At 33.8% G+C, this 72,089-nt stretch overlaps 6 protein-coding genes across 6 annotated transcripts in view; 3 read left to right on the forward strand and 3 right to left on the reverse strand.

Moving 5' to 3' along the window:
• Positions 1-8,833: 8,833 nt before the first annotated feature.
• Positions 8,834-16,715, reverse strand: LOC126696807 (ATP synthase delta chain, chloroplastic-like). The gene is made up of 2 exons (XM_050393532.1): positions 16,573-16,715; positions 8,834-9,612 (listed from the first exon to the last, which is right to left on the reverse strand). Exons 1-2 carry the CDS (start codon positions 16,681-16,683, stop codon positions 9,019-9,021), a joined length of 705 nt encoding a protein of 234 aa, XP_050249489.1. The 5' UTR covers positions 16,684-16,715; the 3' UTR covers positions 8,834-9,018.
• Positions 8,834-23,873, reverse strand: LOC126696808 (ATP synthase delta chain, chloroplastic-like). Its single transcript, XM_050393533.1, has 2 exons — positions 22,959-23,873; positions 8,834-8,946 (listed from the first exon to the last, which is right to left on the reverse strand). Exon 1 carries the CDS (start codon positions 23,733-23,735, stop codon positions 23,031-23,033), a length of 705 nt encoding a protein of 234 aa, XP_050249490.1. The 5' UTR covers positions 23,736-23,873; the 3' UTR covers positions 8,834-8,946; positions 22,959-23,030.
• A 3,332-nt stretch (positions 23,874-27,205) lies between these two features.
• On the forward strand, positions 27,206-30,856 carry LOC126696809 (ras-related protein RABA3). Its single transcript, XM_050393535.1, has 2 exons — positions 27,206-27,767; positions 29,999-30,856. The coding sequence occupies exons 1-2, from the start codon at positions 27,514-27,516 to the stop codon at positions 30,450-30,452; spliced, it is 708 nt and encodes a 235-aa protein (XP_050249492.1). The 5' UTR covers positions 27,206-27,513; the 3' UTR covers positions 30,453-30,856.
• A 7,674-nt stretch (positions 30,857-38,530) lies between these two features.
• Positions 38,531-40,868, reverse strand: LOC126696810 (AAA-ATPase At2g46620). Its single transcript, XM_050393536.1, has one exon. It carries the CDS (start codon positions 40,371-40,373, stop codon positions 38,931-38,933), a length of 1,443 nt encoding a protein of 480 aa, XP_050249493.1. The 5' UTR covers positions 40,374-40,868; the 3' UTR covers positions 38,531-38,930.
• Positions 40,869-45,995: 5,127 nt separating this feature from the next.
• Positions 45,996-46,448, forward strand: LOC126696407 (uncharacterized protein At4g02000-like). Its single transcript, XM_050393156.1, has one exon. The coding sequence runs from the start codon at positions 45,996-45,998 to the stop codon at positions 46,446-46,448; it is 453 nt and encodes a 150-aa protein (XP_050249113.1).
• A 25,016-nt stretch (positions 46,449-71,464) lies between these two features.
• Positions 71,465-72,089, forward strand: part of LOC126696811 (uncharacterized) — a 1,915-nt gene continuing 1,290 nt past the window's right edge. The window contains exons 1-2 of the mRNA XM_050393537.1: positions 71,465-71,778; positions 71,869-72,089. The exon at positions 71,869-72,089 is cut by the window's right edge and continues 40 nt beyond it. Coding sequence (XP_050249494.1) covers positions 71,563-71,778; positions 71,869-72,089 — 437 coding nt within the window. The 5' untranslated portion in view covers positions 71,465-71,562. The remainder of the gene's footprint in view (positions 71,779-71,868) is intronic.

Here is a 72,089-nt window from a genome sequence, read left to right on the forward strand (position 1 = left end):
AGAGCAGAGGACAATTAATGAAGCAATCTCCACCAATCATATCGTTAACATTGGCATCAACCATATTTTCCTTGTCCACTAAATTTTCATCATCCACCATTTGCAATTTTTTTTCACTTGATGATGCTTCACGACACTAACGAAATTGGTAACAATCTTTATGAAGGAATACACTAAGTACCTGACGACAAAGTTTACTTGAAAATTCAAAATTCTTGCAACTACAATATGTTATCTTACCCTCCCATAATACTTTGTACCTTTGACTAGTTTCATCTTTATAATATTGTAGCACAAATTTAATATCATTTTCTTGAAGCACCGAATATTTTGTTACTCTCCCAAACTCCTCTTGAAAAATCTTGAAAGCATAGGGCGTCAAACTACTATGTGTTTGGTCTTCTAATGGTGACATTGATCTTAAAGAAGAACCTCTATATGTTTCCAACATCGTATCATATGACTGTGTTTGCTCAATATCTTCAATGGTAAGATCAACCTAAAATTACAAATAGTAAAATGAATTAAAAACTTTTGTATGACACATGAAGACTTCAAATATTAACAAATAAAAAAAAAAATTATACAACAAAAGAAATCAGTGGTAAATAATGACTTACTTGTTTGATTAGTTGGATCAAGTTTGTGTGAGAACTAACAAACCGTTTAATAAATACATTTATACTTTCTGATCTTCTGGTTGTTGTCATTCCACCAAAAAAATGCCTATGAATGTAACATGATACCCAAAAGTGCTTGATTTGATATAAACCAATTACATGTTTGTTAGAGACTATGGCTGCGTTTGAATCGACTTCAAAGTGATTCCGGAAATGATTTTCCGGAAAATAGGTGTGTTTGGTTGGTCCGGAAAATTCTATTTTCCGGAAATTGAAATCCGTTGACTGAAAAAAAAAGGCTTTGACCACGGAAATGAATTTCCGTTCCTATATTCACTTCAAATGAATTCCGGAAAAAGGGAGAGAGCGAGCGCGCGTGAGGAAGGCGAGCTCCAGTCCAGTCTGATGATTGCCGGCGAACCCAGTCGAGCTCCAGTCCGCGCCGCCGATTGCTAAGCGTCGATCGCGATCTCGCCGCGTCGATCGCGATCGTGCCGTGCTTCGCGAGATCGCGATCGGCGCAGTGCTTCGCGAGATCGCGATCTCGCCGCGTCGATCGCGATCTCGCTACGTCGATCGCGATCACGGAGATCGCGATCGCGCCGTGGATCGCGATCTCGCGAAGAAGGCGAGATCGCGATCGACGACGTGATCGACGGCGCGGTCGTCGGACTGAATTTGTCGTCGTGGATGATTTTTTCCTGGGTTGTGGCTTGTGTTTTTCTGAATTTGTGTTTTCCTTCTTCTTTTCCAAACACCAGAAAATATTTTCCGGAAAATTTTTTGAAGTGCAACCAAACACCATGGAAACATTTTCCTTTTCTGGAAATTAGCATTTTCGGAAAATATGTATTTTCCGGAAAACGTTTTACAGCAACCAAACACAGCCTATGTCATATTTTATCATAACTTGAAGCCATTGATTGTCAAATTCTTCACATAACTCTAACTTGTATAACTTATAGAAGTCTAGACACCAATTTGAATATTGATTACAAATAATTGATATAAATCAACCGCTAAATTTAGCGGTAATATGTCATATGCAAAAGGCATGCTTTGTAGTCGGCAATTCTTTTAATATTGCCTCTGTAATCCATGAATCTTAATCTGTCAAAATTGCCTTGGGTTGATTCTTCATTAAGCATGCAAAAGTCTGCTAATCAAATATAAATTTACTAAATCATGAAAATGTTTCAAAGGATATATGCTATTATTCTACTAATTAATCAAATAAAATTTAAAAAATAATTGTACAAATTTATAAGACAAAATGTACCTTCATTGACCATCGAAAGGCACTTGTTGTTTCATTTCAAAGAAGTACTGAACCAAAGAGAACTGTTTTTCCATGATTATTGATACCAACAAAAATACCAAAAGGCATAGTATCAAAAACAACCACATCTCCATATTTTTGGTACCAATCAAAACAATGAGTAGATGACCAAAAAATATGCTCCAATCTATTTTCTTCATCAGTTGTAAATGCATATTGGAATCTAGAGTTCTCTTCTTTAGCAACTTTGCAAAATTGTAGGAGTCTTATGGCATCATTCTTTGTATTCTTCCTCCTCATTTTTGCATAAAGATTACAAATATCCCTTTAAAAAAATGGAAGTTGTCCATGTTTCAAATGTCTCTCAAGTTCCATAACACACATTACCTCTCTAATTGAAAGTCGGGCTTCTTTCAATAAGAAAATGTGTTTTTCATCATCTATAATGATAACTTGATTGGTTGGAAGAAATCGCACTTCTGAAGGGGAGAACAAATCATGATTGTGGTCTACAACAAGCTTAGTGACATGTCATTCTTAAGGAAAAATATCAAATGACTTTTGCAAAATGATACTTAAATGAGCTTTACATTAATATTTTAAAGACTTCCGATTTCGTTGCTCCTTAGATGGATTCACTATTTTTAGTGGTTGTTTACCTTATCAATGATAAAAGAAATCACATCTTACTATTTCTCCTTTTTTTTTTCTCAGTACAACCTTTTCGAATTGTAAAACCATATTGATTTGCATAATTTTTATAGAAAATGAAAGCTTCTTCTTCACTAGGAAAACATTGACCAACAAAAGGCTCAAACTTCTTTTCTATTGAATTTATATTTTCATGTTCTTCAATAATTCCCATTTCATCTATTGGACATTCATTCCAATCAATTATTTCATCTCCATAAGTATTATTATTTTTTCCATCATTTGGAAGCTCATTTAATTCAACACAATTCTTTGAAACACTTCCATGAACCTCACTTGTAATCAAATCATCATTAGCTTGTGCTATATTAAAAAAAAAAAAAACAATCAACATCATATTATATGATATGATATATGAATTATATATTACAAATAAAATGAAAATAATAATACCTTCTTGAGACAATTCATTTAAGTCAAAACAATTCATTGAAACAAATTGATGAGTCTCACTTGCATCTACATTGTCATCCATTGATACTATATTAAAACAAGAGTTTAAAACATAAACATCATATTCTATGATAAATGATATGTAAATTTACAAATAAAATAAAATTATAATACCTTCTTGAAGGGGTTCATTTAAGTCAAAACAATTTTTTGGAGTAAAGTAGTGAGTCTCACTTGCAATTACATTCCTATCCATTGGTGCTATAAAACATGTATTAGAAAGAAAGAAAATTAACATCATATTAATTTTGGTGCTATATTAAAACAACAGTTTAAAAATATTCTATGATAAATGAAATGTAAATCACAAATAAAATAAAATGATAATACCTTCTTGAAGTGGTTCATTAAAGTCAAAGCAATCTTTTGGAGCAAAGTATTGAGTCTCCCTTGCAACTACATTCTCATCCATTAGTGCTACAAAATACATGTATCAAAAATAAAAATTAACATCATATTAATTTTAACCTATTTTTAAAAAATAACTACGAATCAAATAAAATACAATAATGGTACCTTGTTTAATTATTCCTCAATCCTTCATTGACATTTCTTCATCCATTCTTCTCTTTGATATTGGTAAAGGTGAAAAAATTGAGTTTGATGTTGATAAAGTGAAAGAAAGTGGATAGTAAAATATTGGTAAAATAAGATTTGATGGGAAATAAAAGTAAAATGGAGGGAAATGTGTTAAATGGGTAATTTTGTCCAAAGAAGAAAAAATACCCCTACTAGCCACGTCTTCTTTAAGAGGGCAAATTTGTCCAAATTTTTCTTGCCAACCGTGTGGTACTTTTTCTCCTATTTACTCAATCTTTTTATTGATGTGGGACCCACATTAGCAAACCTTAACAAGCACCATACGATGTTAACATTTACCATTTTTAAATGATAAATACGAACAATTTTATAAATCGTCAAGTAGTAGGCTGGAGAAGATTCCTCCAAACTTCGTTTAAAGGAAAACCTTGCCCAAATTAGAAACTATTCTCAACTATTTTTTGTGGTCAATCGTACTTTTCCATTGTTTTGAGTTTTTTCCCTTCGAGGGGGGAAAAAGAATAAATTTAGGTTATACACATACAATTCAACACCCAATCTGACATCATTTGGAGAAGTCAATCGGGAGTGGTGGACACTTTCTACCTATCTATTTTTTCATGGACCCAACACTCTTCTCTATAACTTACAATTGATTACTTCAGTAAGTTTTGAAATTGGGTGTGTTTAGTATGTTTGAAATAAAAATAATACTAGAGGAAAGACCTTAGAGAATGACTCACTTCGATAGGGGATTTAGAGTTTCTTCTAAAAATTGCTACAGGAAAATGTATCCTTCTAACACTCAGTCACACGGAGGTGAACCAAATGCAAATGCAAAATAGGTGAGGGGCTAGTTGAAGGAGCTATTCTATTGTTCACCATTAATAAGGGGAAAACCAACTGTGAAAATACTTTTTTTTTTTTTTTTGAGGGTGTGAAAATACTTTATTGGTATAAAATAGTTGCTTCTTATGCATAAAAGTCATTTAACACCATTTGAAAATTCCCCTATTTCTCTTGCTTCATTCTCCATCTCAAATTCCTATTTATCTACCATTGGCTAGCTAGACACTCTCTTGCATATAATTACCATAATGTAATTACTATGAGACATGCACAATCAAGATAAGCTATTAGAAGGAAGTAGATGACTTAGAATGGCAGGGAACTTTCAAATGGTGTTAAGTTTAGTTTGTGCTTAGGGATCAAATTGGATATTTTTTTTAGAGTAGTACTTGGTATTATCCAAACCTCAAGCATGGTTTTTATATTTTTACCCATGCCAAAAAAAACCCCAAACCCAAATGTCCATTCTACCAGTGCCGGCTCAACATACTAAGCAAGTGAGGCGATTGCCTAAGGCCCCAAGCAAAAAAAGGCCCCAAATTTTAACCAATCAAAAATTTTTAAGTCCCAAAATATTAGATGATAAAATAATGTTAATGGTGACTCAAATAAAAACCAATAAAAACCAAAATTTGCTAACTCAATTGTTGTGAAAAATGTAATATATATCGTAACATTACTTCTACCTAATAGGATCTAATTCTTGAAAGTATTAATTAAGCCCAAAATTCTAACCAATAAATAAAAAATAATTTTTTTTCTCAAAGAAAAAACTAGAACAAATAAAATTTTCGTTACCTTTCACCTTCTCCATGGGTGTTTTTCAATGTAGAATTCATTAACTCCCACATAGAGAAGCTAAAAAAACACACACTCTCTCTCTCAACCAAACAACTAATCTCTCTCAACCAAACAACTAAAATTTTAAGACAAAAATTATATACATATTCAATCTCAGACCTCAATTTTTCTTGTACAAATTGTTGGAAATTTTGCCCCACTCTCTATTTAAAGCATAAAAAAGAAATTGTTTTGAAGTTGTAGCTGCTGTGCTTCAGACCTTCTTCTCCTCATTTGAGTTTGATCCTTAGGTTTGTTACTTCTCTAGAACCTTTGCTTTTTTCCCGAACTTTCTCATAATTCAAGCTATCTTGTTTTACTTTCTCTCTATTTTATTCTTGGTAATTACTTTAAATTCTAACACAGCACATAGGTAAACTCATTTTCATTCATTCATTCATTTAACATATTGGTTGGGACGTGGAGTAGCATAGGACCATAAATTTATTTTATTTTATTATTTTAGTAATCATGGAACTACGTCTATACTTATCTCTTAGGGTTTTAATTTTTTAAATAAATTTCACCTTCCATTTTTTGTTGAGAATTTCGTTGATTCGTTATAAAAAAAATTTACTTGTATACTCTTGTATGGGTCCACATTAACACTACTAGTTGTTATTCTGTTAACAAATAAAACTATTTTTGCGAGAAAAAAAAAAATCAACCGATAAAAAATTTTAATATTTAAATTAAAAAAAAGGCCCCACTCAGAATTGTTGTTTTAGGCCCCAAAATACCTTAAGCCGGCCCTGCATTCTACCATTTGAAACTTCTAGTATTATAATCAAATTGGTGGAAGAAAGGTTAAAAGAGACAGCTAAAGATAAGGTGATATCTTTTTGTAAAGAGAAATTCACTTCTCGTAGACTTTTGAAGTTTGTCAATTTCTCATTTTGTCACTATTGTCTTTGACCACCTTATTCTCTTACATGTTATTATTTGTTCTTTGATTGGTTTATGGTCTCCAATTTCTTTATTGGCTTTTGAAGTCACTTTCGAATTTTGATGGAAGTGAATGCTCATTTACTTTGCGTCTTGCTTTTCGTCTTTTATATCATTGTTGGTTATTTGAATCACTTTGGACGTTTTTTTACTTTCTGATGATGGATGCATTCCTTACATGTTGGACTCTACTAGATTTCTTTTACTTTTTTTCTTAAGAATAAAAATAAATTCAATTTTGATACTCTCTTTTTTTTCATGCTAAATACACAACTTATTTTGCATTTTTGGATTTTGTTGGATACATTTTGGATACTTTGAAGTTTGTTAGATACACTTTACATACTTTAGATTTTGTTGGATGCATATTCCTTGGTTACAAATACGAAACAATTGAAAGTTTGTACTAGATGTTTAATATAACTATATATTATTATTATTATTATTATTATTTTTAGTTTTTTGGAAATATTTTGTGGGAACTACTCTTTCAAAATTAGGTATTGCAGGATGTGGCTTAAGAATGAGAGAGTGCAGGTCTTATAAAAACATTCATTTTCCAAATATGTTAAGTTAATATCCAAAAAATAAAAACGCATTGATATATAAGAATAAACTTAAAGAATCATTATCAAAATTATTTGATATCAACGATGAGAGGAAAGTGGAAACATAAAGCAAGTTGTATCTATCTTTAGAGTTTTCCACAAATTTCCTAGCTAGAAAATAAAAATAATTTTTTTTGAATTAATTGTCCACTTGAAAGCAAAAGAGTAAAGCACAACATTAATAAATCTAAAGTATCCAAAGTGCATTAAGCAAAATCTAAAAATGCAAAATAAGGTGTGCATTCGAGGCTAGAAAAGTAAAAGAGCATCCAAAGTGAATTTATTTTAGCAAATGTTAACAAGCACCGCATGGGTGCTTGTTAAGGTTGTACAAAAGTGGGTCCTATTTAATAAAAAAGTTATATAAAAAAAATGATATAAAACTAATCTTTTTGGTTATTTTAATATTTTTTTCTCTCTACAAAGTTGGCCTCATACTGAAAAATATAACATAAAACTGTAGAAAAAGACAAAAAATTGTACTAAAAAAAAGTCAAAAGTTGTTAACGGGAACCTTACGGTGCCCCCGCTAACACAACCCTTTATTTTTATTCCAAAGACAAAAGCAAAAGTAAGATAGCAAAGTCTAAATGCACGATGTGTACCGTAGGGTTAAAGGCCTAGAATCATGCATTAGGCCTTGGGCTTTATCCGAGGACGCTGGATGATCCGAGGAGGAACAAATAGTTATTAGAAATATCAATTTAAAGTCTCATGAGTAAGGAACGAATGGAAGGTGGTCTGAGGAGGAACTCCTCCTCAGATATGATAAATGTAGCTCAAGTATGTACTCTAGCAATTAGAGTGATCCTCCAAGAAACTCCAATGATAGGGACATGCCTCATGAACATACGAGAAGGAAGGAAACCCAAAAATATCTAAGTGAAAGCTGCTACCATCGTATTAAATGCACTGCAACTACTTTTCTGGCCGCATTTATGTGGAGAAGACCTCTGAACAGTACTGCCTCAGCTACCACAACTCACAGAAAATCAAAGAGGGTGTCTAATGGGATAGGTACTCAAGTAAGGGCTCAAATGATCAACAAGTGTAGGATGAAGATAGTCCAAAGGGAGATATATAATGTGAAAGACCCTCCATGAGAAAGAGATCGGAAAATAGAGAAAGAAAACATTGTAGCAATCTAAATTGTTCTTGTATTCAATTGTAACCAATTTATATAAGTTGGACCTCCTCGGACGGTGAAGTGGCTCAGCTTTACCTTCTTTATTCTTGCTTGATCATCTTCCAAACCCATACTAGCTGTTGTCAAATTAATTAGGACCTAGTTCTTCGACCCATTCTTTACAAATTTATTATATTGGGTTCATTGGGCCAAGACCCCACACATTTTGTGCATGGGCTGTAAACTATGTCCCTACATGTACTATTTACCAACATTCTATGGTCCACATCTATTTTTTGTTTTGTATGTACCGTATATAGGTAATCTCAACCAAGATAGAATATTGCTTAATGAATATATTAAGGAATAATATTATGCAGGAATAGTAAAAAAATATTGGGGAAGAAAAAAAAAAAATATATATATATATATATATTTTTTACAGAGGAAATTATAGTAAACTTTATTGATTGAAAATCACTTTATACAATGGAAAAGAGAAACAAGGGGCATTGTTCTAAGCAAATAAAGACTTTTTCATTCTCTTTTGTAATACTAACAAGAGCTAAAGTAACACAATTACCATTTAAATAAACACTAACAAAAGAAAAAGACAAAAAATACAAAAACCTAACAAATAATGGAAATATTAGTATTGTACAAACAAAGCAATGGATTATAAATCGCTGGGTGTCATGCTATTTTGATCAACTTCCAATGTCTAATTGATCTATCACAAAAACATGAAACTTTATTGTGAATTTCAGTTAACTCGACTCATAAGATTTTTTGTCGTCAAATTATAAGTCTGAAACTCAAATCTCACTTACATTTAAATACTGTTATTCATCCACACAAGGAATTTCAGCATATGATTGTACTCATCCTGTTATTCATCCATATTATTCATCCCACTTACATTTAAATTCTGTTATTCATCCACACTTGGAATTTCAGCATATGATTGTATTCAAGGTGGGGTGAATAATACTTGCAGCTCTTTCGTTTCGTTCAAGGTCTGCAATCTTACATTGTTTATGATTGTATTCATACGGCAAAGGAAGGTAAGCTATCATGAACCAAATTCCTTACCTTCACCTTTGTAGCCCCACTAAGCTTTTGAACCCTCCTAGCAATCTCAAACAACTGATCCTCTTCCATCTTTGTTGCTGATGAGACCAATACCACTTGTGTCCCGCTCAACTCATCATGAATCCTCTCAAATTCCTCCAACACCTCTTTCACAATTCCAACCTTGTTTTTCTGAATCAACATCTTTATCAAGCTCGCCAAATGCCTATTGAATCTCCCCTTCTTGACCACTTCTCCAATAACTTGTCCCTTATCCTTCTCACTCATAAACTGGTCATCCAAGAATGCTTGAACTTGCTCATTTCTGAGAATCTTCAAGAACCTTTGGACGTCTTTTCCAAGTGTGTTAAGGGAATTGTTGCATTGAGCTATGTCTACCAGTGCGGCAGCATAACCACTGGCTGGTTCTCGGTAAAGGGTTGGAGAATTTGGGGTAAAAGATGAGGGTTGAGAGTGGGAGAGGAGTGAGGGAGTGAAGGTCTTGTGGGTGAGAGTTATGGTTTTGTTGGTGGTTTTGGTGGTAGAGGAAAGGTGGGTTTGTGGGGAAAGGTGGGTATATTGGGGTGTCTGAGGAGTTGACTTGAAGAAACATAGTTCACGAGAAGTTGGATATGGGGTTGGAACTTTAAGGGTTGAAACTGAGCTTGAGAAAGTATCCATGGAAAAGGAGCAAAGAAATAGATTTGTTCTGGTAGAGAAGTTTTACATTTTGGTTTTTCTGTTGCTGGATGAGATGAAGAATCGCAGAGAATCGTCCTCAGCCACAAAAAGTCTCATACCAAAAAAATTTTAATTTTATTTTTCATTTAGCTTGGTTTAGAGATATACTCACCTTCTTTGGGTCTCAAACGGAAGACGTAGGAAGGTGCCATTAGATTAGACCAATGCAGTCATTGACTCATTGGCAAGTCCAATAGCCTTTGGTAACTTGAAACAGTCATTTGTAATGTTTATAAGATTGAAAAAGATGTGGTAGACTGGTAGTTGAGTGTCCAATTCATTATTTGGGCTAATCAATGGAAGTTTGCAAATCTAAGTTGTAACATGGCAGCTCACTTTTCGGCCCATTGAGCATGCTTTTGTAACAGATTTGGGCCTTTGCCAATTTCTACTCCACTAAGATCTGTTGTTATAGACATAGATCGAGATGAGTGAGGGCCCAATCACCTTATTTTGCTTTGTTCTTGTGTTTAGTACAAGTATTCAATTTTCAATATGAGGGGAAATTGACTTTTTATTTTATTTTATGGTATATGGTAGTGTTCAAGTATTTGGTCAAATCATTTCACTTCTTACCCATGAAATATCCTAAAAATGAAATATCCTAAAAATCTCATATATGGATAGTGTGGTGAATTGAATTTATGATCTCTAAATTTACGTCACGCTTCAGACCAATGAGTTTACCACCCGAGTAACCCGTGGAGAAAATGACACTTCGTTAGAGGAAAGCCGCATTAGATAATTTAGTATTGTTGTATTGTCACACAAGTTGGATAGCTAAGAGTTTTAAAAATGATAAATTTTATTATTTTAATTTATTAATAATTTGATAGTTAATAATGAGGAAGAAGGTGGATTCAAAATATTCAAGCATGCCTCGCACTTAACCAACCCAATCTTGCCTTGCACACAAGCAACCCACACAATTAACTTACCTATCTATGATCGAGCCCACATAATATTGCCATGGCTCACTGCCGCACATGCTGCTCACCAATCACACTCATAAGAGTCATTATAACCCGCAATTTGCCAAGCCATGACCATGGATTCGATATAATCACAAAGACACCAACGTGTTGCCAAAATAGAACTCATGTAAGCATATACCACAAAAGGTAGCACAACTTGTTACTGCCCAAAACATATTGCTCAATCGATAGCATGCCTCGTGTATATGAATTTGTGTGGTTGACAAAATCAAGATGTCAAAGTTTTTCTACTATCACAAACAAATTCACCACTTTTGTCAAAACTCTCCTACGTGGACCATGATAAGTTATATGTTACTTTCACATAGAACCATCACTTTTTTTTTTATCAATCACAGTTAATCGTGTGATTGTGACAAAATGTGTGTATTTTTTTGTAAAATAATACTTCCTCGGTCCCAGTTTGTTTGTCCTCTATTCCATTTTGAGATGTCCCAAAATATTGTCATCTTTCTAAAAATAAAAGTTATTAATTTACTAATGTCCCTAGTATACTCCTAATTTATTTTCAAAACTATTTGAAAAGAAAACTAACAAATATTAAAAAAAATCAATCTAATTGAGGCACCTTTTTAGTTACCTCATTAAGAATAACTCTTTAAAAAAAAAAAAAACTGATAAATTTATTTAAATGTAATTTTGTGAACTTGTATATTTTTACAATGCAAACAAGATAATAAATAGTGTTTCCTTAAAAAATTCGACTTTTCAAACATGACAAATAAATTGGGACAGAAGGAGTATATATTTTTAGTAAGATGTTAGGCCTGCCAACTTTTTTTTATTTTTATAATTATTTATTATTAAAAGCCAACTATATCTCAAAGATAAATAGGTCTAAAATTAGCCCAACAATCCATATATATATATATATATATATATATAATTTATAGTAGCCATAATTAGCATTGGTTCGTGTTCCTGGCTCCGGTTGTCCTCGATTTCATATTCCTTCTTAACCATGCGGGCCTTAAATTGCCATCATTCTTATTTCTTACGAATGTCATTGTAACAAATTCTGTCGGTGCAACATTATAAGCTCCACCCGTACAGGTGAGAGAGTAGACATCTCTAAGAACTTTCCTTTTCTGTTTCTTTTTTCTTTTTCATTTTTATATTAAAATTCCTATTCTGTTTCTTATTATGGGTCTTTGGTTGGAATTACAAATTCAATTCACTTCCGGCCTCGTTAATCCAATCAATAAAAGGAGATATGGTTCAAAAAAAGAAAAAAGAAGGAGATACGTATAAAGTTTTTAAAGTAATATACCATAAAATGAGAGTTTTAGACCCACTCTCCATTAGATGCCTCTGGATTTTTGATTGATCCAATATATTAATTATGGAAAATATTAAAAATACATTTCTCTATAATATGATTTTTTGAAAATTAGACGTTATGAAGTAATGAAATATTGTGAGTTCCAGTTAGCTCAATTAGTAAAGTCTCTGATGGTTATATAAGAGATTTGGGGTCTTGGTTTCTTATTATCAAGAGCGGACGCTATAGGTTAAAACTCTCTCTAAAAAAAAAAAGTAATGAAATTGGATTCAAGATAATTAGTTTAAGCATTTTTTCCTTTTACAATTGCTAACCAAACAAAACCTCCTTTTAATTCCCTTCTTGCAATTTCTTGGTAACCGAACACTAATCTAGTCCAAAAATCATAGACCTAGATTTACTACAACCAAATCGTCCAGCACCACAAATCCACTACAGAGCTCAAATGCCACTATGCCAGCTTGCAAGTGCATGTTAAAAATACCTATTTTACAACTTTGATCACTCAACACAAACAAACCCAAAGTTAAGCCATTGTAGTGTAATGGAGACCCGAAGAGATAGACACAAAGAGAAAACTTTGAAAAGCAAACCCACATAGCCATGGAAGTGGAGGGGTCATCAAAGAAGAAGATAGCAACGCAAACTCTGAGCTCAAAAAACATACCAATCCCTTTAGCTTTGTTAAATATCTTGTAGATATTTGAGTCTTGTACATATTTGTCACAGCATAGAATATCTTGTAAATATTAGTTTAGTAGTTCTGTATTGTAGTTTGTATATAGCAATGCTAAGCTATAGTAGCATAGAGTGGTAGTGCATTAAATGGGTGTAGCTTACAGAGCATACTTAGTTAGTTAGGTATCTACCACTTGTCATGTTTGTATTGGTTGACTTGATTGTTGGTCAGGTGGTTACTCTGTTTTTGGTATATAAAGAAGGAAAGTCAGATATTTATAATATATGAAATCATTCACAACAATTTCCCACTTTTTTCTTTCTCTCTCTATGTGTGATTCCACCATTGTAGGAGCTTCAAGCTTGTGTCTAATTTCAACATGGTATCAGAGCCGAACTGATTCAAGAGAATCTTCAAATTCTGGTATTCTCTGAATTTTAGGCTGTGTTTGGTTCAATGTAAAATATTTTCCGGAAATGCTATTTTCGGGAAAGAAAAATATTTTCAAGTGTTTGGTTGCATTATGAAAATTGTTTTAGAAAATATTTTCATGTGTTTGGTAACATTCTGAAAATGTTATTTTCCACCACCACTCACACAAAACCCACCACCACACAACAGGAAAACCACCAAAACACCACCACCCACACCACCACAACAACAACAAAAAAATCAGAGATCAAAGAGAGAAAGTAAAAAATCAAAATCACACAGAAACGTAGATCGGTTCATGGGTCGATCAAAATCAAACAAAAAATCAAAATCACACAGAGAGAGAGATCGGTTCGTGGGTTTGTGGCACGAAGGCTCTGGGTCACCGGCAAAGTCGAAGGCTCGTGGGTCGAAGGCTCTAGGTCGAAGATCGGTTCATGGGTTCGTAGATCGGTGGGTCGAAGGCTCTGGGTCGAAGATCGGTTCGTGGGTTCGTAGATCGGCAAAGTCGAAGGCGTGATCTAGGCTCTGGGTTCGCCGGCAAAGTTGAAGGCGTGATCTGGGCTCTCTCTCTCTCTCTCTCTCTCTCTTTGCGTGTGAGTCCAGAAATGGTTTGAAGTGAAAATTTTGACTGAAACCAATTTCCGGGTCAAAGCCATTAAAACACACAGTCAACTGAAAATATTTTCCGGAAAATTTATTTTCCATGCGCAACCAAACACCCACATTTACGGAAAATCATTTCCGGAAGTGATTTGAAGCCAAAACAAACACAGCCTTAGTTCAATCTCTTTCGTTTCCTTAGTGCTTTTCTCTTAACCAAGTAGATCGTATGGTTCTTGATTATTGTTAAATCAAGTTGATCTTATTGATCTTGATTTTTGTTAAGTCAAGTTGATCATATGGTTCTTGATTCTTGCGCTGAGTTTTCTTCTCCAAACCAGGGTATTCTTTCTGTGCTTGATAGCAACTTGAAAATCTTGATTTCTTCTACATTGGCAAATTGAAATTCTTATTATTAGGGTTTTTTCATTTTTTGTTTCCTTCTGTACATTGGCAAATTGAAACTTTCTTGATTAGGGTTTTCAATTACCAATTTGTGATTGCTGTTGTCCTTTCATCAAGATCTTGAATTGAGTACTTTGAAGTTTGTTAGATACACTTTACATACTTTAGATTTTGTTGGATGCATATTCCTTGGTTACAAATAAGAAACAATTGAAAGTTTGTACTAGATGTTTAATATAACTATATATTGTTTTTATTATTTTTAGTTTTTTGGAAATATTTTGTGGGAACTACTCTTTCAAAATTAGGTCTTGCAGGATGAGGCTTAAGAATGAGAGAGTGTAGGTCTTATAAAAACATTCATTTTCCAAATATGTTAAGTTAATATCCAAAAAATAAAAATGCATTGATATATAAGAATAAACTTAAAGAATCATTATCAATATTATTTGATATTAACGATAAGAGGAAAGTGGAAACATAAAGAAAGTTGCATCTATCTTTAGAGTTTTCCACAAATTTCCTAGCTAGAAAATTAAAATTTAACTTTTTTTGAATTAATTGTCCACTTAAAAGCAAAAGAGTAAAGCACAACATTAACAAATCTAAAGTATCCAAAGTGCATTAAGCAAAATCTAAAAATGAAAAATAAGGTATGCATTCGAGGCTAGAAAAGTAAAAGAGCATCCAAAGTGAATTTATTTTTGGCAAATATTAACAAGCACCGCATAGGTGCTTGTTAATGTTGTACAAAAGTGGGTCCAGTTTAATAAAAAATTTAAATAAAAAAATGATATAAAACTAGTCTTTTTGGTTATTTTAATTTTTTTTTTCTCTCAACAAAGTTGGCCCCATATTGAAAAATATGACATAAAACTGTAGAAAAAGACAAAAAATTGTACCAAAAAAGAGTCAAAAGTTGTTAACGAGAACCTTGCGGTGCCCCAGTTAACACAACCCTTTATTTTTATTCCAAAGGCAAAAGCAAAAGTAAGATAGCAAAGTCTAAATGCACAATGTGTTCTATTTACCAACATTCTATGGTACACATCTATTTTTTGTTTTGTATGTACCGTATATAGGTAATCTCAACCAAGATAGAATATTGCTTAATGAATATATTAAGGAATAATATTATGTAGGAATAGTAAAAAAAAAATTAGGGAAGAAAAAAATAAAACTTCTTTTTTTACTGAGAAAATTATAGTAGACTTTATTGATTGAAAATCACTCTATACAATGGAGAAGAGAAACAAGGGGGCATTGTTCTAAGCAAATAAAGACTTTTTCATTCTCTTTTGCAATACTAACAAGAGCTAAAGTAACACAATTACCATTTAAATAAACACTAACAAAAGAAAATGACAAAAAGTACAAAAACTTAACAAATAATGGAAATATTAGTATTGTACAAACAAAGCAATGGATTATAAATCACTGGGTGTAATGCTATTTTGATCAACTTCCAATGTCTAATTGATCTATCACAAAAACATGAAGCTTTATTGAGAATTTCAGTTAACTCAACTGGTAAGAATTTTTGCCGTCAAATTATAAGTCTGAAATTCGAATCCCACCTACATTTAAATACTGTTATTCATCCACACATGGAATTTCAGCATATGATTGTACTCATCCTGTTATTCATCCATATTATTCATCCCACTTACATTTAAATTCTGTTATTCATCCACACTTGGAATTTCAACATATGATTATTATTCAAGGTGGGGTGAATAATACTTGCAGCTCTTTCTTTTCGTTCAAGGTCTGCAATCTTACATTGTTTATGATTGTATTCATACGGCAAAGGAAGGTAAGCTATCATGAACCAAATTCCTTACCTTCACCTTTGTAGCCCCACTAAGCTTTTGAACCCTCCTAGCAATCTCAAACAACTGATCCTCTTCCATCTTTGTTGCTGATGAGACCAATACCACTTGTGTCCCGCTCAACTCATCATGAATCCTCTCAAATTCCTCCAACACCTCTTTCACAATTCCAACCTTGTTTTTCTGAATCAACATCTTTATCAAGCTCGCCAAATGCCTATTGAATCTCCCCTTCTTGACCACTTCTCCAATAACTTGTCCCTTATCCTTCTCACTCATAAACTGGTCATCCAAGAATGCTTGAACTTGCTCATTTCTGAGAATCTTCAAGAACCTTTGGACGGCTTTTCCAAGTGTGTTAAGGGAATTGTTGCATTGAGCTATGTCTACCAGTGCGGCAGCATAACCACTGGCTGGTTCTCGGTAAAGGGTTGGAGAATTTGGAGTAAAAGATGAGGGTTGAGAGTGGGAGAGGAATGAGGGAGTGAAGGTCTTGTGGGTGAGAGTTATGGTTTTGTTGGTGGTTTTGGTGGTAGAGGAAAGGTGGATTTGTGGGGAAAGGTGGGAATATTGGGGTGTCTGAGGAGTTGACTTGAAGAAACATAGTTCACGAGAAGTTGGATATGGGGTTGGAACTTTAAGGGTTGAAACTGAGCTTGAGAAAGTATCCATGGAAAAGGAGCAAAGAAATAGATTTGTTCTGGTAGAGAAATTTTACATTTTGGTTTTTCTGTTGCTGGATGAGATGAAGAATCGCAGAGAATCGTTCTCAGCCACAAAAAGTCTCATACCAAAAAAAATTTTATTTTATTTTTCATTTAGCTTGGTTTAGAGATATACTCACCTTCTTTGGGTCTCAAACCGAAGACGTAGGAAGGTGCCATTAGATTAGACCAATGCAGTCATTGACTCATTGGCAAGTCCAATAGCCTTTGGTAACTTGAAACAGTCATTTGTAATGTTTATAAGATTGAAAAAGATGTGGTAGACTGGTAGTTGAGTGTCCAATTCATTATTTGGGCTAATCAATGGAAGTTTGCAAATCTAAGTTGTAACATGGCATCTCACTTTTTGGCCCATTGAGCATGCTTTTGTAACAGATTTGGGCCTTTGCCAATTTCTACTCCACTAAGATCTGTTGTATAGACATAGATGGAGATGAGTGAGGGCCCAATCACCTTATTTTGTTTTGTTCTTGTGTTTAGTACAAGTATTCAATTTTCAATATGAGGGGAAAATGACTTTTTATTTTATTTTATGGTAGTGTTCAAGTATTTGGTCAAATCATTTCACTTCTTACCCATGAAATATCCTAAAAATCTCATATATGGATAGTGTGGTGAATTGAATCTATGATCTCTAAATTTACGTCACGTTTCAGACCAATGAGTTTACCACCCGAGTAACCCGTGGAGAAAATGACACTTCGTTAGAGAAAAGCCGCATTAGATAATTTAGTATTGTTGTATTGTCACACAAGTTGGATAGCTGAGAGTTTTAAAAATGATAAATTTTATTATTTTAATTTATTAATAATCTGATAGTTAATAATGAGGAAGAAGGTGGATTCAAAATATTCAAGCATGCCTCGCACTTAACCAACCCAATCTTGCCTTGCACACAAGCAACCCACACAATTAACTTACCTATCTATGATCGAGCCCACATAATATTGCCATGGCTCACTGCCGCACATGCTGCTCACCAATCACACTCATAAGAGTCATTATAACCCGCAATTTGCCAAGCCATGACCATGGATTCGATATAATCACAAAGACACCAACGTGTTGCCAAAATAGAACTCATGTAAGCATATACCACAAAAGGTAGCACAACTTGTTACTGCCCAAAACATATTGCTCAATCGATAGCATGCCTCGTGTATATGAATTTGTGTGGTTGACAAAATCAAGATGTCAAAGTTTTTCTACTATCACAAACAAATTCACCACTTTTGTCAAAACTCTCCTACGTGGACCATGATAAGTTATATGTTACTTTCACATAGAACCATCACTTTTTTTTTTATCAATCACAGTTAATCGTGTGATTGTGACAAAATGTGTGTATTTTTTTGTAAAATAATACTTCCTCTGTCCCAGTTTGTTTGTCCTCTATTCCATTTTGAGATGTCCCAAAATATTGTCATCTTTCTAAAAATAAAAGTTATTAATTTACTAATGTTCCTAATATACTCCTAATTTATTTTCAAAACTATTTGAAAAGAAAACTAACAAATATTAAAAAAAAAAATCAATCTAATTGAGACACCTTTTTAGTTACCTCATTAAGAATAACTCTTTAAAAAAAAAAAAACTGATAAATTTATTTAAATGTAATTTTGTGAACTTATATATTTTTACAATGCAAACAAGACAATAAATAATGTTTCCTTAAAAAATTTGACTTTTCAGACATGACAAATAAATTGGGACAGAAGGAGTATATATTTTAGTAAGATGTTAGGCCTGCCAACTTTTATTTATTTATTTTTATTTATAATCATTTATTATTAAAAGCCAACTATATTCTCAAAGATAAATAGGTCTAAAATTAGCCCAACAATCCATATATATATATATATATATATATAATTTATAGTAGCCATAATTAGCATTGGTTCGTGTTCCTGGCTCCGGTTGTCCTCGATTTCATATTCCTTTTTAACCATGCGGGCCTTAAATTGCCATCATTCTTACGAATGTCATTGTAACAAATTCTGTCGGTGCAACATTATAAGCTCCACCCGTACAGGTGAGAGAGTAGACATCTCTAAGAACTTTCCTTTTCTGTTTCTTTTTTCTTTTTCATTTTTATATTAAAATTCCTGTTCTGTTTCTTTTTATGGGTCTTTGGTTGGAATTACAAATTCAATTCACTTCCGGCCTCGTTAATCCAATCAATAAAAGGAGATATGGTTCAAAAAAAGAAAAAAGAAGGAGATATGTATAAAGTTTTTAAAGTAATATACCATAAAATGAGAGTTTTAGACCCACTCTCCATTAGATGCCTCTGGATTTTTGATTGATCCAATATATTAATTATGGAAAATATTAAAAATACATTTCTCTATAATATGATTTTTTGAAAATTAGACGTTATGAAGTAATGAAATATTGTGGATTCCAATTAGCTCAATTAGTAAAGTCTCTGATGGTTATATAAGAGATTTGGAGTCTTGGTTTTTTTATTATCAAGATTGGACGCTATAGGTTGAAATTCTCTCTAAAAAAAAAAGTAATGAAACATTGGATTCAAGATAATTAGTTTAAGCATTTTTTCCTTTTACAATTGCTAGCCAAACAAAACTTCCTTTTAATTCCCTTCTTGCAATTTCTTGGTAACCGAACACTAATCTAGTCCAAAAATCATAGACCTAGATTTACTACAACCAAATCGTCCAGCACCACAAATCCACTACAAAGCTCAAATGCCACTATGCCAGCTTGCAAGTGCATGTTAAAAATACCTATTTTACAACTTTGATCACTCAACACAAACAAATCCAAAGTCAAGCCATTGTAGTGTAATGGAGACCCGAAGACATTGACACAAAGAGAAAACTTTGAAAAGCAAACCCACATAGCCATGGAAGTGGAGGGGTCATCGAAGAAGAAGATAGCAACGCAAACTCTGAGCTCAAAAAACATACCCAATCCCTTTAGCTTTGTTAAATATCTTGTAGATATTTGAGTCTTGTAGATATTTGTCATAGCATAGAATATCTTGTAAATATTAGTTTAGTAGTTCTGTATTGTAGTTTGTATATAGCAGTGCTAAGCTATAGTAGCATAGAGTGGTAGTGCATTAAACGGGTGTAGTTTATAGAGCATACTTAGTTAGTTAGGTATCTACCACTTGTCATGTTTGTATTGGTTGACTTGATTGTTGGTCAGGTGGTTACTCTGTTTTTGGTATATAAAGAAGCAAAGTCAGATATTTATAATATACGAAATCATTCACAACAATTTCCCTCTTTTTTCTTTCTCTCTCTATGTGTGATTCCACCATTGTAGGAGCTTCAAGCTTGTGTCTGATTTCAACATGGTATCAGAGCCGAACTGATTCAAGAGAATCTTCAAATTCTGGTATTCTCTGAATTTTAGGCTGTGTTTGGTTTAATGTAAAATATTTTCCGGAAATGCTATTTTCGGGAAAGGAAAATATTTTCAAGTATTTGGTTGCATTATGAAAATTGTTCTAGAAAATATTTTCATGTGTTTGGTAACATTCTGAAAATGCTATTTTCCACCACCACTCACACAAAACCCACCACCACACAACAGGAAAACCACCAAAACACCACCACCCACACCACCACAACAACAACAAAAAAATCAGAGATCAAAGAGAGAAAGTAAAAAATCAAAATCACACAGAAACGTAGATCGGTTCATGGGTCGATCAAAATCAAACAAAAAATCAAAATCACATAAAGAGAGAGATCGGTTCGTGGGTTCGTGGCACGAAGGCTCTGGGTCGCCGGCAAAGTCGAAGGCTCTAGGTCGAAGATCGGTTCGTGGGTTCGTAGATCCGTGGGTTCATAGATCGATGGGTCGAAGGCGTGATCTGGGCTCTGGGTTCGTGGCGTGATCTGGGCTCTAGGTTCGCCGGCGAAGTTGAAGGCGTGATCTGGGCTCTCTCTTCTTCCTCTCTCTCTCTCTCTCTCTCTCTCTCTCTCTCTCTCTCTCTCTCTCTCTCTCTCTCTCTCTCTCTCTCTCTCTCTCTCTCTCTTTGCATGTGAGTTCGGAAATGGTTTGAAGTGAAAATTTTGACTGAAACCAATTTCTGGGTCAAAGCCATTAAAACACATAGTCAACTGAAAATATTTTCCGGAAAATTTATTTTCCATGCTCTACCAAACACCCGCATTTACGGAAAATCATTTCCGGAAGTAATTTGAAGCCAAAACAAACACAGCCTTAGTTCAATCTCTTTCGTTTCCTTAGTGCTTTTCTCTTAACCAAGTAGGTCGTATGGTTCTTGATTATTGTTAAATCAAGTTGATCTTATTGTTCTTGATTTTTGTTAATTCAAGTTGATCGTATTGTTCTTGATTCTTGCGCTGAGTTTTCTTCTCCAAATCAGGGTATTCTTTATGTGCTTGATAGCAACTTGAAAATCTTGATTTCTTCTACATTGGCAAATTGAAATTCTTATTATTAGGGTTTTTTCAATTTTTTGTTTCCTTCTGTACATTGGCAAATTGAAACTTTCTTGGTTAGGGTTTTCAATTACCAATTTGTGATTGCTGTTGTCCTTTCATCAAGATCTTGAATTGAGTACTTTGAAGTTTGTTAGATACACTTTACATACTTTAGATTTTGTTGGATGAATATTCCTTGGTTACAAATAAGAAACAATTGAAAGTTTGTACTAGATGTTTAATATAACTATATATTATTTTTATTATTTTTAGTTTTTTGGAAATATTTTGTGGGAACTACTCTTTCAAAATTAGGTCTTGCAGGATGAGGCTTAAGAATGAGAGAGTGCGGGTCTTATAAAAACATTCATTTTCCAAATATGTTAAGTTAATATCCAAAAAATAAAAATGCATTGATATATAAGAATAAACTTAAAGAATCATTATCAAAATTATTTGATATTAACGATAAGAGGAAAGTGGAAACATAAAGAAAGTTGCATCTATCTTTAGAGTTTTCCACAAATTTCCTAGCTAGAAAATTAAAATTTAACTTTTTTTGAATTAATTGTCCACTTAAAAGCAAAAGAGTAAAGCACAACATTAACAAATCTAAAGTATCCAAAGTGCATTAAGCAAAATCTAAAAATGAAAAATAAGGTATGCATTCGAGGCTAGAAAAGTAAAAGAGCATCCAAAGTGAATTTATTTTTGGCAAATATTAACAAGCACCGCATAGGTGCTTGTTAAGGTTGTACAAAAGTGGGTCCAGTTTAATAAAAAATTTAAATAAAAAAATGATATAAAACTAGTCTTTTTGGTTATTTTAATTTTTTTTTTCTCTCAACAAAGTTGGCCTCATATTGAAAAATATGACATAAAACTGTAGAAAAAGACAAAAAATTGTACCAAAAAAGAGTCAAAAGTTGTTAACGAGAACCTTGCGGTGCCCCAGTTAACACAACCCTTTATTTTTATTCCAAAGGCAAAAGCAAAAGTAAGATAGCAAAGTCTAAATGCACAATGTGTACTATTTACCAACATTCTATAGTACACATCTATTTTTTGTTTTGTATGTACCATATATAGGTAATCTCAAACAAGATAGAATATTGCTTAATGAATATATTTGTTTTGTATGTACCATATATAGGTAATCTCAACGAAGATAGAATATTGCTTAATGAATATATTAAGGAATAATATTATGTAGGAATAGTAAAAAAAAAATTAGGGAAGAAAAAAATAAAACTTCTTTTTTTACTGAGAAAATTATAGTAGACTTTATTGATTGAAAATCACTCTATACAATGGAGAAGAGAAACAAGGGGGCATTGTTCTAAGCAAATAAAGACTTTTTCATTCTCTTTTGCAATACTAACAAGAGCTAAAGTAACACAATTACCATTTAAATAAACACTAACAAAAGAAAATGACAAAAAGTACAAAAACTTAACAAATAATGGAAATATTAGTATTGTACAAACAAAGCAATGGATTATAAATCACTGGGTGTAATGCTATTTTGATCAACTTCCAATGTCTAATTGATCTATCACAAAAACATGAAGCTTTATTGAGAATTTTAGTTAACTCAACTGATAAGAATTTTTGTCGTCAAATTATAAGTCTGAAATTCGAATCCCACCTACATTTAAATACTGTTATTCATCCACACATGGAATTTCAGCATATGATTGTACTCATCCTGTTATTCATCCATATTATTCATCCCACTTACATTTAAATTCTGTTATTCATCCACACTTGGAATTTCAACATATGATTATTATTCAAGGTGGGGTGAATAATACTTGCAGCTCTTTCTTTTCGTTCAAGGTCTGCAATCTTACATTGTTTATGATTGTATTCATACGGCAAAGGAAGGTAAGCTATCATGAACCAAATTCCTTACCTTCACCTTTGTAGCCCCACTAAGCTTTTGAACCCTCCTAGCAATCTCAAACAACTGATCCTCTTCCATCTTTGTTGCTGATGAGACCAATACCACTTGTGTCCCGCTCAACTCATCATGAATCCTCTCAAATTCCTCCAACACCTCTTTCACAATTCCAACCTTGTTTTTCTGAATCAACATCTTTATCAAGCTCGCCAAATGCCTATTGAATCTCCCCTTCTTGACCACTTCTCCAATAACTTGTCCCTTATCCTTCTCACTCATAAACTGGTCATCCAAGAATGCTTGAACTTGCTCATTTCTGAGAATCTTCAAGAACCTTTGGACGTCTTTTCCAAGTGTGTTAAGGGAATTGTTGCATTGAGCTATGTCTACCAGTGCGGCAGCATAACCACTGGCTGGTTCTCGGTAAAGGGTTGGAGAATTTGGAGTAAAAGATGAGGGTTGAGAGTGGGAGAGGAATGAGGGAGTGAAGGTCTTGTGGGTGAGAGTTATGGTTTTGTTGGTGGTTTTGGTGGTAGAGGAAAGGTAGGTTTGTGGGGAAAGGTGGGAATATTGGGGTGTCTGAGGAGTTGACTTGAAGAAACATAGTTCACGAGAAGTTGGATATGGGGTTGGAACTTTAAGGGTTGAAACTGAACTTGACAAAGTATCCATGGAAAAGGAGCAAAGAAATAGATTTGTTCTGGTAGAGAAGTTTTACATTTTGGTTTTTCTGTTGCTGGATGAGATGAAGAATCGCAGAGAATCGCTCTCAGCCACAAAAAGTCTCATACCAAAAAAATTTTTATCTTATTTTTCTTTGGGTCTCAAACCGAAGACGTAGGAAGGTGCCATTAGATTAGACGAATGCAGTCATTGACTCATTGGCAAGTCCAATAGCCTTTGGTAACTTGAAACAGTCATTTGTAATGTTTATATAATTGAAAAAGATGTGGTAGACTAGTAGCTGAGTGTCCAATTCTTTATTTGGGCTAGTCGATGGAAGTTTGCTAATCTAAGTTGTAACAGGGCAGCTCACTTTTTGGCCCGTTGAGCAAGCTTTTGTAACAGATTTGGGCCTTTGCTAATTTCTACTTCACTAAGATCTGTTGTTATAGTCATAGATGGAGATGAGTGAGGGCCCAATCACCTTATTTTGCTTTGTTCTTGTGTTTAATACAAGTATTCAATATGAGGGGAAAATGACTTTTTCTTTTATTTTATGGTAGTTTTCAAGTCTTTGGTCAAATCATTTACTTCTTACCCATGAAATATCCCAAAAATCTCATGTGTGGATAGTGTGGTGAATTGAATTTAAAATCTCTAAATTTACGTCACACTCCAGACCAATGAGTCTACCGCCCGAATAACCCGTGAAAAAAATGACACTTTGTTAGAGGAGAGCCACATTAGATAATTTAGTATTGTTGTGTTGTCACACAAGTTGGATAGCTGAGAGTTTTAAAAATGATAAATTTTATTATTTTAATTTATTAATAATTTGATAGTTAATAATGAGGAAGAAGGTGGATTCAAAATATTCAAGCATGCCTCGCACTTAACCAACCCAATCTTGCCTTGCACACAGGCAACCCACACAATCAACTTACCGATCTATGATCAAGCTCACATAATATTGCCATGGCTCACTACCGCACATGCTGCTCACCAATCACACTCATAAGAGTCATTATAACCCGCAATTTGCCAAGCCATGACCATGGATTCGTTATAATCACAAAGACACCAACGTGTTGCCAAAATAGAACTCATGTAAGCATATACCACAAAAGGTAGCACAACTTGTTACTGCCCAAAACATATTGCTCAATCGATAGCATGCCTCGTGTTTATTTATTTGTGTGGTTGACAAAAATAAGATGTGAAAGTTTTTCTATTATCACAAACAAATTCATTATTTTTCTAAAAACTCTCCTACGTGAACTGTAATAAATTATATGTTACTTTCACATAAAACCATCACATTTTTTTATCAATCACAATTAATCGTGTGACTGTGACAAAATGTGTGTATTTTTTTATAAAATAATATATATATTTTTTAGTAAGATGTTAGGCCCGCAAACTTTTTTTTTTCTAATAATGATTTATTATTAAAAGCCAACTATATTCTCAAAGATAAATAGGTCTAACATTGGCCCAACAATCCATATATATATTTATATATAAAATTTATAGTAGCCATAATTACACGAACCAATTAGCATTTTTAAAATTTATAGTAGCCATAATTACTCGAATTCATATTCCTTTTTAACCATGCGGGCCTTAAATTGCCATCATTCTTACGAATGTCATTGTAACTAATTCTGTCGGTGCATCATTATAAGCTCCACCCGTACAGGTAAGAGAGTAAGACATCTCTACGAACTTTCCTATTCTGTTTCTTTTTTCTTTTTCTTTTTTTATATTAAAATTCCTATTCTGTTTCTTATTATTGGTCTTTGGTTGAAATTACAAATTCAATTCACTTCCGGCCTCGTTAATCCAATCAATAAAAGGAGATATGCATAAAGTTTTTTAAAGTAATATATCATAAAATGAGAGTTCTGGACCCACTCTCCATTAGATGCCTCTGGAATTTTGAATGATCCAATATATTAATTATGGAAAATATTAAAAATATATTTCTCTATAAAATGTCTTTTTGAAAAATAGACGTTATGAAGTAATGAAACATTGGATTCAAGATATATATATATATATATATATATATATATTTTTTTTTTTTTTAGATGTGTGGGCTACCCATCCATTGTGGGTGGGGGTACTCTCTAACCCAAGGGCAAAGGGCATGTTGAATATTGACTCCACATAGTGGATAAATCAACATATTAATACCACATTCCGCCTAGACAGTCTTAACATACATTCAACTACTTTAATACCCCAACTCGATTACAAGTTTACTTTACTAAGCTCGACGATTCAAGATAATTAGTTTAAGCATTTTATCCGACAGAAACTTTGAATGATAAATGGCATATGATATGACATACTATTAGTGAATAAATCTTTAGTAATAGTGTGATAATTAAGATCATTCTCATTTCTCAACAAAAAGAAATTGAAAAATAAAAATTCAAACAGGTTGACTTTTTATTAATAGATGATAAAATTGTTAGTTCGTTGGTATATTCTTTTTTTTTTTTTTTTTTTGGTTACAAAAAAAAATTTATAAGGTTTTGTTAAAAAATATTAAAGATAAATTATGTGTTTTGGAATAAAAACTATTGATTAAAATATGATGAGTATACCTTTATTTAATTAGGGCGTTGTACGTGAGTTACAGTTAACTCAATTGATTTTGGTCCCTACATTTTGGAGTCACAATTAATTTAGTCCCTATATTTTAAGAACAATCAATTAGATCCCTGTTTTTTTTTTAACTTACAATTAATTTAGTCTCTGCCGTTATATCTTTAACGAAAAATACCTACGTAGCAAACTGTTAACACAGTTGGCAAATCTATTATTAAAAAATTAAATGAAATGCTAACATGTTCAAGTCAACGTTTAAAAATACTTTTAAACAACATTTCCACACACTCAAACATAAAACTACGCATTTTAAACAATATAACACATATTTCAACACACTTTTTCACTCACAAATATATCAAAAATATTCAAACAACATTACTCAAACCAACTCACCAAACAAGCCCGATATATTTTTGTTTGAAAAACAAATGCTATACAAATAAGTTACGAGAAATTGCGAAGTATGCAACACACACTTAAATCCAAAAATAACCCGCAACTTGGATTGAATGAGCTGTTCCACGTTGAAGGACCCACCTCTTTCGCTTTCAATAATGAAAATTATGAAATCAACTTTATAAACTAAAGCCACTCTAAAACAATTATCTCCATGGCTTTTATGGAATAATGCCGTAGATTACGCACTGAACCAAGATATGATCAGTGCTATTCAGCTCTGGCATTTCAATTTACACTCACAAATCCCAATTCCTAATTATCCATTTAGAGCAAAACTGCTCTAGCTTTTTTTGTCTGACAGTCAAGTACTGTTGGTTTTTGTGTGATATCCATGGCCCCCAAAATCATGAATCATGCTACAACAATACATATACAAACATAATGCATGGTACGTCCACTGTGATAAAGCAATTAAAGTTGAAGACAAGGACAAGACCATTTTTCATACTTAATAGCACTCTTTTTCCGCCGCTGAATAGTTGTTAATTCCCCCACATACATTGAGACCTCACTCTGTCACTCTCATCACAGCTTTTTCTTCTTTTCTCTTACTTACTCCCACTTACCTAAAGACTTTAGACCAAGGCCAAAGTTTTGAGCTTTACTTTGTATTAACGTTTAGTGAGTGTCATACTGGCATATAGTATATATACTCAGCTCCCAGCTAGCTAGCTACCTCTTTGTGTGGGCTTTTTGTGTAGTGAAAAAAATGAATCAAGAAATGAATGGGGTTGACACTGATAGTTACCAAGAGAATGGGTATGAGAAAATTGATTATGTGTTCAAGGTGGTGGTGATCGGAGACTCGGCTGTGGGGAAGAGTCAGCTCTTGTCCAGGTTTACTAAGAATGAGTTCTGCTTTGACTCCAAGTCCACCATTGGGGTTGAGTTCCAGACCAGGACTGTTACCATTAAAGGCAAAGTCATCAAGGCCCAGATCTGGGACACTGCTGGCCAAGAAAGGTTCTCTCTCTCTCTCTCTCTCCCCCCAAATGCTATTTTTTATTTTTGTTGGATTTATCATTTATCTTTAGTGTTTCTAAGAGTTTGACTAGTAAATGGATATATATAAAACACCATTTTGACTGATAAGTAAACAGTAAACTGAGCTGTTTATGATTTTATCCAGAAAAGAAATAGTAAACTATAGCTGTTTAAGCAACATGCTGAAAGTTTGGTAAAATATTCAAACGTAGGGAAGAAAGATGGTATCTTCTTTATAGTTTTTAAAAGGTTTAATTATGCTTAAATATGCTTGGGATCGAGTTTGATTTGCTTATTGAGGTTTGAAAACTTATATTTTACTAACATGATGTTAAAAAAAAAAAAAAAAAATATTCTTTCTTATTCATTAAAATTTACATATGTAAATCAAAAAGTTCCAATAACACAATTACAATTTGAATAAATTAAATTCATGAATTTAAAATAAATATAATTAGACTTCAAGTGAATGAATAGTGTAACTTTTTGGGCTATATGTTGTTAATTGAAATTCAATTCCAACCCAAATTATTGGTGAGTAAAGTGTGTTTTCTTCTCTTTTAAAATAATTTTTCGTACCTCCTTTGAGTTAATAGTTGGCAACTTGGCATGCAGTTAACTCCATTCAACAACCATGATGGAGCAAAATGAAGAAGCCTATATCATCAATTCATCTCTTCGAATGTTATTACTATCCAATAAAATCATATTCTACATATAATTCTTTATAAAAAAAAATTTTAATATGGTTATGCACGTCAAATTTCATATAAATCGAATCCCATTTACTATTCAATCTATAAAGTTATATAGTTAATGTATAATAAAATAAAATTTTGAACAAATTATACAAGAAGATTTTTAATCTCTAATCATTTTGATATTTATTTGTATAATTGAAGATGGGACAAACATATACTTTAACAATAGGTTCCATAAATCTAGAGTCTTGAAACTCAATTGGTTAGCACCTCCTAATATTTTTATTGGAAACTTTTAGAGTTCAAATCTTTCTAACTATCAAATTATATATATATATATATATATATATAAAATAGGTTCCATAAAATATTTCTCCATAAAAGATATTGGGTTGTTCTAATCCAAGGAAGGTTGAGATATTTTAACCTTAATATTTTAGAGTGACTAATGTATTTTGTAATATGTATTACCAAACATGCTTGACCTACAGTTTGTCCCATGACCATATCTCATTATCCAAATTAATGATATTCCCATTCATATTGCAATCAAGTATATATCATCTTAGTCATTTGGCATATAGAGGAAAATCCAACTATTATTGAGTCCATCATAGCTCAAGCTATGTTGAATCTCTCTTCATCTTAATAAAGTTGCAGTTTATCTCATCAAAAAAAAAAAGAAGAAGAAGAAGAAGAAGAAAGTATATATCATTGTATTAGAGGTTTAAGTGATAGTTTAGTGGCCAAGGGCCTTGTAGTTTATTTGACACCTCTTCATAAACAAAGTATTTGGAGGTTTGGGGGGAAAAGGTTTGAGCTGCGGTCTAGTGATATGGCATTCTTTGTGATGCTTCATATATCTTGTTCAAACCCCCCACCTTGTCTCTTATTATCCACCTGTATATATAATTCCCACTCTCTACTTATCCAAGTGGGGCAAAAAAGTATCATTGTGTGTATTATTGTTCTAATTAGAGAATAATCAGACCATATAATTACTAGCCAACAAGGAGTACACAATTTGGTAGACTTGATAGCGAACATTGTCCTCAATAAGAAGGATTCCTTAAATTTGGCAAAGACTTGTCATGTTTTAGACCAAGAAATATCGGGAATGACTAAATTTGATTGTTTCAGCGTTACACATTTTTAACTAAGAAAAAAAATATGCAATAGTATTCAACAAGTTGGGGCTGAAATAAATTTGACAGTCAAAACAAGTTTCAATAGGGTACTTTCTCTTTCCATGTAAACTTCAATTCTGATTTGGGTTACTATCTCTATCCATGTAAAAAAATGCAACAGTTATTCATCAATTTTGGGTTGACACTTGACATAAATTTGGCAGCTGATCATACAAGTTCTTTTTCTTTTTTTGGGGGGGGAGATAGAAAGTATAATCTAAGTGTATATGTTTATGAAGCTCCCCTCCCTTCTAGAGACTTGAACTCCAACTCCTGCTCAATACAATGAATTATGATTTTTTTATGTGCAATGAATTCCTAGGTACCGGGCTGTGACAAGTGCATACTACAGGGGTGCACTAGGGGCCATGCTGGTCTACGATATCACCAAGAGACCCAGCTTTGATCATGTGGCAAGATGGGTTGAGGAACTCAGGGCCCATGCTGATAATTCAATTGTGATCACCCTGATTGGGAACAAAGCTGATCTTGTAGACCTGAGGGCTGTGCCCACTGAAGATGCTATTGAGTTTGCAGAGGAGCAAGGCCTTTTTTTCTCAGAGACATCAGCTCTCAGTGGTGACAATGTGGACACTGCATTTTTTAGGCTGCTAGAGGAAATTTATGGTGTGATTTCTAAGAAGAATTTGGAATGTGTTAATGGAAAATCCAATGGTGGTGATGTCCAGGCACTCAAAGGGTCCAAGATTGATGTTATTTCTGGGGCTGAGTTGGAAATTAGTGAGATGAAGAAATTATCTGCATGTTCTTGTTAAATCCTTCTATTGAGAAGGAAATCTCTTCTGTGGTGGCTAGCTATCTTTTAGGGGAGTAATATAGAGGGAGGTGCTTAAATTTTTTGTCATATGTGTTATATTGGTAGGTCTTAACTCTATGAATGTCAGCTGACTTAGCTGACAAAGTTTTTTTGTCCTTGAAAAATGAGAGACTATAATCAAATCCGATCTACCCAAAAAAAAAAGGGGGGGGGGGGGGGGGGGGGGTTGATTTAGGATTGTGAGTTATAGTTGCTCGGGTGGACTAGAAAAGAAAAATAAAATTCTTGGTCCATGTATGGCTTAATATAATTGTTTTTGGATAGGTAAATAGTGGAGGAGTTGGATTTTTTGGAACACCAATTTTAGTACTTGAAATTTAGTAAGATATTATCCTCGTGCTACTGTTTGTCTCGCTATATATGTCATGTTCCTGAACTGTTTTCTTTTTTCTTTTTAATAATTAAAGTTAATTAGAGACTTACTATTTTTATGATATCAATTAGAGTCTCTTTACTGAAGTAGTAATTTTTCTATCAAACTTTAATTTACCTTTGTACTTTTCTTTGTCTCCTAATTTAACGAACGTAAGATTTAATCTTAAATTGTAGATAAAATTTCAGAACTTTTTTTTTTCTTTTTTTGAGGGAAAAAAAAGACTTTATTATCTATATGCTTTTTTAAGCTGGCCATGGAATGTACCATATTATGTCTACAGTAATTTTAATACGAAATTATTCAATATACTTTGTGAATTATACATCTCTCTCATATGGGATTCACATTTATGTGAGAGGAAGATGTAGTCCACTGTATATACTAAATAATTTTTCGTGTCATATATAAGTTGTATTTCTCGATAACATCTCTTCACATTAAATCATTAATTCAAATTAAAAGTACTTTTCACTTATCATTAAAAGAATCCCATGCCTTTCTTGAGAATGTTTTGGTGAGCAAAATTTTGGAGGCAGAGCATAAATTTTTTCCCTTCTAAGTTCCAAGTTCCAAAAGACAATAAAACCCAACAAACAGCCTCAATTATACATCTCGCAGATAAGACGTAAGAGTACTTCCAAAGAACAAGGTTGTGTAGGTTAACCTGAACTTCATCCTTCAAAAACAAACTAAACACAATGATGAGTTAGGTATGGTTGGTGACAACTAATATAAACGGGGGAACAAAGTTATTTTCTTTTCAACAACCATAGAATATTAGGTCTATCTCAATGAATGCCTTCGTTTTCTGAAAAATAATTATGACGAAAACTTATTTCTTTTGACAAATGATGAAATCGCTCTTAATAAGCAACGATCAAAAAATGAAATGACAACTAGTTCTCATGTTTCAGTATGTTGCTATGTTTCCGGACAATAATGTCAAGCATTTTAAACCAATTGGGCCGAACGAATCTTTGTTCCTGTATTCGCATTTCTCACTCATGAAACAAATTTTGCATATTCATTTCTTTGGTATGGTTGGTATAGCGTATGGGCTTTGTGTAAAGCCCAAAAAGGTGTCCACTTGGGCAGTTCATCGACTCCGAATCCTAATCTTAGGATTTTTTTTTTTTTTTTTTTTTTTAGTAAGACCTTTTTTAGTATACTGTTTTTAGATTAGATAAAATAATATTTTTAGTCTGACAGTTGGGTTCAAGTCGTTAGCCCGAAGGCATCGATACCCTTTGTGGTGTTTAGTGTCTAGGTTTCAAATCTACCTTTTTGTTGGATTCAAACATTTTAAAAGTTGAATAAAAAACTGAATTGTGTAAAAACTTATTTGCACAATTATAATTTTTCTCACATCAGTTAAAAAAAATTCTTGACAACAAGTTACACAAAAATTTGTAATTTCATTAAAGCAAGAAATTGGATGTAATAAGCCCCTTGACTTATATATCGCCTCTCATTTAAATCCTTCAATTCCCTCTAAATTTTTTTAGCTAGGTGTAAGACACATGACATTTCTTTGATTTTGTGTTGTTTACATGGGCTTTTTGAATATCAAATGTCTAACAATTAGATTAAATTGGATAAAGAATTTACTCTTTCAACTTACTCGTTGAAAATTTTCACCAACTTTCATGCGCATTATCCTTTTCTATATTCTATACAATATTTATGTGGTAAAAGAAGTACATGTTACCATTCTCTAATCTTAGAAAGAGTTTGCTAAAGTCTTTGAGGCACAGCACAAGTAGAATAAACTATTCATTGAATCTATTATCATTCATTTGAGAGTGGAGAAAGAGGCAAAGAAACCTACCTATAATTACACCCCTCTCATATGAGGTGGGATTTACTCCGATGTGAGGAGGCATTACATATCAAATATCACAGTTATACAAATAAAAAATTCCAATATGTTTCACGATGGATGATCTTTTGACTTTTAGTTTGGTTTGATGGAACACCCATTCCAACAAGATGTACTTTTGATGTGAGATGCGGAAGCGTCAAGAAGCAGAACATGTCTACCTCTAGAAAACAAGAAACAAAACACATTTGCTTCTAAAAATAAGCTCGAATCCACAAGGGTTCTTAGAGTTCACAAGGGTCCTTGAATCCACAAGGAGAAAGAGTCTGGAATCCAAAAAGTCTAAATTTTATTAATTAAATAATTATTCCAAAAAACATGTACAGACTTAGGGACCTATTTAAGGACTCCGTAAAACTTGACAGACAAAAAAATATATTCTAAAATAACTCATAATTAATACAACTATAACAAGAACCAAATTTGACCTAAAAAACATTAAAATCACCTAAAAACAAGGAAATAAATTACCTAAACCTAAAATAACGTTTTTTTACATAAAAGTACCAAAATTTAAATAATTACAAAAATTAAATTGTAGATTTTGTCCTACATCAACTTTCCATAATTTCTAAAATAAAAATCTATTAGTGCTTTATAAAAAATTAAAAAGCTCATATGTAAATGATGTTACATATCACTATTGCACAAAATAAAATTTTCAAAATGCTTTGCTATGGATGATATTTTTATTTGGTGAGATGAAACACACCAGCCCCAATTGAAAGGTAGGTGGTGTTTGGTACATACACTTGAATAATAGTTTTCAGTATTTTTTTTTTTTTTTTTGAAAATAACAGTTTTCAGTATTTAGACATTGAAACACGTATTTTCATAACACTTTTTAACTCACACATATTTTCCCAATACTTAAACAATGATACTAAAAATCTCTAATCAAACGAGCCCATAAACTCAATAATGATATACTTCCCACAAATTCTTAGAAAGGAAATCTATTGGTGCTTTAAATATAAAAAGATCTAAATAATAAATGTATTAAAAATATATATAAATAATAAAGATAAATTTAGAATAAAAATATATAGTTGATGGTAATGAATAAAGTAAACCGCACACTCCACCCGTGGAGCTGTAGAATACAATGGCAGAATATGGAATCACCGGATCTGAATCTGCCAGAATATATGCTTTGCTATTGCCAATGTAGGAGTCTCTGTCTAGTGCCTACATTATTTATTTCCGTAGTATTCCCAGTGAGGCATTCAATCAATGACAGAAACAGCTGGCCTGACTCTGATACAGTCCATGATTGCACCTTTCATGAAAATTAATTCCTTTTTTTTTTCAACATAAAAACAGGTAGGCATGGCATCTTCAAATAAAAAGAATATCCCAGAAGGAAATAAGTAAATATATATATATATATATATATATATATATTTTTTGTGTTGAGAATCAACAAATAAAAAGGTTGATAGACTTGATACTTCTTAAAAAATAAATTAAAAGTTTGATACCGAACTTAACCTGAATGAATTATTTGGTCCTTGATTAAAAATTAATAAATCAGTTATTGGTCCAGTTTGGCATATATTAATCACCAATATTCGTACATAATAAATAAATAAAAAGAAAAAAAATGAGCGGCTGGTTTTTAGTGTTATACTATGGGCAACATGATCGATTCGAAGAATAATGATAAAGTTATTCCAGAAAAAAAGAAGGGGGGGGGGGGGGGGGGGGGAGGACAATTTCAGATGAAAGTTAGAGATACGAGAGAATAAGCGAATTTTCGGTCAATTGGGCCCAAAAATATTTATCTAATTGGTTGGGCTGTTGTCGACATCTACAAAAAAAAAAAAAAAAAAGGCCCAAAACAAGTGTAGAAGAGCAACTAATAGCATTGAATTATACTGGGGGAGGCACACACAAGCTTGGGGGGCCATTCCTCCCCCTCCCCCCCAAAAAAAAGCTTTTTGAAGCTCCTATATAATACTATATAAAAACAAGCTGGCCCCAGCAAATGTATCAATTGGCTCCTCCAAAAAAATTCACATTTCTAGTCTAATGTTAGTTTTAGTGGTTTCTCCTTTGAAATATGTTATGGTTGTATGATCAATCAAAGAGCTGAGGTAATTATCTCTCAAAACTACATAGAATGACACACTAGCAGGAGTGATAAAAAATATTTGATACCATAAGTATGTCTCAATTTTATTGGCTATAATTGGATGTATCCAAGCATGGAACTATTAGGATTAAAAAAGGTATATGGTAGTAATGAAAATAATTAGCTAAGTGGGGTTGTCTAGCAAATTATGGCATATAAAATGACTAAAACAAATTAAAAGTATGAGTTACCTTTTAGTCATTAGCTTTTGGTTCAACAATTGACTGGAGCAATTGTCATATGTGTTTATTTTGTTGTGGGTCTTATGCATCATACAATGTTAATTTCTTTATAGTATTCATTTTGAAATATGACTATATTTACAATTACAATATTTTAGTTTCTCAAGTGAACTTCACCCAACAAAACAGCGTTTACTCAAACCCAAAAAAAAAAAAAAAAAAAAAAATTCAAAGTTGTCCAAATGCTATTTATTTATTTATTTTTAAGTAAACAAAAGTGCACCATGTTTGTGCATGTTCAAATGTGAAAGTCGTTAAAAGTTTATTGTTTTTCTTAAACTAGTGATTGTTTTTTTTTTTTGTGTGGCATTCTTAATCTTTAAGCTTCATTTCTTTATTTCTTTTAACTCTATCTATCTCACATATACATACACATAAATATATGAGTTATGACTAATGTACAAGCATGTAATTCGCCCCCCCCCCCCCCCCCCAAAGTTAAAAATCCTAGCTACACCCCTGATTATACTCACAAATTAAAATTCAAATATTCAAATGACATATGAGTATATGACTCGTATAAGTAGAAAATGAAACAAAATAGTTCACATATTTAGGACTTGTTTGATAAGAGTATTTAAATATATTTTTTTATTTTACAATCCGTAATATGGTGGGTCTCACACTTAAATTTATTGTTTGGATAATATTTTCTAAATACAGTTTTCAAAAAACTGTATCCTATTTTCCAGGTTTAGAACAGGATTTTAAAAATGTCTAAGAGGTGTTTTCAAGATATAGAAAATGTTACATAGTTATAAATAGATTGAAAACAGTGGATCCCACATATTTGTTCAAACTCTTTTATCTTTTAAATTAAGGAACTTATCTTTATCACAAAAAAATTTCCACCTCTCAAATTTGAAACTTATCATTATAAATAAATAAATAAATTACATGATAAGCTCTATTCCCTTATCATTATCCACCAAAAAAAAAAAAAAAATCTATAGATCTAATGTTACTTTTTGTAAACATTTTTTTTTTAAATCTCAAAAATAGAAATGGTCTCCCAAACAATTATTTTTTGTTTTTAGTATTTTGAAAATTGTTCTTAAAAGTAGGAGCCAGTGAAAATTGTTTTTATATTGTTTTGAAAAAAAAAAAAAATTTCTCCTATCAATTAGGCCCTTAGTATCTTTACTTTATTTCAATTGTCAAATTATTTTTTAAGATTTAATTTTTGTCAATTTAATCCTTCATTTTTTTCAAAATGAGTTAATCTAGTTCCTTTGTCCCAAAATTTTTTTTTTTGAAGTCATTTAATTTTTGAAAAAATTTATTTTAAATAATAAACATCAAACAACAAAATCTATCAAATGATGCATCTCCTGAATGTTTTCTGTTAAATTAGAGATTGTAAAAAATAAAAACGTAATTAAATAATAAAAAACCTAGCGGTGATGAGTATTATGCATTTGTGGGTGAAATAAATTTTCATCACACTCTTAGATTTTTTGTAATTGTAAAATATAATAATCTCAAATTATAATGGATGCAAATTATTAAATTTTACCCCAAAAATAAAAGAGTTTTTGAGCACGTGCTCAGATGCTAGTTTGAAGTAATACACATCAAGCAACAAAATCTACCAAATGATGCATCTCATGAATGTTTCTGTTAAATTAGAGATTTGTAAAATATAAAATCTAATTAAATAAAAATTTGTTTGGAAATGATGAAAACTAATTTGATAAGAATTTGTCCATTGGGTTATTTCTATGTTAAACAATGGTAAATTCTAATTAATTTAAACTATTACTCCTATACTTTAATAATACTTGTAAAACTAATGTTAAATTCTTTGTGTAGTTTATATTCGTTAATCAGTTAGATAAGAGTGTCTTAGCTTTGAAGGTAGTAAAAGTTGAGTATGATTTCATGACTTACTTATTTCAGATAATTCAAACGAGATTAAAATCAAGTAATATTTTGGGGAAAATTTTGTATAAGCTGGATGTGCACGCGCTTTATAACACGACTTACTAGATACTTTCTCTATTTTTTAGGCATCTATCTAAATATTTGACCCGGGACAATTCGAGAAACGTTAGAAAAAGAATCAAAATGCAAACAAGAAAAAGCCTCGTCGAATGGCTGAGAACCACACCCGAAGACAATAATTCGGATCTTTTACGCGGTGTGTGTGAGAGATAGTATGTTATTGTTGGTGTGGAGAACTCTGTTTAACGCATGAATCATGATAAGTGAAGTTACACTTTTCTATGCTTTACTTTTGTTTGGCTGAATATGTACCTAAAGACAAACTGACTTTATCAACAAAGGGCCCTATTACGTATCATCGCCCATGATGAGTCACAGTGAGCAAGACAACAACCTGGACAAAGTTCCTTTACATTTCTGAACAAACAGAGAAACAGCAAGGCAATGAAGGGATAGACCCAGTTTTAGTGGTCTGTGAATCTGGTCACTAACAACAAGGCCTACGTAGATTTCTCTTTCTACTTTCATCATATCTCTCCTACACTTTGGCAACGATCAAGTCTCTGTATGGGGATCATTCATGGATATACAAGTAGAAAATAAAGGAAAATTGTGATTTTTTTTTTGTTTACCAAAAATACCAAAAAAAAAAAAAAAAAAAAAATCTATGCATCATTTGTTTGCGAAGGACTCATTTGGTTAGGCATGTTGAGAGCTTAAAAGCATGTATTTAAAACTCAAAATGAAACAGTAACTCTTCGTAGCTTTTATACAAAAATTCATTTTAATCCGAAAACACTATTTTGCAACAATTTATAAAAATGCATCCTAAGTAGAATCTTTGAAATGCAAAGCGCATTATTTTTTTTGTTGATAAGATGAAAAGCATTAACTTGGTTATATGTTAACTCAAGGAATAGTAGTTGAACCATACATCATGAATTAGAGGTTATTGGTTTGATACGTGTGTTTAAACAACAGTTTTTAATTTTTTTTAAAATTCATATAAACGAAAAATGTATAAAAATATATGTAATATTATTTAAAAATTAAAAACATATGTTTAAACATGTACAGGAGTTAATCTCCTGTCTTTTTCAGCTTAATTCCTCTCCGAAAAGAAAAGAACGAAAGGTTCATAAATGAGCTCCACAACGTGTCCTCACGATGGATACACACCACATGAATATTTGAGAAACAGTCATTATTCGTATGAAATCAATTTGATTTGCTTGTTCATGCTTATCACACACATCATTAATAATAATATCACCAAAGCCAATAATAAGGCTTTTTAGTCCGTAGACACCTATGCTTCTCATGTGTCCCTAGCCTTCGACGAACACGACTTGCCTCGTCCCTCCCCCACCCAAAACAAAATCACAAAAAAAAAAAAAAACAGGTAAACTATACAAATCAACAAACTGTACACACTACCAACTACACTGAAACATGTATCATCATCATCTATTTGATTGTATCCTATTAAAAATAACCAAAAGCTAATGTTGCCTGCCATTTACATGACCAAAGGACTAAACTATCATACTACAACATTAATGAGAAGCAAACTATCAACTAATTCCCCAGAAAGAAAAGAAAAGAAAAGAAAAAATCATAGAATCATAGAATCATATTGCAAACAAGGTATGAACAAAGCATTCCAACCAATCAAACTATATACACATAGAACAATTTTGGCTGGCTCCAATCGATGACATTCTTTTATAGGATATTCTTCCCCAAAATGAAATTCTGACAGGTTCGAAACTCCTGTCTTTTTCCCCCAACAAGAAACGTTTCGAAACGCTATGATCATCGGTCATTCATCAAATAACCAATCACCGCCCATCTCTCTTCTCCGAACCCGAATCAAAAGAATGGGAAACTTTGTTGCTTTTCATCCTCAAGAAACCGTACAATTTCCTAAACTCCCGAGCCGTATACCCACCACCACTGCCACCGCTACCGGTATCGCTACAAAAAACGCCACCCGTTTCGCCCACTTCTTCAACAAACTTCTTCGACCGTCCGATCTTCCCCGACACCCTGGCATCACCGTCCGTTTGTTGCAGCGCTGTGATGACCGATTTGATAGCTCTACTGGGTGAGTTCCTATTAGCAATCATCAACTCGCCAATTTCAGCTTGGCTCAAAGTAGCCCCAGTTTGAAAAATCTCCCCCACCTGAGCAAATAGCTTGTGATCTTTAACCCCCAAATAAGTACTAGCCAAAGATTTAAACCCCGAAAAATCGCACAAAGGGAAATGGATATGAACATCGATTCGACCCGGTCTAAGAACAGCCGGGTCAATGAGCAAATGTTCTTTACTGTTCATTGTGAACACCATCAATCTCTCTTCAGCGACGCACGAGTTCAATATCCCATCCATAAACTTCATTATCACTGATAAATTCTCGTTCCTTGGTTTCTCCATCAGAAACCGATCAAAATCTTCGATCACAATAATAGAACGACTCGTCGTTCCTAATAATAACGAGTTCAGATCCGAATCTTTCGAGACCTTGGAGACATCGATGTCGTAAACATCGTAGGACAAGAAGTTAGCCATGGCTGCCACGAAGCTCGATTTCCCTGTCCCCGAAGGACCGTACAAGAGAAAGCTGCGCCTCCAAACACGGCCTAGACGGTGGTAATACTGTTTGCCTTTGAGGAAAGATTCGAGGTCGGACTTTACCTTGTTTTTGAGATCTTCCTCCATGGAAATGGTGTCGAAAGTCGAAGGATGCGTGAAAGGAACAGATCTCCACCGTCCGTTGCCTTGCTGGTCTTTGATGTTCATGTACAGCTTCAAATCTCGAGGCTTTAGCTGTTCGATTTCGTCGGATACCGTGTGGATGTGTTGGAGATAAGGTCGGAGGATTCTGCGTTTATCGGCTTTTCTGAGACTCAAAACGAAACAGTTCTTGGAATTGGTCCAGGTTACCTTTGCGCCGAGGAAGTTGTCGTCGATGGTCTGGTTCGGATCGAGGCATAGAACGATGTCGTTCGGCTTCTTACCCGTGATGAGGTTGGTGAAGTCGGAGTCTTCGAGCGTGGGCAAGGAGTTTAGGTAGAGAGAGACTTTTCGATAAAGCTGATTCTCTTGCATGCTCTCGTTGAATTCGGGGACTTTGAGAACTTGCTGTACATGAATAATGTTCTCTATACATCTCCACCATTTCTTCACCGTGTAAATCAACCCGGTTTTGAACAGAAGCATCCGAAGAATCATCACCAGAGAACAAGTTATCACAAACCCAACAAGAATTTGAAGAATCATGGTCAAATATTGTAGCTTTTTTCTTGTTTGTTTGGGTTTGTGTTTGTGTTTGTGTTAGAAAACTCTTTTCTTGGGAGAACACATATTGTTTGGGAACAACAATAAAGAGAGGAAATATATATATATATATATATATATATATATATATATTGAGAAAGGTGAAAGGTGGGAGTTTTTAAGAAAACGTGGGGTGTTGAAGGTTATATATATATGAGGAAGGAGATATGGAAATCAATTTGTATTTAATGGTGAGAAGGGGTGTACAAATGAGATAGAGAGACAGCTACAGTTGCCGGGTAAGTGTGAACTGTGTGGGATAGGTCAGAAAGAAAGAGAGAGAAGGAAAAAGAGCCAAAGAGGGACTGAGAAAGCTTAAGGACGACGAGGTGGATAGAAGAGAGGTTTTTGTTGTAGAATCTGCATAATGAGTCTCCTCTAGTTCTCCGTCATTGCATTCGGGAGGCCTTCCTAGCTACTTTCCAGCCAGGATTGTAATGTGCAATTAACCTAATGGGGTTTTTATATATTTTTTTTATTAGATTTTTTTATGTATAATTTTTTTTCAAATTATTATTATTTTATTAGAAAAAAGTTTAACAGAAAATCTGGTGGCATTAATTTAGAAAATATGTATAGAAACTTTTTATGAAGATACAAAAATACATATATCTATATATATTTTGGAGAGTTTTTATTTTTTATTTTTTTTGAAGTTTAAATTCAATATATTTAAAGATCTGTTAAGATGATAACACATATTTAAAAGTAGACATATATTATTATTTTAACTAGTTCAATACAATTGGACTCCAACCTCACTTTTTTTTAATATATTCCATAAAAATAATATTAAAATTTTTTTAAAATAGCCTATTAATAAAAGTTATGAAAACATCCATAAATTGGGCCCATATTATTATATTATATATATATATATATTTTTTTTTTATAACAATTATATTATATATATTAGATTACGGCCTTATAAAGAGTTATTATGGCCCTCGTTCAGGTTGTATCTATTAACTATCAATTTTTTTTATTTTTTGGGTATCATTTATATGCATATCCATCATATAATATACCACCTCACCTTTCTTTTATTATTATTATTTTTTTTTTGGTGGGTGTGCTTTGCAGGCTTGCTGCTCTCAACAGTCGGAATTGTAGGTCAGCTTTTTTTTCTGTAATTAATTATTACCTCAAATTCAATCCAGTGCAGTATTATACTGCACTCTATAGGCTAGATGCCATTAAAGACCTCTTCTCAGCATTTCTTCTAATGGGCCCACATATCATTGGCATATCAGCCATGACCCATGAGTTCCAGCTTCCAAAAATTGATTTTCGTACATCACATTTCAATTTCAAATTGTGACCATTTTTTTTTTTCTTGAAACTAAATTGTGACCATTTTTAATCCTAATAATAACAAGATAATTTTTTTTTACTACTAATAATTAACGGTTGAATTTCAAAGTGATCTTCTTCTTAGATATTTAATTAGCATCCAATTCCAAATAACTAGATGTATCTCATTAAAATATATATATATATATATATATATATAGATGTATATATATCATGTCTGAATGGGATTATAAAGTGAGAATAGTTCTAGGACTCCAAATTATTCCACAATTTTAACGTAGTAGGCAATAAGTGATTAACTATCACTTATATATGAACCAATTATTTTTTCTTTACCAATCACATTTTGTTATGTTACAATTTTTTTTATTAAAGAAACTTGCTATGTCACAATTGTAGCAAATAATTGTAGCAAAAAGTTGTAAAAAAATGTATGGTCCTAAACTTTGCCATAAAGAACTCCTCATTATTTATTTCAAAAGGGCTGACAGAAGGTTGATTTGCACTGCAATGAGTGTGGAGACCTCAGGACATACATTTTTGATGGAAAGAGCTCGGGCATATATTGGACAAGATTTTTCCATATTGGACATATCTCAGCACATAGTTGACCATTGTTATTTATAGGAACCAATTAACAGATTTTGAGCAATGTTATATACAAACTAATTTTGATTTGCAAGGTTGTTATTAATTCTCATCCTTTGACAATTATTAGCGTTATGACTTACCTCCAGTACTTTTTTAACTGGAATATCTTTTTATTTTATTAAGAAATTGTCACATCACTTACTAACTAAATAAAATGTGGAGATTAAAACTCACTACCATTTGTCATTGTATATTTAAAACAACAGGAAATGTCTAGTTAAAAAAGTACAGAAAGTAAGCCAAACCCTTTTATTATCTACTAATTATAACGTGTTGGGCTGTCCAAGCAACCTATGGAACCAACCCATCCTTCCTAACCGACCCAATTCGAGCATACCATCAGTTCATCCGACACCTATGGCAGTTCGTGATAGGTTCTCACCCATAGAAATTGACTTTGGCAAGTCAGTTGGCAGGTCATTGTATAAAAATCCAATTCCAATCGATCCAATTGATTTTTACCATCACAGATCATCATTTTTCCACTAGCGTGAGCCTTTCTCTAGTCAGATTTTGTTGAGATATGATGAGATCTTAACATATTTGGCTTAGATTTGGTCGAGATTTTGACAAATCCTTCATTATAATTTTGGTACATCATATTTTCTTTAAATGACAAAATTAATAGTTTCATATTCAAACACAATTATAAATTTATAATAAATGTCTAATTCTAGAATATATAATTCCATATATAAACTTAATCATAATAGTAGTCTATTGATAATGCTCAAAATTATCAACTTTCATATATTTAGAGAATAAAAGAAAATAAAAAGAAGATAAAAATCATATTATGTTAAAATTTTATGCGCATTGCATTGTTATTGACTAGTATCTATATACAACTAAAGATGTTTGATTTTTTATTGACTTCTTAATATTGTGCCACATAAATCTTTAGATGCCTCTATAATTTTCACATCATTATTCTAATATATATGTTTAATTAAGTTTAAACTCTATATAATTCCTTATAGAATCTTATATTTTTACATATTTCATTAGAATATTGCTACATTATATTTTCATTAAATGGTTGAAAAAATATTTCATATAATAATACAATCATTATAAATACAATATCAATTAATAACTTTCATAATTATCTATTTCACATATAATATTAATAATTATCACTATGCAGTTTTGGTGTGATCAAGGGAGGGTGGGCCATGACCCCCTTGACTTTTCAAAAATCCTTTTTCCCTCTTGTATTTTTGGTATAAAAAAAAAATAGACATAAATTTCAATAATGGCCCACCTAAATTTTTCCTAAAAACAGGTAATGCATTTTTAATTCCCTCTAAATGTTCTTATGTTATATACAGCTCATTAAATTAAAATTGAATTTAATGTATACCATACGTTATTTTATTTTATTAAATTGACTTGTATATTTTTAGACATGTCAATACTTATTTATTAATTAATTTTTTTACAAAGATGTAAATACTTATTTGATTGAAATATTTTGTTTAGGTAAGAAAATATCATAGGTTAAATCAAAACTACAAACATTCCATGTGTATGTATGTATATGTGTAATTCTTTGGATTTATTTTTTATTATATATTTAACTTGGCCCCCCTTGAAAAAAATTTCTAGCTCCGCCACTGTGCGTAATAGTATTGGTCACTTACTTCACAAGTACAAGTTCTTGTGGAGTTGGGGGGGGGGGGGGGAGGGTAAGGACCAAGATTCAAGTCTCCGAAAGAGAGTTTTATACTCATATGGCCCGTTTGGATTGAAGGGGGAGGAAGTGAAAGTAGAGTAGAGTTGGCTAAAAATAGGCTAATTTTGTGCCAACTCTACTCCCTCTCCCAACCCCTCAATCCAAACAAACCAAGATTAGGCTAGAAGATTATATTTGGAAAAAATAATACAACTAGCAGATTATATTTGAGGAACTTTCATGGCCATTGCACAGTTTATTGACTAGTTTTTAATTTATAATATAATATATATAACCGAAACTTTTAACTTTTTATTAATCTTATCTAATATTGATGCATTAACTTTTGAAAGCTCACACTAATATATATTTTTAATTGATTTTAAATTCTTCAAGGATTTCCTATAAAATCTTCTAAACTTATACAATTACATTCTCTATTAGGATATTTTCACAAATAATTAATTCAATGTATGAACACAATTATAATAAATTACTATTATTAACAATCATAATCCCCTGCTCTCGTAGGCCTGGGCTCAGCGGAAAGAGTGTCACTATAGTCATGCCCAAGTGAAAGATGCCAACTCAAATTGTCCCTACCTATTTTTTTCTTTCATAAAAAAAATGAATGACCATCATAATTTTCAAACTATATATTTAAAAAATAATTATGATTAGTAAACTATTTTGTTGAATTTTATTGTATTACATGGATTACTAATTGGTTAAAAAGAATATTTGTGATGTCAAGAAACTTATAGTTTAACATGTCAACACTTCTTGATGTTTCAAAATGAAACATTGACCATTGAAAACTTGAAATTACTTTTTTCAATTATAAAATTTTATATATATATATATATATATATATATATTATGACACGGACAGCTTAAAAAAACCCTTGAATGCTTGATTCATGATAGTAGATGGGATTGGCCTCCAGTCAGGTCAAATCCACTTGTGCATGCTCATAGTAGGCCTTTTAGGCCGATAATTTATGTTTATTTGGGAACAGGTTATTTTGTTGAAATTAAAATTTTTTTACTGAAAATATTGTAGATAAAGCTAAAAAAGTAGTTAAAATAGTATAATAAGACTTATAAATAGTAGCAAAAAGTACAATGAGACTATGAATAGTAGCAAAAAATAGGTAAATAATAAAAAACACTGATTTAAGCCAAGCTTGTGGTTTTCCATATTTATCTTAAGATTCAAGAATGCATTGATTACTTGCTAAACATTTTTTTTAATACAAGATAGAAATTCTATTTTAGCCTAATCTAATCTAAGTGTATATGTGTGTGAAACTCCCTCCTGGAGACTTGAACCACAGCCCTGCTCCCCACACTCCACAAACATTTATATTTGTGAAGTGACCATCGCACCAAGGATGTGCGGTGATATTACCTGCTAAACTAAACCAAGTACAAGTTGGTCACAACACACTTGGTTCTCGGTAGGGTAGGGTAGGGTTCTCCAAGGCTGGACTAACATATTACACATGGGATGACACAACACACTTGGTTCTCGGTAGGGTAGGGTAGGGTAGGGTTCTCCACCATCTCCATTCCATAGCATAGAGTTTCCCTTCTCGTTTTGGGAAGGACGTTGAGTTCCCTCTAGTAACAACGTTACTAGTATGGGGGGCTGTTTTTTTGAGGGGTCTGGGATACAGAATAGGATCGGTATGGAGGACTGAACTAGGGATTGGAAGAAATTATCACTGACGGAGAACGAAGGGGATAAGCTTGACCTGTCAAAGAAAAAGAAAACACAGGTTTTTGTTTTAGTAGCAAAGTTCTTTACGTGCAGATCATTGAATGTGGAGGGTGTGGCAAAAACGTTCAAACCACTATGGCGCACTAGGAAAGAGTTTGAAGTAAGTGAAGCAGGGGATAACAGATTATTATTTGCTTTCTAGATGGCAGAGGATGTGGAGAAGGTACTAATGGGAGAACCATGGTCTTTTGACAGACACTTGGTAGTTTTTCAACGATATGATCTGTCTACTCCAATTAAGGACCTCACTTTCGACAAGGTAGCATTCTGGGTTCAGATACATAATTTACCATACTCTCTTTTGACGATGGAAGTAGCAGTGCATCTTGGAGAGTCATTAGGAGTGGTTACTATGCCAAAAGATCTAATAGAGATGAGAGGAGGAAACTTCATGAGGGTACGAGTGACTATAGACATATTAGAACCGTTGTGCAAAGGAAGACATGTGGATTTTGATGAAGATAATGAAGGTTGGGTTTGTTTTCAGTTTGAACGATTACCTAATCTATGTTATTGGTGCGGCCATTTAACGCATGACGATAAAGAGTGTGTTTTGTGGCTTCGGAGCAAGGGAACATTATCGGTTCAAGATTAACAATTTGGATCGTGGATTAGGCCTAATTAGTTTAATCCGGCGAAGAAATCCATAGTTCAGGTTCAAGGGTATGAAACACACGACTGGGGCATTAAAAACGAGAGGTGGGAAGATCGAAATAGGCAGATCGGACATGGCGCTAGCGACTATTTCAATTGGGAACGTGGAGTCTAGTAACGTATCCAGAGAATCCGGAAAATCAATAGCACATCAATCTGCAGTGGAATTTGCGGCTACTTTCCAGGAAATTGATGAGGCTATTAATGAGGGTTTTGAAGCTCAGAATTTAAATAAGGAGGATAGTGCGGTAACGGTAGACCAGTATGGGAAGGAAACGGATATGGAAGTAAGTATGGTGGCTGAAGATACAGATAATAATAGTCATGATGTTCAGTTGACTCCTAGGTCTTCACAGCTTGGTAAACACATGTTATTCACAGCTGGGTGGGTGGATAATGACAGAGATAAAAAAAGGAAGGAAAGGAGGGGTGTGTGGTACCAAAAATAAAATACAACCAAGTGATAAAGGGCCTTCACGGGCCATACTAGTCACCGAGCCTTGGCCTAATGGAATGTGGGTCAAATTGAATGATAGGCCAAGGAACTTAAGTGAACCAACAATAGCTGAAAGAGAAGGGCCCAAACATAAGAAAATAAATCAAATAGACATGGAAGGTGTGATGCAGGAAAAAGAAAAGAGACTCAGAATGGATGAAGAGACAAAGAACCTGAGTATGTTGATGGCTTCAGAATATAAATCGGTGGAGGTTGCTAAGCAACCTTGCCAGGAGCAATGAATCTCCTCAGTTGGAACTGTTGGGGGCTTAGGAACCTCCAGACAGTTAACGCCGTGTCAGAGGTGGTAAAAAAAGAAGAGCCCAAGATCGTCTTCCTCATGAAGACAAAGTCAAATAAGGAATGGATGGTTATGGTTAAAGATAAACGTAACTTCAAACATGGTTTGTATGTGGACAACATTGGTTCAAAGGGTGGGTTGGCAATGTTATGGAGGGAGGAGGTGAAGCTTGATATTCAAACATTCTCACAGTCACACATTGACGCACTGGTAGATGGTGGGGCTGAATATGGATGGTGGCACTTGACTGGCTTTTATGGCAATCCTGAAACTTCAAGAAGAAAAGAATCATGGGCTAAAATGAAGCATTTGGGTACAACTTCTTCGCTGCCTTGGTTGGTTATCGGTGACTTTAATGAGATTATAAGCATGTCGGAGAAGGAAGGTGGGAGTTCTAGACCAAGGCAACAACTGGCAAACTTTGTATAAACAATAAACTTGTGTGGTTTGCATGACATTGGCTTCGTGGGACCAAGATTCACATGGATTTATGAGACGAGGGATGGAAGGCAGATTCGAGAAAGGCTTGACCATGCTTTAGCAACTGTTGACTGGGTGAACTTGTTCCCAAGAGCAAAACTTCACCACCTCACCAACTCGGCATCAGACCACTCTCCCTTGTTGCTGCGTTTAGATAGAAAGATCAGTAAAAAGAAGATGAAGAAATTATTTAGATTTGAATCAATGTGGCTCAAGGAACCTCAATGCAAAGAGATCGTGCAGAATGCTTATAGTGATGGTGTTCTAGCCCAATCGAACTTCCCATTATTCCCATGTATAAATCAATGTAGGATGCAACTGGAAGCATGGAATAAAAATGTGTTTGGACACATTGGTAGGAAAATAAATGAACTACAAAAACACTTGGAGTGGTTGGAGTTGTAACCAGCCTCTCCAGGCAACATTCAAGACATGAGGGACACAAGAATGGAGTTAAACAAATGGCATGAAAAGGAAGATGCAATGTGGTATCAACGTTCAAAGATTAACTGGTTTCGAGATGGGGACAAAAATACAAGCTATTTTCATGCTAAGGCGTCGGTTAGGCTAAAAAAGAATCAGATTGATGGGATGCTTGATGCACAGGAGATATGGCAAGAAGATGAAGGGAAGGTGGGTGATATAGTGGAGGAGTACTACACGAATCTCTTTACAACAAACCATCCAATAGATTTCAATGAAATTTTACAAGCCATGCAGCCAAAAGTGACCCCACAAATGAATCAAATGTTGGACAAAGCTTTTACTGCTAGTGAAGTACATGTGGCCTTGAAGCAGATGCACCTATTAAAAGCCCCAGGTCCTGATGGTATGCCCCCTTTATTTTATCAACAATTTTGGCCAATAGTAGGTGATGTAGTTACTAAAACTATTCTTGATTTTCTTAATCATGGCTTGTCTCCTCCTATTTTTAATGAGACTCATATTGTACTAATCCCTAAAGTCAAGGAGCCCAAAAGGGTGACTGACTTTCGCCCTATTAGTCTATGTAATGTGGTTTTCAGGATAACGTCCAAGGTGATTGCAAACAAATTGAAGAAGATCTTGCCGTCCATTATTAGTGACACCCAAAGTGCGTTTGTGCATGGAAGGTTGATCACTAATAATGTCATTTTAGCATTTGAGACCATGCACCACATTAATGGTAGGAAGGGAGGCAAAAAAGGTGAAATGGCATTGAAATTGGATATGAGCAAGGCATAGGATAGAGTGGAGTGGCTATGCCTGGAAATAATTATGGCTAAACTGGGTTTTGGGGAGAAATGGAGGAAGTTGATCATGAAATGTGTTACTTTAGTTTCCTATTCAGTAAAAATTAATGGGAAACCAAGGGGCAAGATCATACCATTTAGGGGAATATGGCAAGGTGACCCGTTGTCCCCATACTTATTCTTATTGTGTATTGAGGGACTTTTAACTTTAATAAAAAAGTCAGTGGATATGGGTGAGATGGAAGGGGTAACAATTTGTAGGGGTGCTCCTCACCTATCACATCTCTTCTTTGCAGACAACAATATTATTTTCTGTAAGGCTACAATTGAAGAATGTAATGCCCTACAAAGAATTTTGGGGGTCTATGAACAAGCTTCGGGCCAGCAATTGAATCGAACAAAAACGGCTTTGTTTTTTTAATAAGAACACTCCTGATAATATTAAAGAAGAAATAAAGAATAGATTTGGGGCTCAAGTGATTCGGCAGCATGAGAAGTATTTGGGTTTACTATCCTTGGTAGGGAAAAATAAGAGGAATACTTTCAATGATATTAAGGATAAACATAGCAAAAAAGTTAGCAAGTTGGAAAGAGAAACTCCTTTCAAAAGCAGGTAAGGAAGTGTTGATCAAGGCTGTAGCTCAAGCTATACCAACATACACTATGAGCAGCTTTAAAATACCTAATTATCTTTGTGATGATTTGACTAGTATGATCCGGAATTTTTGGTGGGGTCAGAAAGGTGATAAGAGAAAAATGTATTGGCTTAGTTGGGATAAAATGTGTGAGTCCAAGGCAGATGGAGGTATGGGGTTTCGGCAATTAAAACAATTTAACCTTGCTCTTCTTGCTAAACAAGGTTGGAGACTCCAAGTAATGCATGATTCACTAGTTTATCGTCTTTTCAAGGCGAGATATTTTCCCCACACAGATTTTGTCCATGCATCAATGGGGAACCACCCATCCTATGCTTGGAGGAGTATCATGGCCGCTCAACATTTGGTGAAGCAAGGCATTCGTTGGAATGAGGGAAATGGTGAGTTTATCCGTGTATGGGGTGATAAATGGCTGCCATCATCTTCTACTTTCAAGGCGGTGTCCCCTAGGCTATTCGTGCATGCTGATCTATAGGTTAGTGAGTTGATTTCCCATGAACTTGTGGGTTGGAAAATTTAGGTGATAGATGCCTTTTTCTTCCCCATGAGACAGACACTATCAAAAGCATTCCTTTAAGCACTCATTTACCGCCGGACAAGCTTATATGGGCTGCGACAACTAATGGTTTATTTAGTGTTCGTAGTGCATACAGGTTAGCAATGGAGATTTCTCGATTTGATAATGCTGGGTCCAGTTCTGATGGCAGTGGACTTCGAATTTTTTGAAGGCGCATTTGGAGGATATTGGTCCCTCATAAAATACGACATTTCACTTGGAGAGCTTGTCGAGAGATCTTGCCCACGAGGGTGAATTTGAAGTGGAGAAAAGTGTTGGACATTGATAGTTGTGAGGAATGTAATGACGGGTTGGAGAACTCGGGTTACCTGTTTTGGAGCTGCCAGAGAGCCAGACAGATTTGGCAATGCACTAAACTCAGGTTTGTTTTTGAACCATCTGCCATCAGCTCCTTCTTCGATCTGGTATGGCACTTGATGATGCTAAAGGAGTACGATGAAGACAAGGTGGCCACAGTGGTCACTGTAGCATGGTCGATATGGGCAAATCGTAATGAAGTGCGCCATGGCGGGACAAAGAAGACAGGTGAGGCTCTGGTCAAATGGAGTGCACAATACCTGGTAGAATATAGAAGTGCGAACTCTTCACTGGAACCAATACCAAGAAGTCAAGATGTGAGGTGGTCTCCCCCACCAACGGCAAGATACAAAATGAACGTGGATGAAGCGGTCTTCATCACACAAAAATCAGCAAGAGTTGGTGTCCTTATCCGAGATAAACAGGGCCAGGTCGTAGCAGCTCTAAGCCAGAAGATAAATGCACCCTTGGGAGTGTTGGAGGTGGAGGCGAAGGCAATTGGGGTAGCTCTCCAGTTTGCAAGGGATGTAGGTATCTCTGATTTCATTATGGAAGGGGATTCTTTGGTAGTTTATAATGCTCTGTGTGGTCACTTATCCCCACCATCCTCGATGGCATCAGTCATTTCGGGTGAACTTGTTTTTTGTGGGCTGTTTCGTCGGGTTGATTTTTCTCACATTCGTAGGCAGGGTTATAAACCAGCATTTATTGGCAAAACATGCTATATGCATTGTCGATTATGTAGCATGGATGGAAGAGACGCCTTGCTTCTTAATGCAAGCTCTTACCCATGATGTATCTATTTCTATTTGAGTTGAAATGAAATCACAGTTTTCCTATAAAAAAAAAAGAGTACAAGTTGGTCACTAGAGACAGTATAGGTGGAGGTTTTTTTTTGGTAAGTAGTTAGTCAAGCAGAGTTAATTGGTTTTTTTTTTTTTTTTTTTTTTTTTTTTTTTTTTTTTTTAATGTGTTTTAGAAGTAAACTTCAAACAAGAGATCATCTTTATTTTAAGTGTTTCTTTTTAATCTAAGGTTGTGGAGGGAGATAGTTTTTTTAATTTTAAGCGTCTATTTGACATACACATTGATGTGTGTGAGGTTAAGCTTGCGTTTAGTTTTTTTTTTTTTTTTTTAAATCTACTTATAATGTCTGCTTCATAATAATTTTTTTTCTTCATCATATCGAGATACTAATTGTTTTTTGCTATTTGGATGAATTTATTGTGTAAAATTATAGTCCTACCTTAAAAAATGTAATGCTTTAAAATACTGTGCATTATATTTTAAAATAAAAATAAGTTCATCCAAAGGAATGCTAAATGGTGATAGTTTTGGGAAGGCTATGGTTGTGTTTGGCATTAATTGGCTTAAAAAGATAGTTTGTTTTATTATTCAATTTTTTTTTTAATTTTTTTTATATACTACTATTTATGAGTCTCATTACATTTTTTGGTACTATTTATGGATTCTACGATACTATTTCAACTACTTTTTAGTTTTATTTATAATATTTTCAGCAAAAAATTTTTAGTTTCAGCTAAATAAGCTGTTTCCAAATAGATTATATATATATATATATATATATATATGAATAAGTTGGCTTGCTACTATTTTATTACCTTATTTTTGTGATAATAAAATTACGAAGGTTATTATTTCCATTTTTTGTTGTTTTTATGATGGAGAGTCTTATGGACTCTTTGGGTTCTATTTCTACGTCAATTGTTAAAAAAAAGGAGGGTTGTTGTTGTAGTCCTGGTTTTGTTTAAAATAATAAGTCATTGTGGCCTTGTGGGTAAGTGATTAAAAATGATTAGGCCTTGTGTTCTTTTGTCCTTTTGGGAGTGTTTATCCTGCTGGTGCAGGTTGTTTAATTTTTGGAATGGATTTGCTTATTTATCAAAAAAAAAAAGAAAAAAGTTGCTTGAGTCCAACCTAAAAAACTTGAAATTGAAACGGGATATTGACTAATTGTAACCTCCGAATATCCCTTAATTTTCCTCTCTAAACTTAGCAACAATCAAACAAACAATCAAGTAAACTATAAACAACAGGTTTCTTGCAGAAATTTTCTTCATGTGGGCGGTCGAACCATATTGTTAATTTGTTACTTAGTAGACTGCCTAAACATTTGAACGGCTTAAAACTTCAGAGCTAAGTTAAAAAAGATGGTTCTTCAAATTTTCAAGTCCATGCGTGTACAAGGCGTGTAATTCTAAACTGAAACTGAATCAGTCAAAGTGACAGAGCACATCTGGGCTTTACAGTCATGGATGAGCTTTTACAGTTGAATAAGCGGAATACCTTTCAAAATTCTCTTGAAGAGGACAATTGGCCCAATAGCATTAACTTTTTATTTCTTGGCTTATTTTCACATTTTCTATGACATACTCCATTACACAACCTTACTTTAACTGTTCATGTACCAAATTAATTAGTCTTTGCAGAATCTTGGCCCTATATGAGGAACTTGGGCGGAGCTACATGTTAGGGTGGGGGTGGGGGTGGGGGGGGGGGGGGGGGGGGGGTGCAAAAATTTTTGAAATTTTTTTTTTTACTATATAGAAATATTTAATATTTTAATAATTAGCCCTCAAAAATGGGACTTGTCCCCTCCCAACTATTTGAGTTGGTCCAATAATGTTCTTAAAAAAAAATTGTCCAATTTGTTTAGTAGTTATAGAGAACGTATTGTTTCTCAAATTCATTTTTAATGGTAAAATGTATTCTCGTATTTTTTAAAGTTTTGGATTATTTATATCTTTGAATACTTTATTAATTCATTTGAAATTTTTTTACTCATAACGGTAGACAATTTGGTAACTTATATTGAAAATGAAAATTGTAAAGATTTCACTATGGAAGATGGTGAAAGATTAATTTAATTCTATGAAACGTTTAATTTTGTATGTGTGTATAGATACAGGTGTTTGTGTATGTGTATAAAAGTTTGTATAGACTAATAAATTAGCAACACAAATCGGCCCCCCCAAATAAAAATTTCTGGCTCCGGCCCTGATGAGGAACAAATGGCCAAAAAGAAAAAGGGGTAGACATATGGTTGGATTTCTCATATTTTTCTCAAAACTTTTTAGAAGTCATAAAATGGTTATATATAGCGAGTGTTTGGATAGAACTGAAAACTTAAAATTATTTTACTATTCAGTTTATTTTTATTACTATTTATGAGTTTCACTGTACTTTTTGGTACTATTTATGAGTCTCACTGTACTATTTTAACTAATTTTTACCTTTATTTACAGTACTCTCAGTAATAAGTTTTTAGTTTCAATAAAATAAGTGGTATCCAAACATATCCATAGGCTCTTTTTAGTGTGACCTAAAATTTTTCAGACACAAACTATCATATCGACCCAAAACTGGTGCCTTCTAGCTACCATCAACAACCCCGACGACCACTATGCAGGAGGGAGGGTTGCTTCAAAACTTGTAAAATATTTTACCCATTTTTTTTTTTTTTTGGCAAAACATTTTATAAGTTTTTACTTATAGATTTTTGATAAAAAAAAAAAAAAAAAACATTTTACAAGTTTAACTATATTTTTACAAGCCAAAAAAAAAAAAAAAACTATATTTTACAAGCAAACAAACATCCAACAACGCAGAAAATACTTTTCCAAAAATAAAAATGGAGTAAAGCTACGCGACGGAATAAAGACCTTTTGAGAAAAATGATGATTTTGTAAAAGGTTAACGAAATTGCATCCCCAACCGGCAGACACGCAAAAAAGTGACGAGACAAGTTCCCAACATCTTTGTTTCTACGGCACTTCAAGAAGGTGGTAAAGATAATGAATATATATATATATAATATATTCTCTGTCTAACTACGAAATGTCAACCTATTTGAAACTTTTTACACACGGATTTTACACGTTAAATTGTGGTTTTTGAACTTTCCTAGGTGTCATGCTAATACAGGCACAATGATTTTTTATTATTATTATTTTTGTTTTGGTTTTTGATAGATACAAACACTAGTTAAGAAGCGTGACGCATGAAACCCCTATGGAGTTCCACAAATCCCCAACAAACACCTCCTGAGTCCTGACCTCCCCCTCCCCCAAATAATTAGAATTAGTATATATTTTATAAAAGGATTATAACAATAATAATGTTTGGTGATTCTTTCATTTAATATTATAGTGCCTTTGTATCCAAATTAAATTGAGTCATATTCTATAATCATAATCAATAGTCACAAGATTCCAAAAGAAGGAAAATTATGACGACACCAACCATCACCGCCACATTCTCCAATTTTGGCATTCACACACATGTTCTCTATATTGTGGAGTTCTAGGACATTAATGGAATCAATGTCAACTTGGATTTGGGTTTTCCCTCCAATTTATTGAGTTGAACTTGAAAGCAAAATACAAATCTTCTCGCCTAAATTTTTGTGATATATTTTACTCTTTATTAATTATGATTTGTCATATATTTATTTGATTTTCTTCGTACAATAATTAAAGTTCAAAATTCAAAAAAAAAAAAAAAAAAAAATCACATGGCATACCATGATTGATCGAGTATAAAGTAAAATACAAAAAATAAGGCAAAAGATTTTGCATTTGTTGAGAGCCATGAAGATTGATTCTAAGGGCAATAATTTGGTTAACATGTGGAATGAATATGGCATGTATGGATCTAGAATGGTGGTGGCACCTAAAGGAGGAGGGGTGGGGTCAAAGGAGAAGACTAAGTGAGGTTGGGTTTGAACCTATAATGGTTGGAGAACGTTGGCAATGGCGACAATTTTTTGTTTAAGATAGGAAATCGGTGGGAAGAGTAGGGGTGGTCTCTTTGATTTGATTTGATTTTAGTTTTGAGTTGAGAAACAAACACACACGCGTGCACCCACACAAGAGAGAAGGAATAGGGTTATAAAGAATCTTATATATTTATTTACTAATTCTTGGTTATTCATTGAAAGAAAATCGCTTTGACATTTAATATAGATTCAATCATAGATAATTTCAAAAACATAAAAAAGTCAAGTTCCCTTTTCATAAATGATTGCATTGTAATATATTAAGAAACAATAATTTTGCATCTTTATTATTATTTTTTTATGGTCTGTTAATACTAAATGGATGCTTATTTAGAATTTCATAATAATTTAATTTAAATTTTTTTATTTATACTTCGGCCTCTTTAACTCCAAATTTTAACTCCGTCCCTTCTAAAAAGTGGGTCCAAATTGCTCAAACTTTAGTGGTGCGATGTAGAGGACCCTATCAATGACATATGGGGATGGTGGGTGGTCGTTGCTATTGCTGTGATTTTTTTTTTTTAATTATTATTTTTAAGTTGTAACTAAGAATGTGATTACGTTCTCAATTTATTTGAACACATGACGTTGTATTATTGATTGGAAGGATTACTAGACATTACCGATGTGGTCCTCTTGGTGTATGGAATAATTTTTATCTCTCCTTCTTTATGTATATATAAAATTTTAGGTTGCATGTGAAAGGCATATAGTTGATTTTTGTTTAATGTTGCTTTCCCTCTGTCCCCTGAAAAAGAAAAGAAGAAAAAAAAAAAAAAAGACATGACAAGACATTCAATGGTTTTAATTCTAAGACATATTCCAATTTTATTTCTGGAAGTATAATTTGACAGCAAAATCCTAAAAATCATGAGAAGTACATAAAACAAAAATGTCAATGAACGAATTTGATGAGTTGCAATCTGTATGATAGTTTTGCCATTAATTCTTAAGATTTCATTGACGCATCTGTCTTTTAGCCAAATTGTGGAGGCGGCTGTGAATTGAATAGGATACACAAAATATAATTTGCAAATGAACCACAAAATTAGCTACAAAATTTAGCGGTGCCAAAAAAGGCAAAAACTTAGAAGCCAAGCTGTGACCGTGAATCAGATGTGTGATGTTGTGGAGCAGCCGAATGCACAAGTTGCTTGAAAGTCCGATCAGATCGGATGGGCCTCAATCCACATCTACATCATGACGTTTGTAATCCACCACATTGTTTTAGTGGCTTCCGTGTGTCTTCTGCGCACCACGGTTCCTTTTTGGATTGAGATTCCCCTCCTGCAATAATACTTTTTTTTCAATGGTTGAGTTCAAAAGTTTAAAAATTTAACTTTTGATTTCAACCATAAGTTCAAAAAGTTAAAATTGTAAAAATGTGAATAATTAAAAAAAAGTTAAAAGGTTTGGAAAAAGTTGAAATTTTTGTGCGAGTGATTGATTTCAATCCTTCCTTTTATGCTGTCTAGCATTTCTTTTGCAGTGTTTGGATGTCAATGCTAAATATGTTCTAATGCTTGAATGCTTTAGACACAATTGTATTTTAAGTGCATTAAAATTTAAACAAATTTTATTTAATTATTTATTTTGAAATAAGAACTTAATTTTTCTATTTTAACTAATGATTTTTCAGTTCACTTATACCAAAAATTAATTAGTATTTCATGGACGTGGAGTTAGGAATTTTACTTTGAGAGAGTTGAGGCAAAACTATCGTATTAGCTTTTATTAGTTCTCTTTTAGCCCCACACCCACTACTAACATCATTTTGTTTTTACCTATAACTAATGATTAGTTACATCAACATATGAATTTTTTTTGAATTTATAAACTTTCTCAAAAAAAGAAAAAAGAAAAGTGTAACAATTAACTTGGAAGAATGTATAATATTACAAAATTTTTGTTAGAAATTTTTAATCAATGTAATTCTTATTAATACCCAAAATAATAATAAAAATAAATGACCAATTGGTCATTTTAAGGTCATTTCTTTTGCCATTGAGTTTCTCCTATTCCTTTAAACAGTTATAGGTCCATAACATTCATAGAAATAAAATATAAGTATATAATAAAGCTAGAGTACATGTCAAGAACAAATAATATTAATAGAAATTAAAATAACAAATTAACCATTAGCAAGCATAAAATAAATTGAATCTAAATTCAACCAAATTAGATTACTATAGTGAAAAAATAAATTCAAGATCACTTTTGCACCTCTCAAATATATATAAATTTAACTTAATTAGAAAACCATAAACCATAATCATAAAATTAGTAATTAAAGATTGAACTATAATAGAAATGAAAAGTCAAAACAAGAATTGTGTACCTCTTAAAATTCACATAGCTTCTTGATATAAAACTCTTTGTTAAGGAATATTTTTTTTTTCTTAGGATATGCTTTGTTAAGGAAGAGTTTTAATGAAGTGAAATTGAAGAGAATTTGAGAGTACTGAGTGATTAAAAGTTTTTGGGTGACTAGAAGGTAAAAACTATAAAGTATTTTGGGAAAAACTCAACTAAAGAAGCTAGTAAAAATGTGGGTGGTTGACATGTTAAAACAAGTTGGGGGACCGGGAGGTGAATCTTGTGCTGGGGTGGCCAGCTCATGAAAAAACTAAATTGGGGCATTAGTTTTACTTGCTCTACAACATTTGAAAAAAAAAAAAAAAAAAAAAAAAAACCCACTGATACACACAGCTCAAGCCTTGGTATCTCGGCCTTATAATAAAAAAACAATTTTTATGGAGTGGACACCATAAATAAGAATTTAGTTATGTGTGTGTGTGTGTGTATATATATATATATATATATATATATATATAGAACACTTCTCAAAACGCTGTTTGGTAAATGTGTTGAGAAAAAAATAGTTTGCCTGAGGTTTTGGGTAACATTCTTTCAACCAAAAAAAAAAAAAAAAAAATCTTCCTCAAACTAGTCCTCAGCCAGGCCAACTCTAATACGCAGTTAGGCTACGTTTGGTTGAATGTAAAATATTTTCCAAGTGTAAAATATTTTCGGGAAAGGAAAATATTTTCAAGTGTTTGGTTGCATTCTAAAAAATGTTTTGGAAAATATTTTCTAGTGTTCGGTTGTGTTCCTGAAAATGCTCTAAAAAATTGATTTTTATCATGTTTCTCATAGTTTCTTAGGATCCAAACAAATATTATTACAGAGAATCAAGATATATAAACAATCAAAGAAACAAAAATTAAAACAAAAAAAAATCAAAATCCCAAGATCAATCGTGAGAGAGGGACTTAAGTGATAGAGAGAGAGAGATCGAAACAAACGGTGCTATGTGACGATGAGGAATGGGTCGGCAGAGTGGGTCGTCCACTTGGTCAGCTCAGGGGTGGGTCGTTCATTGGGTCGGTGACGATGAAGAATGGGTCGACGGAGTGGGATAGGTCTTCTTTCGCCGGAGTGGGATGAACAGAGCACTCACTGTCGCGTGGAGGGGATGAGGACGGCGATCTGACCGGCGTGATTGTGGGTTTGACGGCGCGATCTCTCTCTCTCTCTCTCTCTCTCTCTCTCTCTGTTTGTTTGCGCGTCTGTGAGTCCTTCTTTCTCTCTTTCTTTCTCTCTTTGCGCGTCTTCGAAAATGGTTTGAAGTGAAAATAACAACGGAAAATATTTTACACCCCGTTGCCCTTATTTTATAGTCAACAATGAAAACATTTTTAGTTTGACCCAATTTTCAGTAACAACCAAACACCCATTTTTACGAAAAAGCATTTCTAGAAGTGGTTTGAAGCCAGAACAAACGCACCCTTAAGCACCACCAATAGATTCCATCCCAGTTGCATTTCTGCCATCATCTTGCTTATCATTCGGCATGAGAAACTGTAGTTTTGACATTGAGGTCTTCTTAGAAATATCGGGAAAAGCACATAAAAATTCACTTCCTTGATCATTTAGTTTACTTGAGTCCCTCGTAGTACTCTTGAAATGCAAATTGTACATGGCTTGATTACTGCTAAAGACTTTTTTCTTTTTCTCCAAAACTTGTTAAAATGATAGTCGAGTTGTGGGCAGTTTGACATGACCTAGATTTGACACATTCTTTAAATATTCGAAAGCTCATCATGGAGTTAAGTGGACATGCTTATTACTAATTTGGTTTTAGCTCACCTTTGTTGTGTTTTAAAAAAAATATTTGATTATTGCATATCAATCTTATAACACTTTTCAGTTTTTAAATAACATTATACATATTTTTACATATTTTTTCACTCACACAAATTTTTAAAAAAATACAAATAATATTATTAAAACAACATTACCAAACAGTCCCCTAATTATTGTGAAGATTTCTTAACAAAGTCAAGAAATAATAGTAGTAAATATTTTTGTGTTGTACTCAGATCCTCCACAAAGATCCTCCTTTTGTGCGGATTTGTGGTAAACCAATTGCTGACAGCTGCTTGGGTGTTACGTACCTTAGAAGTTGGATTAGACTGTGTATGACTTGTTTAAAATAAATTTAAAAACTTGTTTAAGACTTTAAGTGATAAATTGTGATTTGTTTTTAACGGGGTACATGCAATTTTTTTTTTTTTTTTGAGAAGTAATTACAACATGCTGTTAATCCCGCAACTCGAACCCTTTCCCCTCTAGACCCCCAAGCACTTAATAATAGTTTTTTATTATCAGACCAAAACACTAATTGATTTTTGGTATAGGTGTAAATAAATTTTTTTTTTTTTTGAGAAAAATATGTAAATAGAATTTTAGATCTTTTATTTAACTATCAGATCAGAGAATTAACCAATTGAATTAACTGGAACTCATATAAGTTGTAATTTATTTATACATAAATTTATTATTAGCACCAATTTTATTATGTATTAATTATGTAACTCGTCACATCAATCATTGCAAAGATTTCCTTGTCCCCAAACTTATTGGGCTCAATTTTTCTAATTATAGCGTAGGTCATGGGCCGTTAGACGGCCCTTCAACGTGGCTGTATCATCTATATATATATATAAAACCGAAGCCTCTGCTAGCACCACAATTTTCCACGTCAGCACAATATTTAAAAAATAAAAAATAAAAATAAAAACATTATAACACCTCAAAACCCTAGCAACCTTACCCTCAAAACCCTAGCAATCTTACCCCTCTCTCAAGTTAAGAAATATAAAGCCACAGTTTCTGCAAACTCTCTCTCTCCAAACGTAAATATCAAATTCAACCCCTTTAATTTCTCTTTATATTTTTGAGGCTTCTATAGAGTTATAGTGAGTTATGCTGATTTTGTTTTTTTTTTTTTTGTGTATAGATGGTCATAATACTCCAGTATTCTAAGAAAAGTTTGTGTTTTCGTTAATTGAAGGCCTTAGAGAGATAAGTGTTGTAGTTTGGAACAGCAATACAAAAGACGATTTCATTGGCAGCGGAAAGTAATTACTTTGTCTCATATTTTTGTTTTTTGAATTGATTTTGTGTGCTTTTTAGACCCTTTTGGATCAATTTTGTTAATTGGGTTTTTTTTTTTTTTTTTTTTTTTGATAAGGTCCAATTGGGGAAGGTTCTTTCAAAGGGTTACGACGACCGCACTTGGTATCTGTATACTAATAGTGGGGGGTAAGTGCTATAAATTACTAACCCTTTTAAGTGTATAATCTGTTTCTAAAATTATCTATAATATTTTGTCGTCCGAAAATTTTATCTCTTTAATTTTATTATATTGTGTTTCTTAAGCTATAGACAGATTTTCTTTGTTTCTTATTTTCAATAATAAATCATTTTATTGCAATACCGGTAATTGTTTGAGAAATCCAATATGTTCATATCTCTATAGAATAGAGAATAGTAGAAGCCAATTTTATTACAACTACTTAAATTGAGTTGACTTAATTCCGTACAATTACAAAGTATAGCATGAAAGATAATGGAATTAATTGTTGTAATTTTTATTTTCTTTCCGTGTTTTTATTGTTGATGAGAAATTAAGGCTCAGTTGCACAATATATGTAAATTCTTCAGAAGACTATTTTAAATAGTAAGTTAATATGTCTCTTACATTTGGGTATTAGTTAGAATTATTTTCAAATGATTGTACCAATAAAAGTGAATGTGTATAAATTTTGTTTAACTATCCCGTGCATCGCACGGGTTAGCGACTAGTTATGTTAATTATAAAAATTATTAGAAGTATCAACACTACTATAATTCATCCTTAAATGAACAAAACTTAATGATTAGCCCATATGAGGAGAGCCCACAAAGTGGTAAAAAAGAAGAAGCTAGTCCTCCTCATAATAACGTTTTATGAATCAGTTCGAGGAGACATATAGAATAAAAAGCTACTCCTTGCTAGGTTCAACTAGTCCACTAGTCTTATAATTACTGGCAATTGGGTTTATAATTATATCTAATAAACACTGTGCAATTAACCAATACGGCTCAACAAAATACAATACAATCACTAATTTATTGGCCCACAAAACAATTAACCAAAAACGTCTACATTCTCTCACTTGGGCCATATGGGTGTTTTTTTTTAGTGGGGGAATTGTGAGCTTTGAATCTCTATGGAAAAAATAATTTAGATTATTGGAAAACAATTTTTTTTAAAAAAAATATTTGGATTGAATTATTAATTTTATTTTTGATATGAGATTAAATTATTAATAAAAAGGCCACTCTTTTTGCACCGGATAAAACCTAACTCTAAAGTAGTTTGGAGTTATCTTCTTCAACCCACTACATGGTAATTTATAAGATCATTTATGTGTATTATTTAAAAAAGTCATATAATTCATTAAAAAAATCATGTGATTAAAACTACACATGAATGATATTTTCAATTGCTACATAGTAGGTTGTAGCAAGATAATTACAAAACAAGTTTGCAGCCAAACATTTTCCATCCATGTTTATTATTTAAACATGTGACATGATTCATTAAAAAAATTCAAGTGACTAAAATTACATACGGATGGTTTTTTTAATATCCACATAATAAGTTGAAAAAAAAAAAAAAAAAGCTCTAAACCTGTTTGGAGTTAAACTTTTTTCCTTACAATGGCTTATTTTAGATTGAAAAAAGTTTAGTTTCAAATCAGTTTGAAAGTATTTCTTCCAACCCGTTATGTGACAATTTATAAGACTATCAATGTTTATTTTTTAAACAAGATACATGACTCATTAAAAAAGTCATGTGATTGAAACTACATATAAATGGTCTCTTTAATCACACATAATGAGTTGGAGGAAAATACCTTTAAACCGGTTTGGAACTAAACTTTTTCCTTTAAGATTAACCTTAATGCTTATATTAAATCTAATAGACTACTAACACAAGTCAAAAAACTAGTGTCAACGATCTTTAAGTCGACAAGCACTTCTTGGTATTTTTAATGAAGACATCAATTATACAAATCACCCTCCCCACTTAAGATGTATATATTTTGAAATTGTTTAGAGTTTAAATTGAGTTGAGTTTCTATTGACCCAATATTTTAAGGTACTACTTAGAGAAGTAAGGGACAAAGTGCAAAACCCAATTATACCTAAGATAAAAATTAAAAGTGATAACTAGGATTGACTATTTCATAATAAAGATTAAGTATATTAGTCCTATTATCAATTAAAAATGGGATGTTACCAAAACTTTACAAAAGTTTACTTAGAATTTTGCATCAAAATTAAATAAATATCATAATAAAGATGAAGTAGACTACTCATTTTATCAATTAAAAATGAAGCTTACTTAGAATTTACATCAAAATTAAATAAACATTTATGATTGATATTTAAATATAAGAAGATAACTTCTTCTCAAAAAAATATAAGAAGATAACTCATTTAAAATAATTTTTTAAACCCCAAATTATATTGAGTTACCCCAATCTAGAATGTAGATGTCAAAGGTGCAAAAGATTTCTAGTCAAATAACATCTTACAAAAAAGGAGAGGAAAAAAAAAAAAAAAACCAACAACAACAACAACAACATGAACAACAACACACCCCAGGAAACCGAGAACCCAATGACTACCTATCTGAGGGATAACTCGAGGAAAAAATCTTATGTTGAAGTGACTTTGGATGCTGTCATGTACGAGACAGAGCTTGAAGACACAGAAACTGAAGTGGACGAGGAGGTAGAAACTGAAGTTGAGAGGACTGGCAAGATAGGGGAAGATGAGGTGCAACCACCAAATGAATGAAGCGGAGTGAGAAATACATGTGTCAGCAGACTTGAAGCGGAAAATGTCAAGACCGTGGCAAACTAGCATTATTCTGAAACTTATGGGTAAACAGCTCGGATTTCGCGCTTTGTAAACTAGGTTAGCCGGTAAATGGCGCCCAACAGGTAACATGCATTGAATTGATATCAGATATGGATACTTTATTATGAAATTTGATGCCCTAAAGGATTATCATCATGCTCGTGGATGGCCCGTAGTTTGTGGGTGAACAATACCTCCATGTTCAAGCATGGGAGGCGGCCTTCCATCCTAGTACAACCAAAGTTACGTCTACGGTTGTCTGGATAAGATTGGAACAATTGTCCATTGAGTATTATCATCGACATTTTTTAAAACAAGTGGGAAATAAACTAGGGAAACTTCTTAAAATAGATGCGGTCACGAACATAGCGATCCAAGGGAGGTTCGCTCGGCTATGTGTCCAATTGGACACCATTAAACCTCTTCCTAAGCGTCCTAAAATCGGCACATTTTGGCAAGATATTGTGTATGAAAATATGCTGGTATTATGCTTTGGTTGTGGTAGGATAGGACATAAAGAACCACTTTGTTTGGAGTCCATAATCTTGAGGAGTGATATGTTGACGTCCATCTTGAACTCGCATGGTGAGGAAACCAGGAACTCAGGAAGTGAGTCGTCCCATTTTCCATGGAAAATTGTCTAAACCCGTAGACAAAGGACACGTGGAGTAGGAAGAGAGAATGCAGCTAACTCACGTGTATCTTCCCCACCGAATAAGCCGAGTCACATCCAACCCAACCCTTCTTATAATTTCCGCGTGATGCTAGCTGAGGAGCATGAAACGGTGAACAAGGCGTCCACTGATGCACAGTGATGTGGCGAAAGAAGGGTGAAAATCTGGAGTTACCACTGACACATGGGACACACACGGATTGCATGCAATCCTCAAACATGGCCAGCTGTCCCCGTATGACCAAGGTAACTCCACGTCTAACCTCACCGAGTGAAACCGAGAGGGATAAGATAGGCCCTGTTTTACCCATGCTAAAACACAGTAGTCTAACTGATGCACATGGCACCCTCCTCCGACCAAGGCTCCACGACACCCACACCAACAGACCCGGACTTATACCTCACACCATCCTTTCCAGGGAGCTCGTCTCACCTACCTCAAAGTTCCATGCACATGAACCTCTCCCCTGCCCACGACCAATCCTTCTCAATGAAGAACCTCGAGCAATTATGGAACCGCTTGTCAATAGAGAATTCCAACGATGAGAACGTGAGCTATGTGACAATCCCAGTGCACCCACGAGCTACGATAGCATGGAATCAGATGACCCACACCCCCAATCTACCACTTCGCCTCGAGCCACCCTCTCAAACTCAACCTCGGAGGCAAACCAAGGGGCATGTCCGAGTTTAGTGCATAATGCATCCTTACCAAGCCCCACCGGTCAGACAAAGGAATATCCAGGAGAGCTTTGACAGTGTGATGTCTCTGGAGCGTCTGCCCGAAGCCATTTTTTGCTTTCTGGACTTAAGCGAAGTAAACATCACACTGAGGGAAGAGGAACCAAAGTTATACATCATCATGTTCTCCAACCCAAGCCTACCATTCATCGTGTCCACCACGTATTGGGCAAGGCTAGGAGAGCTAGAACCAATGTACAGGATCAAGATAACGACAGCGAGGCATCAATGCATTACTCAGTCCACAATAAGGACTTCGGGGGACTGTGGGGGTCCCCAATGATTATCTTAATCCCTAACTCTTCCTCCATGAAGTTGGTAGCATGGAACTGCCAGGGAGCAAGTGTGGGCACAAGGGAAGGTTGGGTAAATTAGAGTCACCACCTAGTTATATGGTCTAGGAACTATGCATATAGCGTCTTTATGAGGAAGGACCTTTGATCTTACTATTAGAGTTTGAGTTCGGAGTTTAGGTATGGAGTTTAGGTATGCTCTTGGGAAGGTATTAGGCACCCAAGATTGCTCAACCCTAAGGTTAGACTCCCATCATTGTGTCATATGTCTTATCCCCATTAAAAACTATTTAAATACTTGTATTCTAGACTCACACACATACACTAACATGCATCTAACAAACAATATGACATCTTTAACCCTAAGCAAACATGCGTATCCATCTACCCAAACAAAAGAGAGCCAAACAAAAGAAACCCTAATCATTCATCTAACATATGAAAAACCCTATCTAAAACAAAACATGGTAGCGAGCATATCATCAAACAAAACATATCAAACGCAAAAAGTTAACATGTTAGAAACCTTAACCATGCATCTAAGAAAACCTAACACGAATGCATGAACATTGCTAATGCATGACTTACCCTTTTACTTATCTCTCAACAGCACAACACCTATGGTATCAATGCATGAATATGTGAATGAATGACATTAAGACGAAGAAACCCTAGATTAAACCCTAATCTAGACATATGATAACAAACAAGCATGTTAAAAAGGTTAGCAAGCATTTTATGAGGCTTAAAAACATGTGAAAAGGAGGCTATGCAACAAACAAGTGAAGGCAGAATCAAGGCAAACAAAAATTAGGGTTTTCTGGGTAATGGCATCACGCACGCTAGAACAGGCCTGCATACGCATGAGTTTAGCTTGCGTGCGCAAGCTAGATCTTGCATACGTAGATCCTTACCCAAAAATGCTAATCAACATAGAAACAGAGCAGAAACTTAAAACGTACAATCTAACAACCTATCATGCTTAAAGATATAAAAACAACCTAAAACTAACCTAGACAAACATAAGAAAACATAAACTAAACAAAAGAAGCAGATTAAAACAAAGACTAAGGCAGAAAAGAAAAAAAAAAGGGGTTTTAAAGCTTACCTTAAAGCAAAAGCTCCTAAGCTTTATTTTGATCGTTCCTTTCAGTCAAATCTATCACAATTCAATAAAAGAGTGATTAGTGATCTTAAAATCAATAGAATTGGGGCCAAAAAAGGTCCCAATAAAAAAAAAAGAGGGGGGGGGGTTTGTGAAAAACTCCTTGTTGATTCACTATTTTCTAGTAAATTTTAGGTTTTTCCCGTGAGATTTTTGTATTTTGAAAATATACCATGTAAGGCCTTTTATAGTTGAAAAAATGGGATTTAGAACGGCTCTTAGACGATGTAGGATTCGTTCAAACCCTCAGCCATTATTGCAGAAAACTTGCCTTTCATATGCTTCTAAAACCTTAGTTACGTTCGCAAGAACGTGCCTGCATACCAATAACGTGCTTGCATATGCATGCTTTAGCTCGCGTACACAGGCCACGAATCATGTACGCAGGCCGAGGGCTACTTTGGTCATTTTATTTTCAAAAATGGATTTTTGCTCATTTCAAAAGGTTATATTTTCTATTTTAATACTCATCAAGTTAATTTAATATTTTATTGAGCTCTAAACTAGCCTTGGGCCTTAGAGTATGAGCATCATTGGGGAATGGGGGCCCGAGTAGTAAGGGGTACAAAATGCAGTGTCTACAACAGGAAATATTGCTTTTTGTACCCATGCTCATGAGCTGTATCGTAGGCATTGTCCCCAAATTCTGGTTATAGTTAAGCCCCATATTGTTAAAGATCGGGCACAGGTAGTGATTGACATGTTACCATACTCCTATTCTCAAAGGGTTGATTCTATAGGTTTCTTGGGAGGTATATAAATGATGTAGAATAAGGGTCAAAACCTCAAAGTGGAGATGCTCACCATGAGTGAGTATAGCATACATGCGCTGTTTAAGTTACCTTCTCAATCCCATAATTTTCTTCTCATTGCTATTTACGCTTCTCCTAATTTTAATAAGAGAAAAATGTTATGGGAATATTTAAAGAATTTAGCTCCATTGGTTAATTTACCTTGGGTTCTATTAGGAGATTTTAATGAAATGCTTACTGAGGATGAAAAAAATGGAAGGTTTACCTTTAAATGGAAATAGAATTTCTGCTTTTAGAGAGTGTATTGATCAATGTGGGTTGATGGATTTGGGTTTTCAAGGACCCCGATTTATGTGGTTAAACAAAAATTTGATTTGGTATCGCAATATAAAAGAATGTTTAGATAGAGGTCTAGGAAATACGGAATGAAAAATTCATTTCCCCAGAACGGAAATTCATCATCTTCCTTGTACTAAATCTGATCATTGCCCCATATTACTGGATACCGATCCCTCAACATGTAGATTGACTAAGGCTTTTAAATTCGAGCAAATGTGGCTCACGGACCCCCTCCTTCTCACACCTTGTGAAACAAAGTTGTACTTCCTCGGATGCTTTCCCATCCTCCTAGGTTTCCACAACACCCAAAATTTTTAACACATAGCATTATCGATTGGAATAAAAATATTTTTGGAAACTTATTTCACCAAAAGAACCATCTTTTAGCCAGGATTCGAGGTATCTAGGTGGCTTTATCAAGCAAACCATTTGCCTTTCTATATTCTTTAGAACAACAACTTACCTAGAAATACAATGATACCCTTCACCAAGAATATTTGTTTTGGCAACTTAAATCTAGAATCTTGTGGTTAAATTATGGTGATGCTAATACAAAATTCTTTCACCTAAAAACATTACAACATCGAAGCTAGTCTTGTATAGTCACCCTTAAAGATGAAATTGGGATATGGTTGTTGGGGGAAGAATTAACGCTACATATTCGTGACGCGTTTAAAAGAATGTTCACATCCACCTCGTCTCCCCATAGATCTAGGACCTTCTTAGGTCAACACCACAGTCAAAATAGTCATTTCTTAGTACATCACCAATGGCTCACTAGCATTCCCCAACTTAAGGAGATAGCTAGGAACATGTTCTCTCTTCCTCCTTTGATGGCTCCTGGATCGGATGGATATCATGCAATTTTTTTCCAAAAAAGTTGGCATATTGTAGGTCTGAGTGTGATTTAGGTCATTCAAGAAAATTTTGAAAATATGACAATCTAGGTTGATTGGGTCTCACCAACCTCATTCTCATCCCGAAAGTGCCCCACCCAGAGATGATCACTTAATTTCGGCCAATTAGTTTATGCAATACTTTATATAAATTGGTCTCTAAAATTATCCTTCAAAAACTCAAACCTTATATTGCAGATATTATTAATCCTTGTCAGGTAGGGTTTGTCCCGGGTCGTAGAACTAGTGACAATATTATTCTGGTTCAGGAGATTATTCATACATTGGTATGTAGAGGCAGACAAAGGGTTACGTAGCTGTAAAGCTTGATCTGGATAAAGCCTATGATAGCCTAGAATGGCCATTTATCCAAGAATCGCTTAAGTTCTTCCAAGTCCCGCCAACGTTAATTACACTTATTATGAACATGATCTCCTCTACTCGATATTCTATTCAATGGAACGGATTTCCGCTTCCAGAAGTGATCCCTAGTAGGGGATTGCGTCAAGGAGATCCCTTATCCCCATATCTCTTTATTTTGTGTTTAAAACACCTCTCCATTCTGTTGGAAGAGGTGGTTAGGGATAACATGATCCACCCCATTGTGTTTAGAGGGCAAATTTGGATATCACATTTATTCTTTGCAGATGATATATTTCTCTTCACCAAAGCCAAGTTAACGGATTGCTAGAACCTTAGAAACATTTTACAAAAATTTTGCTAGTGCTTAGGCCAAATTATTAGTACTCATAAATCACGTATTTGGTTCTCACCGAATACCCCTCGAAGAACGAAGGATCTGATTTTTGGAACATTTGATATCCTAACCACGATGCAAATAGGAACCTATTTAGGAACCCCTATTTTTACCACATGCCGTACGACCAACGCATATCAATATCATAAAATCCAGAAGAAAATTGAGGGTTAGCAAGCAAAATATCTGTCTGTAGCTAGTTGTGTCACATTGATCAAATCCTTAGCAGCTTCCATCCCCCTCTATACCATGTAAAAAACGCTACTCTCGCAGAAAGTAAGTTGAAATCTAGATAAAATTAATTGCCGATTCTTATGGGGAGATACGACACAACACAAAAGTTGCCATACTGTTAGCTGGGATACTATTGCATCCCCGAAAGAGGCCAAGGGGCTGGGCTTAAAAACAAGTCAACATATGAATATGGCTATGCTTATGAATCAGGCTTGGAGACTTCAACAGCAGCTGAATATGTTGTGGGCACAAGTTTTAAAAGCCAAATATATTTCCCACACGAACCTTTTTGAAAGTGTTAGGACTCCTCGAGGGTCCCACATTTGGAAAGCCCTACATGAAGGAATACAATGGTTACGTTGAGGGATGAGATGGATCCTAGGGGATGGTCAAACTATTCAGGTATGGGAGGACCATTGGATCTTGGGGGACATTGAAGAGTTGTATTGCAGGACCATTAATGCCAAATGAGGAGCAACAAGTTGTGTTCTCATTGTGAAACAATCATACTTGGACATTAGATGTCCTTCAGGTCCCCCTCCCTATGCAACTCAAGCAACTTATTAAAGGTCTCCCTGTGGCGCAACTTACTAGGTTACCTGATTCCTTTGTGTGGCCCCACAATAACGGTCTTTGCTCGGTTAGGTCACCCTCAAAATATTTATACCAAAAAGCTAAGGTCTCTACAAATAAGCAATTGTGGAATTGGATATGGAAGCTCCATTGTCCTAAAAAAAATCCAAATTTTCATTTGGAAAGCTATGCGTAATCGGGTTCCCACAAGACAGTATTTAGCCTTCTCTTGCCCAAATGTGAATGTTATATATCCAAGATGCAACTCTCCGGAAACCACAATCCATATATTAATAGATTACCCTTGGGCTAAGGACGTATGGGGTAATTCCCCAGGCATCCTGCCATTATCTTTTTTTTCAGACATCCTTACAGCCTTGGCTTTAAACCAATGCCATTTCTGATTGAGTCATCTTGTACTAGCAATTGCCTTGGAATATATACTTTCCATTCCTATGTTGGCATTTGTGGTTAGCAAGAAACAAGCGTATATTTAAAAATCAATCTATCTCCTAGCATAGAATTGTCCACAAAACGATTCAAGCAGGCATCAAATTTTTTTACTTGGCTAGCCCTATTAAACCTGTTAGGAATAGTATTCCTCAAATTATTAAGTGGATTGCCCCAACTGACCCATTCACTAAGCTAAACACGGATGGTAGTGCTTTAGACAACCTGGGTAGGGCCAGAGCAAAGGGTCTACTTCGAGATAGTTCAAGTTCATGGATATCAAGATTTTCTCTAAGTATGGGTATTACTACTAACAATATGGCCCAATTGGGAGCTGTGCGTCAGGGTCTCATGCTGGCGTGGGATTTGGGTTTCAAATTTATCAAACTAAAGCTTGATTCTGTGATAGTATTATCTTGGTTAACTGCTTCAACTAAAAATTTCCCTCCTCATGTTTTTCCTTTAATTTGTGATTGTAGGAGTCTTATGGAGCGGGCATGGGTGGTCCAGGTGCGCCACATCTATCGTAAGGCCAATGAATGAGCAGATGCATTAGCAAAACGGGGAAACCACCAGCAGCAACTTTTGACCCTCTACAACACTTGTCCCAATTTTGTATACCACTGTTTTGTAAGGGATATGGTAGGCCTAAGGATTAGTAAAATATGTCCCGTCAGGTCGGATATAATTGCGTTTGTATAAACTCTGTCTTAATTAAATAAGACTTTCCTGTTTCTACCCAAAAAAAGAAAAAAAGAAGAAGATGTCAAAGGTGCTTCATTTGTTAAATACACTTGTAGTTTTCTTGATTACATAATTAAAAAAAAAAAAAAACAAAAATATAAGATATTTGATATTTCTTTACCAATAAAAATAAAAATAAAAATAAAAACCCCTCAACTTCAGGAGGGTTCTCGTGGAGTCCTCCTAGAAGTCAAAAAAGGGATGCGGTGGACCGGTATACAAGGTAAAGCGAATCACAGAACATCGAATCAAAACCTCTCATAAACTCACACTTCCTTATCTTTTGTTGAAAAATGTTAACCCCTCTATTTCTGCCCAAGAAAGTGTAGATACAGAAACAGCATGGCTGCCACACTCAGCCTCCTGAAACTCTCAATTCTTCCTCAAAAACCACCCCAATCCAAACTGCCAATTCCCCAAATCAAACCAACAAAATTGAATATCTCCAGAGACTCAACAACCAACCCACAAAGCCTCTCACATGATATCATCCATGTTCTTAAATCAGCTTCTCTTCCTCTCACAGCACTCACAATACCTTTCTTTCTTGACCAAAAGGCAAGTTACACACGAGTATCAGATTTCTAGTGCTTGTTTTTTACTTTTGGGCTTGAATTCTGATTTTCTTGTGTCAATGTGATTCAACAGGATGCACTTGCTGTCGGTGGAGAGTTTGGAATACTGGAGGGAAGGACATTTGCACTCATACACCCCATTGTGATGGCTAGTTTGTTCTTCTATACCTTGTGGGCTGGGTATTTGGGTTGGCAATGGCGCCGAGTCAGGACGATACAGAATGAGATTACTGAACTCAAAAAGCAAGTGAAGCCTGCCCCAGTTACTCCAGAAGGGACACCAGTGCAGGTGGC

Source organism: Quercus robur, chromosome 8 (genome assembly GCF_932294415.1).
Source record: "Quercus robur chromosome 8, dhQueRobu3.1, whole genome shotgun sequence".
Classification (NCBI taxonomy): domain Eukaryota; kingdom Viridiplantae; phylum Streptophyta; class Magnoliopsida; order Fagales; family Fagaceae; genus Quercus; species Quercus robur.

Coding starts and splice junctions, on each gene's coding strand:
- LOC126696807 (XM_050393532.1), bottom strand. CDS start 16,683: ATGGATACTTTCTCAAGCTCAGTTTCAACCCTTAAAGTTCCAACCCCA. Junction 9,613..16,572: donor AGACACCCCAATATTCCCAC/CTTTCCCCACAA, acceptor CAATATACCCAC/CTTTCCCCACAAACCCACCT.
- LOC126696808 (XM_050393533.1), bottom strand. CDS start 23,735: ATGGATACTTTGTCAAGTTCAGTTTCAACCCTTAAAGTTCCAACCCCA.
- LOC126696809 (XM_050393535.1), top strand. CDS start 27,514: ATGAATCAAGAAATGAATGGGGTTGACACTGATAGTTACCAAGAGAAT. Junction 27,768..29,998: donor GACACTGCTGGCCAAGAAAG/GTTCTCTCTCTC, acceptor ATGAATTCCTAG/GTACCGGGCTGTGACAAGTG.
- LOC126696810 (XM_050393536.1), bottom strand. CDS start 40,373: ATGATTCTTCAAATTCTTGTTGGGTTTGTGATAACTTGTTCTCTGGTG.
- LOC126696407 (XM_050393156.1), top strand. CDS start 45,996: ATGGCAGAGGATGTGGAGAAGGTACTAATGGGAGAACCATGGTCTTTT.